The 72,089-nt window shown below is 34.5% G+C and overlaps 1 non-coding gene and 1 pseudogene across 1 annotated transcript; both read right to left on the bottom strand.

Moving 5' to 3' along the window:
* Positions 1-20,247: 20,247 nt before the first annotated feature.
* On the bottom strand, positions 20,248-52,858 carry LOC107947902 (ubiquitin-conjugating enzyme E2 variant 1D-like; annotated as a pseudogene).
* A 4,661-nt stretch (positions 52,859-57,519) lies between these two features.
* LOC121228519 (small nucleolar RNA R71) lies at positions 57,520-57,626 on the bottom strand. The gene has a single exon (XR_005926095.1). It is a non-coding gene; the product is annotated as a small nucleolar RNA R71 (small nucleolar RNA).
* Between the last annotated feature and the right edge of the window lie 14,463 nt (positions 57,627-72,089).

Below are 72,089 nucleotides of genomic sequence, written 5' to 3'. Positions count from 1 at the left end.
GGCGTCAAACACGGGTAAGGGGTGTTACATTTAGGTAGTAGAACAAAACTTTCACACTTTATGCAATTTAGTCCTTTTTCAAAATTAAGCACGCAATCACTAAAATTAATTCACCAGAAATTTTCAAACACTCATATAATTATGCTATAACACATAAAATATATAAAAATAATTTCTCTAACCTCGGATTTGTGGTTCTGAAACCATTGTTCTGACGAGGCCCAAAATCGGGTTGTTACAATTCTCCCCTGAAAGATTTTCGCCCCTGAAAATCTTACCGTTAAAAAGGTTTGGGTATTGGTCTTTCATGGCCTCCTCGGGCTCCCATGTGGCCTCTCCAAATCCATGTCTATGCCTTCAAACGGTCACGAATTACGTTTACTGTCTCTTCAATCTTTTTGACTAAGTCAACCCCATGAATTTGATTTTCTCTGAATTTCGTCCAATACAAAGGCATTCAGCACTTACACCCATATAAAGCCTCATAAGGTGCCATTTTCAAACTCGACTGATAGCTATTGTTGTAGGAAAACTCTACCAGTGACAAATACTTTTCCATAATGTCTTCAAGAACTTGAATTACTCTCTCCAATTGACCATCGGTTTGAGGATGGAAAGCCGTGCTAAGATTCAACTTTGTCCCCAAAGCTTCTTGTAATTTTTTTCAAAACCACGAGGAAAACCTCGAATCTCTATCCGAAATAATTGACAAGGGAACTCTGTGGAGTCTCACAATTTCCAAAAAAATACAAATCAGCCAATTTTTCAAGCAGATAATCCATACGCAGGGGTATAAAATGAGCTGCCTTTGTTAGCCTATCAACCACAGCCCATATGGTATCTTTCTTCCTTGGCGTCCACGGAAACCGGACACGAAATCCATAGTAATACGGTCTCATTTCCATTCAAGAACCATCACAGGCTGAAGTAAACCCAAAAGTACTTGGTGTTCAGCTTTCACTTGCTAACAAATTAGGCATTTAGAGACAAACTATGAAACGTCTCTCTTCATTCTTGACCACCAATACATTTTCTTCAAGTCATTGTACATTTTCACACTACCCGGATGGATGGACATACAATTGCTATGTGCCTCATACAAAATTTTCCGAATAAGCTCATTGCCTTTGGGTACACAAATTCAGTCTTGAAACATTAAACAAACATCTGAACCAATCTGAAAGTCTGATTCTATACCCGTCTCGCACTAAGTTATCTTAGCTTGCAATTCTTTATCACGTTTCTGAGCTTCACCGATCTCTTGCAAAAACATTGGTTTTTCTCTCAACTCAGCTAAAATCGAACCATCGTCGGTTACTAACAACTGAGTGTTCATAGCCCTCAAGGCAAACAATGACTTCCTACTCAAAGCATCGGCAACTATGTTCGCCTTCCTTGGGTGATAGTCGATCACCAGCTCGTAATCTTTTATGAGCTCTAGCCATCTCTGTTGGCAAAGGTTCAGTTCCCTTTGGGTCATCAAATAATTTAGACTTTTATGGTCGGTAAATACTTGACATCTCTTGCCATACAAATGGTGTATCCAAATCAGTGCGAACGGCGGTTAACTCTAAGTCGTGAGTTAGATAGTTTTTCTCATGCAGCTTCAATTGTCTCGAGGCATAAGCTATTGCATTTCCTTCTTGCATAAACGCGCATCCTAATCCATTCAAGGATGCAACACTATACACTACGAATTTTTTTCCCGATTCTGGTTGCACTAAAATTGGATCTTTAGTCAACAACGCCTTTAGTTTCTCGAAACTCTGTTGGCATTTTTCCGTCCATTCAAACTTGACATATTTCTGTAGCAACCTCGTCATCAGAGTAGCAATCATGGAGAATTCTTTAACGAATCATCTGTAGTAACCCTTTAAGCTTAAAAAGCCTTTAATCTCCTATACATTCCTCGACAGTTTCCACTCAACAATAGCCGAGATCTTACTTGGGTCAACTTTAATTCCATCACCCGACATGATGTGTCCTAAGAATCCAACCTCTTAGAGCCAAAACTCACTTTTACTAAACTTGGCGTACAACTGCTTATCTCTTCAAGTTTGTAAAATAGTTCTCAAATGCTACGCATGCTCACTCTCATCACGAGAATAAATCAACATATCATCGATTAAAACAACAATGAACTTATCCAAGTAAAGTTGAAAAATATGATTCATCAAATCCATAAACATGGTGGGATCATTTGTTAAGCCAAAGGGTATGAAAAGGAACTCATAGTGTTCATACCTCGTCCGAAATGCGATTTTCGTTACATCTTGCTCCTTAACTCTTAGCTGGTAATAACTGGACCTTAAGTCTATCTTAGAAAACACTGTGACTCCTTTCAATTGGTCAAACTGATCATCTATCCTTGGCAAAGCATACGTGTTCTTCATAGTCACCTTGTTAAGTTGTCTGTAGTCTATACATAACCTCATCGACCCATCTTTCGTTTTCACAAAAAGTATCGGAGCATCCCACAGAGAATAGCTCGGTCTTGCAAAACCCTTATCCATTAATTCTTGTACCGGAACCTTCAACTCTTTTAACTCCAATGGTGCCATTCTATACGGGGCAATTGATATAGGCGCAGTACCAATGACTAACTCAATACCAAACTCGACTTCCCTAGTTGGAGGCAATCCGAGAAACTCTTCGAGACATACATCCAGGTACTCACATGCCACAGGCACTGCTCCATCCTTACTTCCGACTCTTGGGTATTTAACACAAATGCAAGATAGGACTCATACCATTTTCTCATGTATTTCTCAACGGTCATAGGAGAAATCAGTATAGGTAAGCTATCCTGTTCACCTGATTCAACCCAAATAATATGGAACACCCTTACCTGTACCCGAGACCGAGATGACGTACGAGGCATTATCGAACATAAATAGGGTATTTCTAGAAAATACGAGTCATAAAATTTCATTCCAAATTAAAATTGATCAAACAAAATTATATTGTCCTTATCATGAACCTACAAGGTCCAAAACATACATTAAAGTAATCTGGGACTAAATCGAGAACTTAAAAAAATTCTAAGAAAATTTCTAGGTTTAACCCTCACACGCCCCGTGTGGAGGCAATGCACATATGCCTGTGTGCTTTGGGACACGCCCGTGTCCCATACCCATGTGGAATTTCTAGCATTTAATTTTCATTTCGAACCTATAGAGGTTTTCACACGGTCGAGCACACACCTGCGTCCCTAGCCCGTGTCCCCCAAATAGCCTAGACACACCCGTGTCCCTCACATGGCCTAGACACGCCCGTGTCCAAAAACATGGACATTCTGTTTATGATGTCATCATTCATTTAAGGGCAAAAGGCCAAGGCACATGCCCATGTGCTAGGCCGTGTCCTCCACACAGTTGAAGCACATGGTCATGTCTCTACCCGTGTGTTTACTTTCATGCATACTGACTTAAAAATTTTAGGTGCAGGGGATACACAGCCATTTAACACGCCCTTGGGGCAGATTGTGTGTAACACACGGTCTAGACACAAGCCCGTGTGTCTACCCATATGGACCATTTAAAGGCTATTTTCCAAGCCAATAGTCACCCCTAATCACTCATGTATTCAAAGATACTTTATAACATGCAACATGACATATTTAGGCATTCAATTATTCCCCACCGTGGCACTTTCACATCTTTATAATATCATCCTATTGCACGTTCATCTGTTGCATCATTTAAAGGTATTCCACAAGAATTTCATGCATTATTAAACTTATTACCATAACTTCAAATTGAGCATTCATGCATATGGTAATTTTAAGCTATTAGGTCATCCCTTATCCTTTAGCACCAGATTCATACATTACCATGTATTCATCGATCAATAATATATCCCATCATTATTATGCACTCACCAAACAATAACATATCTTACCATCAAAACACTACCGCATGCATGTATGGGTAATTAGATTACAACCCAAATGATCAAATATGAGCCATATCACATGGCCATTACGAAAAGAATCATCATCATAGGCCTTCACAATTTGGCCAAATAGCATGACACATATCACAAAATGATCAAGCTTCCTATACATTCCATACTTAAAATAACAATTTTACTATACCCAATAGTCTTTTGATAGTCTGATCGAATACTCCGACAACTTCCGATCCCTGAGCTAGCTTGGCAAAACTACGAAGAATGAAAAGAGAGGAGAGTAAGCATTAAAGCTTAGTAAGTTCACATACAAATAATATGAAATGATAATAAAGATTCAGCATGCAAAAAATAGCAAAATATACATAAGAGTATTCATCATTCAAACCTTTTTGCTTATTCATCATACGCACATATATACTTGCTCATTGCAAACCGATCTTTATCAAGGCATTACTCATAGGTTTAGCATACATACATGTACCCATCGTAAAGTATCGATAACCATACCTCTTTCATATGTCCTCCTCGGGACTGTCATCACATTTATTTTATTACCAGTTGAACACTCAGAATACTATTGGATATGCGGAAACTTGCACCTAAGTGCCACATATACATACATAGCCAATGCTACCTTATAATATGTGTATATCCATAATGAACTCGAACCAACTCAACGAACACAGATGTCACATGCATCGCATCCATAATGAACTCGTACCAACTTAACGAGCTTGAATGCTCTCATCCATAATGAACTCGGACCAACTCAATGAGCTCGGATTTCTAAATTCCTAGTGACATGTCACTTGTATCCTAAACTATTCCTAAGGTTCAAACGGGCTTTTCCTCACTTGCATATAATATCTTTATTGCACTTGCTCGTGACATCGTATGTAACGGCCATAATAACATCCATGCTTTCGTAACGTTCAATAAGCATATAACTCATAATCACAATACAATATTTATAATAATATATTAAAGCATAAAAAAAAATATTACAACACCATATTATTTTCATATGTACTTACCTCAGTACAAAATGATGATAATCGAGCCTAATCATCGTATACTTTATTTTTTCCTCGATCAAGTCCCGATTCACATTTTTCTTGATCTATAATGTCAAATGTAACTTATTTATTATTCACATTACTCAAATGGGTCCATAAATCATAATTTTTCAAATTTACATTTTGACCCCTAAACTTTCACATATTTATGATTTAGTCCTTAGGCTCGTAAAATGGAATGCATGCATTTTCTTGGTTACCCAAGCCTAGCCAAACCTTTATTATGCTCATATCAGCCCATATTTTCTTTTGTTTCACATTATTACTACTCACCTTAACACTTTTACAAACAAGTCCCTTATTTAGGTGTTTTCACTAAAAATCACCTAGTAAAAGATGTTTATCATGCGTAAAACATTCATATTCCTCCATTAATCATCAAAATACATGCATGTTGTACATGGGTCAAATTTCATGCATGAACCCTAGCTCAAAATATAGCTAAAAACGGGTAGATCATGCTTTAAGGACTTCAAAAATACAAAGAACATTAAAAACGGGGCTAGGATACATTTACAATCAAGCTTGGAAATGTTGAACAAACCCTAGCTATGGTGTCTTGCAATTTTCGGCAATGAATGAAGAAGATGGCCACCAATTTTGACTTATTTTTCCCTTTTTATTCTTTTAATTACCAAATGACCAAAATACCCCTAGGGTTTCTCTTTTACATTTTTCCTATGCGTGTCCATTTTTGTCCAAAATTATAGAAATTGGTCAAATTGCTAATTAGGACCCTCCAATTCATAGTCTAAAGCAATTTCATGCTTAAAGCTTCTAGAATGCAAGTTTTGCACTTTATTCAATTTGGTCCCTAAAATGCAATTAGACATTTTATGCATAGAATTACTTCATAAAACTTTCACACATGCATGCATTCATAACATAACCCTTATAAGAATCATAAAATAATTATTTTTATCTAAAATTTGTGGTCCCGAAACCACTATTCTGACTTGGCCGAAATTCAGAATGTTACATTAATATCCCCATTTTCACATTTCAGTGCAATAAACTTACTACCATAGTTTACTAACACATTATGAACAGTCAACCAATTCATGCCAAGAATTAGGTCAAATTCATCAAACGGTAGTAGCATGAGTTTGGCCAAAAAACAATGACCTCTAATCATCAAAGAACAGTTTCTACACACTTTGTCAACTATTACATGCTTGCCTAACGAGTTTGACACTTTCATCTCAAATTATGTAGACTCAACAGGCATATTCATACTAGACGCCAATTTTATGCAAATATACAAATAGGTAGACCTCGGATCAATCAAGGCAACAATAGAAATATCGTCAAGAGAAAAAGTACCTGTAATCACATCTGGTGACGATGCCTCTTCATGAGTATGAATGGCATAAGTCCTTGCAGGCACTCGGCCCTCAGACCTCACGGTAGAATCTTTAGGTGCACCTCTGTTGCTAGCCCCACCTCCTGGGTTCTTTTGTGGTCTACTCCTAGAAGAAGCGTTACCCGATCTCACACATTGATCGCTATCTTTCTCAACCATCTCGAGACAACTATGAATAAAATGGTCTAGCGACCCACATTTGAAATAGCCTTTTTCATTCCCTTGGCACTCACCAAAATGACGTCTACCACACTGTGAACATTTTGGTCTATTCAGTCGAGAACTAGCAACACTCGCGATAGAAGTTGTTTGAGCTTTAGACACTGTATACTGCTTATTCTTATTTCTCTTCGAGAATTCAACTGAAGCATTGGATCGAGTAGTAAACTCTCTCGATTTTTTAGACGAGGATTGAAATGATTTCCTCATCTGTCTTTTCCTTAAGTCACGAGACTCAATATCAGCCTTTCTCTTCTCTTTGGAAAATTCTTCGGCCCTGCAAGCTCTCTCAACAAGTACCACAAACTCTTTTAATTCTAAAATACCAACTAATAGCCAGACGTCTTCGTTTAATCCGTCCTCAAACCTCTTACACATGATAGCTTTGGTGGATACGCACTTCCGAGCATATTTGCTGAGCCCTACAAACTCACGCTCATACTCCGTTACTGTCATTCGACCTTGCTTTAATTTAAGAAATTCCTTTCTTTTCTGGTCTATAAATCTCCGGCTAATATACTTTTTACGAAACTCTTCTTAGAAAAACTCCCAAGTTACTCTCTCCCTCGGTACAACCGATAAGAGCATTTTCCACCAGTGATAACCTGAGTCTCTTAAGAGTGACACCACACATTTCATGCACTCCTCAGGTGTGCAAGACAGCTCATCGAATACCCTGATGGTATTTTCAAGCCAGAATTTCGCCCTTTCTAGGTCATCATTAATATTGGCTCAAAATTCCTTGGCCCATTGCTTTCGAATTCTATCAACTGGAGGCTTTTCCCTTTTAATCATTTCCACCACTTGAGGAGATATAGAGGTAGGTTGAGGGATTGTAGGGGGTGGATAAGGTGGAGCATTAAGATTTGTACGTACAAACTCCAAATACCAAGCACTCATAATGTAGAAGAAGGCTTCTTTAGACCCTCCGCCCTAACTAAGTGTCACGGGCCCACTTTCAACTGGCGCGGTCCCTTCAGTGAGAGCCAGCGCATTACTCTTTACATTATCTGTCACTGCTCTGTCGGGATTCATTTACTATATGAAAACAGAATTTAAGTTCGTCAGGAGTCGCCACACTATCATGTTACTTATATGGCATGTATAGCAAGACTCGTGCACATGCTAGGTTAGTCCAAGAATCCACTAAACCATAGCCCTAATACCACTAAATGTAACATCCCTTACTTGTATCCCACACTGGGGCAGAGTACAAAGCGTTGCTAGACTTAAACACATGCATACAAACATTTTCAGGTCATAAAGTTTCACTCAAATTTTAAAACTTTAAAACTTTCAAACAAGGCCCAAAACAACTTTTGGGAACGGTTTGGGAATAAACTAAATACTTTAGAGAACTTTGAAAAAAAATTAATGCAAACAGGGGCACACACCCGTGTGGAATGGCGACACGCCCATGTGTCCTCTTAACATGGCAATGTTGAAGGCCCGTGTGGCTCACACGGCCTGAACATATCGGGGCACGCCCGTGTCCTTAGCCCGTGTGAATTTATGTCTAAATTCAAACCTACAGGGGTTTTCACATGGCTTGGCACATACCCATGTCCATGGCACATGTCCCTCACTCGGCCATAACACGCCAATATCTCAGCCCACGTACAAAAACCTTAACATTCTATTTCTAACGTCATCAACCATTTAGGGGCACACGCCCATGTTCTAGGTTGTGTCCTCCACACGGTTGAGACACACGGCCATGTCTCCGCCTGTGTGGTTACTACTGAGCATTCTGTTTTTCCAAATTTAGGTGCAAGGGACATGCGGCCTGACTACACGCCCATGGGGCAAATCGTCTGTCACACATGATCTAGACGCACGCCCATGTGTCTACCCGTGTGGACAAAAACAAGGCTATTTACCAAGCCTTTTTATCACCCTTACTTGCACACACCTACTAAAACATCAAACAATACAAATACCATATAAATACATGACCATATCAGCCAATACCTAGGCATCCATACATCATTTCCAAGCTATTTCCTATCACATACAACATCTCCTACTTGTCAACACAAGCCATACAACAGACACATCCATGAGAATTTTCATCAAATGTATTTAATAATAATCAATATTAGCCAACATCAATAGCCTATACAAAATGAACATTACATCAATATGAGCTAGCATTTATGGCTACACCAACATGACACTACACAAAAAGACCGAGTCCCTATACATACCACGCTCAAAACATTTAAACTAACTATACCAAAAACTTTAGGTGATAATGTGATCAATGCCTCCGACGTCCTTTGATTCCCGAGCTAGCTTGGCAACACTATGAGAAAATGGAAAAGAGAAGAAGTAAGCATAAAGCTTAGTAAGTCACAGGTAAATAATTAACATCGCTTTACCAAGTAACATCATACTCATAACGTATCATACACTTGCACAAGATTCTCGAATGACTATAGACATAACTTACCTATTTTCACCCTTACTATTCATATACATAGCCCGAGCTTATTCTTATGAGTTTTGTGTAGGTACTTGTACCACTTGCAACATAATCGTAACTTTTCTCAATCGTGATATAATCTTTAAACTACCCGTTGAACCATTTGGAATAATAAATGGATACCCGATAAACCTCATACAAAAGGATAAGATGCCAATGTCATGTCCAAGACATGGTCTTACACTGGTTCTCATATATCGGTGCCAATGCCATGTTCCAAACATGGTCTTACACTAGCTCACATGTCGAGGCCGATGCCATGTCCCAAACATGGTCTTACATTAGCTCTCATATAAATACCAACGCCATGCTCCAAACATGGTCTTACACTGGCTTACATATCGAGGTCGATGCCATGTCCCAGACATGGTCTTACACTAGTTCTCATATAAATGTCGATGTCATGCTCCAAACATGGTCTTACACTGGCTCACATATCGAAGCCGATGCCATGTCCCAAACATGGTCTTACACTAGCTCTCATATAAATGTCGATGCCATGTTCCAAACATGGTCTTACACTGGCTCACATAACCCTAGTATCGCAGTATGGATATCCGATCTATTCCTACGGTTCAACTGGGAGTTTTACCACATCAAATCTCGTCATGCATATTCATAACAAAATCGAACAGTTCATGCAATATTAATTATTTAATGCATAATAATAATAGAATTGTGATGTTTACGTGGAACTTACCTCGGTATACAAAATATGGGTGACTAGTTTGATTTAGTCCACTAGCTTGGTTTTCCCCAGGTCTAAGTTCGGATTCCGTATTCCTTGATCTATAATGATAAAATTATTTAATCATCACATTAATCAATACATTCCAAAATTCTTATTTTGGCAAAATGACCGTTTTGCCCTTAGACTTTCATGAAATTATGATTTTGCCCTTAGGCTCGTAAAATGATTTTCATTGAATTCCTTCATTAACCAAGCCTAGCTGGATCTACTTTAAGCCTATAGCATCTCAAAATTTCAATTATTTCACACATTTACCACCCATTTTATAGTCAAAATGATCCCTTTTTGGGGTTTTTCATGAAAGCCTCTTCACAAAAATTGTTTATTTAACAACTATAATTCATTTTCTTCCTTAAAAATTCCGCAAACAACATGAGTACTCAAATGGAAACAACTTCTCAACCATTTTGCAAAATAATCCCCCCATTAGTTAGCTTATACCACAAGGGCCCCAAAAATATAAAAATCATCAAGAAAGACTATCAAAATCACTTACTTGTAAAGAAACCAAGTGGCTGAAATTTTCAAGCTTCAAAACCCCCCTTTTTGCTGTAATTTTCGGTGGTGAAGAGAATGAATGAAAAAGATAATAGCTAGTCCTCTAGGTTTATTATTTTTTTATCAATTAAGTCACCTAACAATTGACCATCCCTTGAATTAAGGCTCTATTTCCAACAAGTAATATTTTATTGGTCTATTTACTCAATAAGGACCCCTACTTTCATGTTCCATAGGTATTTGACACCTTTAGCTAGTAGAACAAAACTTTCACACTTTATGTGATTTAGTCCTTTTTCAAAATTAAGCATGCAATCACTAAAATTAATTCACCAAAAATTTTCAAAACTCATAGAATCATGATATAACACATAAAATAATATAAAAATAATTTCTCTAACCTCAGATTTGTGGTTCCGAAACCACTATTCTGACTAGGCACAAAATCGAGTTGTTATATCTTGAGCCTAAATCTATTGAGGAATGTAGAAATAGAAAAATTGATCAAAATGGAAAGGCGCAATTCAAGTAGAATTGAATTCACTTTCTAAACATGAGGTTTTTTTATCTATAGTCCAAACACCTGAAGATGTAAAGTCGATAGGATATAAATGGATATTTGTGCCAAAACAAAATGAGAAAAATGAAGTCGTAAGATATAAAGAACGACTTGTAACATAAGGATTTTCACAAAGGTCGGACATTGATTACAAAGAGACATATTCTCTAGTGGTGGATGCAATCACGTTTAGATATCTTATTAGTCTAGTAGTACATGAAAAACTTGACATGGGTCTAATGGATGTTGTTACATCCTATTTGTACGGTACACTTGATAGTGAAATTTATATGACAATCCCTAAAAGATTTAATGTAAAATTGGGTCTAGTTGGAACAGAGGTTTTGGGACCACAAAATCCAAGAGAGAAATAATTATTTTATGATTATTTTAAGGTCTATGATATGATTGCATGATTGTGTGAAAATTTCGTGAAGAAATTCTATGCATAAAGTGCTCAATTTGAAGTTAGGGACTAAATTGAATAAGTCGCAAAACTTGCATTCTAGAAGTTTCTAGTATGAAATTGCTTTGAAATATTAATTAGGAGGTCTTAAATAGAAATTTGACCAATTTATAAGTGATGGAAAAAAATTGGACATGGATGGAATTTTTGAAAGTTTAGTAAGGAAGGGCATTTTGGTCATTTGGTAATTAAAAGAAATAAAAAGGGAAAATAAAGCCAAAATTGACTCGTCTTTTTCATGGAGGCCAAAATTAGAATGGGGGAAACCATGGCTAGGGTTTTCAAGCTGTCCAAGCTCAATAGTAAGTCTTTTCTAACCTCGTTTTTCAAGTTCTTTACGTTTTTGGAATCCCGGTAATTTGATTAAGCTTATTCTAGCAATAATTTAAGCTAGGGTTCATATTTGGAAAAATACCCATAGGTGAAATGTGTTTATTTTGCTGTTTTATGATATAATATGAGGTTTTAAATTATGTTAGACAACTTGTGCTACTCGGTTTTGAGTGAAAACGAGTAAAAGGGTTTAATCGGTAAAACTACCTAATAGTCATATGTATATGTTAGAGTGAGAATTTGATGTTGCCATAGAAGGGAAAAGTGATCAGCATGTCATAAAACATAAGAATAAGGGATGAAGTTTAATTCTCGAGCCTAGGGGCAAAAGTGTAAATATGCAAAAGTTTAGGGGCAAAATTGTAATTTTTCAAAATTTTGAGTTAAGGACTGTTTTGAATAGTACATTAATTAAATAAGTAAAATATGATGTTTTAGATCCCGAAAAATGAGATTTGAACCTAGAATGAGAGAAAAATCGAAAATTGGGAAAGTTGGTAAAATGATCGTTTTAGTATCGAGGTAAGTTCATATGTATAATAAGCGTTAATCTATGCATGTTTCAATGTAAAATTGATATATTTATTATAATTTCTGAGGTGTTGAAAGTATGTAAGTTGGTATGATAATAATACAACAATAATGCTGTAAATTTGAAAGTTAAATTTAGTGAATTAATTGAATTATGTTAAATTAAATGATTATGGTGCCAAGTTTATGAATTGATTTAAAAATATGTCTATGGTACATGAAGTGCATTGAATTATCATACATAAATGTGATTTCTATGATTATGGATATTATGGGAAATTGTAAGTTCATATGATTTTTAATAAGGCAATGTGTAATTTAATGTTATTGCCTTGATATTAAATGAGGTGTAAGTTTATATGTAAGTAATACATCAATATTACTTGTATTATGATATTTTATAATAATATTGGAAATATATTTGTGGATAATTAATTGATTGGTGAAATTGTTGGAAAAGAGAGAGAAATCCCGGTTGAACCTTCAGAAAGATTGGATGATACAGATAGTATGTAGCTAGGTCACATGTATGGTGCTGAGTGCACATCATGTGCACAAGAGAGCTACAAGACATTATGATGTAGCTAGGTCGCATGGGTGATACTATGTGTACACCATGTAGACAAGAGAGCTACAGGATATATGTAGCTAGGTCGCATGCGTCGTTCCAGGTGAAGGACACCATGTAGACAAGAGAGCTACGAGATAAATTGGCTAGGTCACATGGGTGGTACTGAGTGTTCACCATGTGTACAAGAGAGCCGAACTATATGATGGGTGGAGCTATGTGCTGAAACCACCAAGTATCGAGGATTGATCCGAAGTGTTCAACGGGAGACTCTATGTATTGCTTTGTGAGTTTTGTGATGAATAAGTGCAGGAACTTGGTTATGTGGATGATGTGTTCATTAAGTGACCAGGATGTGGTAAGGTTATAAACAAGTAAGTTATACATGAGGATGATTTTATGGTGACCTTGTGATCATGGGCCTATACTTGTGATGTATGAAATGTGGTGAAAATGATTTGTGATATGTATGTTAAAATGAGGTTAATACAAAGAAAGTGTGAAAGAGTGAATTAGCAATAAAACTGTTTTGGATAGTAGCAGTGATGTGATTTTGAAAACTCACCAAAAATAGTATAAATTGAATCAGAGACTTAATGAGATATCAAATTAAAGCTTAATGAGTCTACTTTCATATAAAAGAAACATAAAAAGAAAATAAGTTCTTTATTTTGAGATATTTATGTTTTTGTGAGACTGGTTCAGAATGATTACGTGATCCCCTGTTCTGACTGTGGAAAATCACAAAAATTTGGATAAAAATAATTAGAGGCTTAAACTTATATCTTTAAAATCCCTAATGAGTCTATTTTCAAGATAAATCAACAAGAACATTATCCAAGTTCTGTACTGTGAGATAATTAATTTTTAGTGAAGAGAGGTCAGAACTGTCAGAATGTGAAACAAGAGAAATTTTAATGAATAAACTGTTCTAATTGCCTAAACCAAAAATTATGAAAATTTTATGGTGGAAAGATATATGAGTCTAGTTTCAGGGGAAATTTACGGATCTTAATTTGGAGTTCTGTAGCTCGAATTATAAATAAGTAAGTGACTATGACTTGTGTGCACAGTTTGATGTGAGCATTTATTAGTAAATTGTGAAATCGTACTTACAAGAATGCTATATACATTAAGGATGTGGAATGGAGAGGAGGAGGAGGAAAATAAATATATGTGGAATACATGGAAACTATGGTATATGAAATATTGATATAATGAAATAAATGATATGTGTTTATAAGAAAACAGAAAGAGAATGATATGTATCATGACATGTATCATGACATGTGTATATATATATATATATATATGACTAGTCTCAATGTAATGCTTGTAGGGTATGGAGTTGAATTAAAATGTTTTAGGCAAACATGTTATTTGCGCATGTGAATTGTGGTATTTTATAAAGATATGATCTAGTTTTAAATATGAATGCTTGATGATTAAGCTGAAGATATTTGGTAAGATGATAATCTTGGTATAAATGTATAAGTGGTACTATAATAAACAAGGTAAAATGAGTATGAGAGACACATGTATGATGATATACAAATGCTATGTTTGTGTTTTAATTGAGAATATTTAATCATAAATGAATACCATGTTATATGCTTTTGATTTTGTATAAGTGTGTAAGAGATTAAGGTTGACCAAATCTTGGAAAATAGCCTAGGTATATTCCACACAGGCAGAGACACGACCATGTGTCTCAGCCATGTATGGAACATGACTTTGGGACACGGGCATGTGGAGCCTTAAAGCATGAAATTTCCAAGATTTTTGTAAGTTCTCGGTTTAGTCCCGAACCCTTTCTAAAGTATGTTTTGGGCTTCGTAGACTCAAATAAGAGACTATGTGTAAGTGAATGAATGTTTTGAAAGATGAATGAAATTTTATGGCCCGTATTTTAGTTTAATGTTTGTATATTTGTCCGATAACGCCTCGTACCTTATCCTGGCCTCGGGTACGGGTAAGGGGTGTTACATTTAAAATGCCAAAATGATATAGAGTTTATCAGGAAAATTGCTCGATTAGATTAAATAAAAGTTTATATGGATTAAAACAATCTAGACGTATGTGGTACAATCATCTTAGTGAATATTTGTTAAAAAAAGGTTATAAAAATGATCCAATTTGTCATGTGTTTTTATAAAAAGGTCTAGGTCAGATTTTGTGATAATTGTTTATGTTGATGATCTAAATATTATTCAAACTCCTAAAGAGCTTCAAAATGCAGTAAATTATTTAAAGAAAGAATTTGATATGAAAGATCTTGGAAAAACAAAGTTTTATCTTGTCCTGTAGGTCGAGCATTTAAAAGATGAAATTCATGTCCATCAGTCAACTGGTATAGAAAAGATCTTAAGAAATTTTACATGGATATGAATAAATATAAATTTTATCCTTGCGAGAATGATGAAGAGTTTCTTGGCCCTGACGTTCTATATCTAAGTACCATAGAGACATTGATGTATCTTGCAAACAACACAATACTTGATATAGCTTTTGATGTAAACTTGTTAGCAAGATTTAGTTCTTCTCCAACATATAGACATTAGAATGGAATTAAACATGTATTTAGATATCTCACAGGGACCATTTATATGGGGTTATTTTATTCAAGTGATTCAAAATCTCTATTTGTCTGTTATGCTGATGTTGGATATTTATCGGGTCCACATAGATTTCGACTTCAAACGAGATATTTATTTACATGTGGAAGTATTGTCATATCATGGTGTTCAACAAAGCAGACATTAGATGTTGCCTTTTCAAATCATACAGAAATAATTATAATGCATTATGTACAACACAATTGAAGGGTGATCACATTAAACAATTGAAGGGTGATTACATTAAAGGTGATAGAACAAGACATATTTCACCAGAATTATTCTTCATTTATGATTTTGAGAAAAAAAGGTAATATAGAAGTTCAACAAATTTGTTCTACTTTGAAAGACTAGTATACAAGATTCAAAATGTCGACTCAAAGATATAAATCATTAAGGGGAAACATGATGTACTCTTTCCCTCTAACCAAGGTTTTGTCCAATTGAGTTTTCCTAGTAAAGGTTTTTAACGAGTCAACTTATACTAGTAGATTATGTACTCTTTTTCCTTCATTAGGTTTTTATCCCACAGGATTTTTTCTAATAAAGGTTTTAATGATGTACATTTTTATTTAATCGACATCCAATGGTGAATGTTGTAAATACATTAATAATGGATGTTTATAACACCTTTAAACCCTTATTAAAGTGATGAGATAAAACTCTTTGGTTTTATTTATGACCATGAAATGTTTCAATGAAGTAATTAAGAAAGTTTAATTTACATTTATTGATTGAACCCGAAATAGCTTATAAATAAAACATATTGTAAGTGAAAGTTTAATATATAAAAAATCACCTGTATTTTTCATCTACTTTTTACTTATTACTATTGTTTTCTTAATTTATCTATAACATATAGATTGTTTTTAAGAGATATGCTCCTTTTAATTGTGACTAACTTTTATTCCCAACTATGTCTGGGAATTTAAAAAATAAATAATTTACTTTTTATTACATCAAATAATTATTATTAATTATTTTGATATTTTTAAATAATTTTAGAATTACCTTCCAATAATCGTGATAATTTATATAAAATATAAGATAGATTAAGACGCAACAAAAATATTATATGAAAAAAATATGACAAAAATGAATAAATAATTAAAATAATTTAAGGATTGACTCATCTAAATATACTATTAATAAATAAAATTATTAAGAAAAACAAGTACTGATGTGATAGATATTAAAACCAATCCTTTAATCCCTTTAAACTAAATAAAACAATTATATTATATTTTAAACGTTTTTTTCTTCTAATTGATCCAACATAGATTAAAGTAATCAACATAGGAACTAACTTTCCTAAAAAAACAATTAATTTTAATTATTATAAAAATATATAATTTAAAATATTTTTTATTTCTTTATATTCATTGCTTTTTCCCTTCCCTCAGCCATGCATCTAGACTTATTCATAGATCGGGCCACCCGGCCTGACTCGAAGGTCTGCTCAAAACGTAGGAGGGTTTAAACAAAAATGTAGGCCCGAAAAAGGACTTAAAAAAAAAAAGATAAGCCCCGTTTAAAAAATGGGTCAGGCCTCGGGCAAGGCATTTTTGGCACAGCCTGACTCGACCCAAATTCACTAAAGGACAAAAAATATCTGCTCTTTTTTTTATGTTATTTTCTTATTGTTTACTTTCTATTTTGCTACTATTTTACTATTATGTTGCTACTATTTTGTTGTTATTATTCGGATATTGTATAAAACTTATTTTTTTGTTAATTTTGTTATTATTTTAAAGGCATTTGTTAATTTTGTTATTATTTTAGAGACATTTGCTTGTTAAGTTACATCTATATTAGTGTTATTTAAGTATACATATTTTTAAAAATTTATTTTCAATTTGTTGGGAAATATTTATTTTGATGTTTTTATTATTTTTGATGTATTATACATTATTAAAAAATTATATAAAAATAATATAAAAAATTAATATTGGGTAGGCCGGCTGGGTTTTAACATTTTTATCCAAGTTAGACTTAGATAAAATTTTAGACCCATTTTTCAAGCAGGTCAAGCTCGGGCCTAGCAAATGGGCCTAATTTTTTAGTTGAGCTGGGCCTGGCCCATGATCACCTCTACATACATCCCTAATGTATAAAGAAAAGGAGATAAAAAGAGTGTCACATTTTAAAGTACATATAACTATAGTTAGAATTGTTCATAGGTTAGGTCAGGTTCAGGTTGAATTTAAGTATTATATTACTAAACTTTGTATTAATCCCAAGTTTAGTTCAACCCAAAATATAAGCATAAAATTTTACTTAAACCTACCCATATTTTTAACTGGCTAAACCAAGTTTATTTTAAGTCCATTCATTATTTTTTTTAATTTTAAATATATTTTTATTATTTTTATTTAATATTTAATAAATTTATATATATTTTATATTTCCATCTTAATATTACATGATATATAAAATAATATAATATAAAATATTACAAACTTTAAAAATGGGTTGGACCAGGCTCAGGCCTTAAATGTTCAAGGCCAAGTACAACTCATATTTTAAATGAATCTAATTTTTTTCTCGAACCCATTTTTCACGTCTAATTTTTTTTTTAAATTCTCTTAAATTTCAGACGAACCTTCGAACCTAAACAAATATACTATTGTATGAACAAAATATATATGCAGTCTTATTATATGTTTTCTTTCTTGAAATATTGTTTTAACATATCTTATAGATATATTTTCCAACTTTAAATTAATTTACTTTGCTTCTTAATTAATTTAACTTTAGATATGATTTTTTTTTCTAAATTATATAATCCCTGCATAGTAATGAATAATCAAGAAGAGAAACATATTGACGCAGATAACATGAAACGTGTGTGTATAAATATATATATGTATATAATATCGAATTAACACAGGGTACTATACCATCATATACTTGGTCGTCCATTCCTCACCATGCTTATTTAATCGGTTGGTCGGATTGGTTAGACATCGATTCAAAAAAATTAAATTAATTGATTAAGAATTACTCATTAGTAATTTATTTAATTAAATTATATAAATTAATCAAAATAACAAACTAATAATTTAACTATTTCGACTACTAATTTAATTTTGAAATTTTTATTTCAGACCACTTAATTTAGAGTTAAAATGGTAATTTTCCTTTTCACCTTTATACTTGAAATCAGTATATTTTTGTTCAATTGAACTCTGTACTTGTACTTAATTTGAAATTCAAATGGTAATTTTCCTTTTTCACCTTTATACTTGAAATTAGTTTTATTGTTTTCAGTTGAATTCGAACTTTACTTAATTTGGAGTTCAGATGGTAGTTTTCCTTTTTCACCTTTACACTTGAAATCAATACATGTTTTTTTTCATTTGAACTCTGAACTTATTGATAAGTTCTTTCTCTAATAAAATAGAGTTGAGGTAGATGTCGTATTTTTTTATACAATGCTTCCATTTACTTTAATTTTTGAATCCTTAAATTGAAAAGAAATATATGTGTATATGAAATCACATCCCTTTAATTATATAATAAATTTCATAATTTTTTATACATAAATTTTGTAATATTAAATAGAATAAAATAATAAAAATTAAAATATGGTACAACAATCAAATTCCAACATCATTATCATTATCATTGACATATTAACTACGACCAGGATATGAAGTAATTATAAAAGATAAATACAAGAATTATCGGAGAGATCGTGAAGGAGGAACCCAACTAAGTACAAATTATACAGGAATGAGATGCCCCAACTCTCCAGTGCATCACTCTGAATTAATGTGAGTTTTATTATCCAACTTTTTGTTGTTTCTGCTCTTAATAGTATATGCTCCTTATTTTACATCTGTCTTCTTCTTTTTTCTTTTTTTTTTTTTTTGCATTAAAGTGACTTCATGGAGAGTACTAGTTTATATCCCTAAAACCCCACATTGCTAAATGCTAAATAATACTGTGGTTTTTGAGCAACGAAACGGAGAAGAGTTAATAATAGTATGGACAAGTCACCGAGATTTGTTCTGAAATGGAAGTATTTGGGGGGAGGGGGACCAGAGGACGAACAACATTGATGGCGCCATGTTAGGGTGATGGAAAATCAAAGAATTGGATGCCATCTTCCCAATCACTGTATGTAATCATGGTCGGATGTCGTAAAGAAGCGACAATCAGGTCATTCCAACAAAAACTTTTTACACAATAACGCAGCAGGAAATATCTACGACCATAGTCTTCTGCTTCTTTCGGGTCTTTAGTCTCGATCTGTATGATAACATGCATGAACAACTTCTACCACCCAAAACGAGATAAATGCTTTAAACATACGTAAAATTCTGTCCTCCATTTCTAGTATTGTACTTCTCATCTGTAAGTATCCTATACATGCACGAATCAAAGTTGCAGGCTGATCATGGTTTGATCATTAGTTGTGGTAGGGCTTTGATCAAAGCAACTCAACCTGTTTTAATAGCTTAAGTATAACAATTCCTGTATTCCACCCTTTTTCATCTTGGAAGAGAAAGAAATTGCTCTTTTTAGTATTGGAACAAAGATGTCAAACAACAAGAATTTTCTAAAAGAGTAAACAAATAAAAGCCAGGACTATAAAAATAATAAAAAATTATTTACACATTTGATAAAACCTCATTAATCAAACACCATCCCTTCAACGGAGTTCAGCGAAAAATGATAAAGAAGATTAAGCCAAGGAGAATAAATGGAGACGCTTCTTGGGGCATCCCCCAGTATGTTCTTTAAAGTCAACAGGATCAACAAGCAAATGCAATTAGATCCAGGATACGGATATGACCTTGATTGCTAGAAGTACGTACCCTAAGAAAGTTGTACTTGTACCAGCTTTTGGTTATGTGGGCCACCATCTACTTTTTCAGCTGTGTCAGTATATGCTCCCTCTGCCAATTTGCCACAAGTCCAAACTTCTTTGGTTCCACCTGTTGCCATTGGATACCATCAAATTCTTGTCACTAGCCTTTCTTTCATCCAACTAATAACAATATAAAAAAGTACAGTTGCACAAATCAGAATGCCCTGTATGGTTGAATTACTTTTAGAACTCTGTATCCAAGTTCCGTAACCACACAGAAAACATAAGAGAGGGGGGGGGGCCGAAGGATTTGCACAATAGTAACTATATTGCATTGCGCTCAAACAAGTGATAATTGTAACAATCAATCAATGAAAAGCAGCAAAATTTTAACCAATGAATATGAAAGAAAATAAACTGATCATTGCCCCACAAATGAACGTAACATTATTAATAAACCACTCCAGTTTCGTGGTTAACACAAGTCATGGTGATACTCGAATGAAACCGGACGCTTCGTGGCTTCTTAGGATAATCTTTATCACAGAACAGCTTCAACTGATAGATTCTACCATTATGTACAGTCTGATAACAGGAAAATAAAGATCACTACAAAGAAAGAAACAGAAATACATGAAACAAAAAATAGTTTTTAGGACCCCTCAGTAAAAGATCTATTGTTCATTTCAAAAAGTAAGGATAGTAAGGTGATCCCTTAGATAAGCACAAATATACCGCAATGCTAATTTGTTAAAAAGATAAGGTTAATTGCACCACGCATTCTCAAACTTGTTTGGGATATAAATTTCTTGTCGAACTTTAAAACGTTCTAATTGACTCATCAAATTATTAAAGTTGTTTTAATCAAGTCTTACAATTAGCCTAACCATTAGCTTGAACATTGAATGGCAGCTTAAATACGACATGGAGCATTTTAAAACACATAATTAAAGTGTAAACATGAGTGTACTTATTGCATAAACAACTTGAATATGACATGTTACAAAAAATAGCCCACTTGAAGTTTATTAACATTGTTTTTTTTAATATGTCAGATTAAACATGTCCATTTAGAAGATACACACGTATTTTGAATATGCTACATGATATAAATTTGAACTGATATTCAACACTTAAATTGATAGTTATTCTAATAGAAAAACTTGATATATTTGAGAACTCAATTAAAACCCTTGAAATTTAGGGACCAATTTAAAATATGGGTGATAGTTTACGAAGGTTTTCTGAAATTAATCCCATGAATTATAAGCAACAATAAGATAACATCATAATCCCATATACATTAGCCACATCTTCTAGACCCCTAGCTTCGTACCAAAACAAAAACAAAAATGAGAACATGCTTTTAAGTTCTTTGATTTTGTCAAAAGCTAGGTTTATTACTCGATGCTTCAAAAGATTCACATACAAAACACAAAGTTTAATCTAATGGAACAACGTTAGAATATGTAATATGTTGACAAGAGAAAAACCAATTACATTGTGTGGGCCAATAATGGTTCTCATTTATGAGTGCATGTAAATTTCATCCCCATCATCCATTCTATAATTGACAGTACCATCACCAATACCTTTTTCTCTGCGCTCAAGCTCCTTAGGATGTCTAAAGTTCCGAGGCACTACAAAAAAAAAACACTTAAAGGAACTCATGAGCTATTATGCTAATAGCATAAGAAGTCTCAACACTAGGCTTAATGCCAAAGGTAATTGATTGAGTGCCATAAAACCTCTACCATTTCAATAATGTAACCATGAACATCAATGCCATTGCTTACAATCATATTATACCTCTACCATAGATAAATTAGCTCAATCTTGTATTTCAAATTATATTAGCTCAACCCTTTAATAGTTTCATCATATTCTAACTACGCTTATTGTGTTTAAACAATGACAACAATGTTCCCGATGGCCTTGTATGCGAGCATTATGTCAAACACAAGAACTCGACAGTTAGAAAAGGCTATATGTTTTAAGTATTCTCGACGTCGGTCCTGTAAGTATTCCAAAACTGATATATGCTTTAATTTAAAATGCTATGCTATTCTGAAACTACTATAGGTAGTATATACTGTGAAAATACTTTAGTTAGTATATACTGAAAACTATAGTTAAACTGAAACTATAGTAAACTGCTAGAGACTGCGCTGTACGAAAACAAACTCTGAACTATTGAAATTGTTTTCATAAAACATCTACTAATAACTATTGAATTGTAACTAGTTCATAAAACTTTTAATGCAGATAAACGTGACTAGAAAATGAGCGCACGAGGTACTCATGAACGGGGCACTAGAGGCCGAAGTAGAGGCCGTAGAAGGGCTCGAGCTGAGTCCTTTTCACTGGGCAATATGCCAAATCTGGACACTAGCGAGACACTGGTGTCGCCAGTCACTGAGACTAGGTCACAAGATTGTGCGGATAGGGACGACGCACTGTCCCAAGCCATGTTAAGGATATTAGGGAGGGTTGTTGGGTCCAATACTGAATCTGAGGGCCGAGGGTTAGTTACAGAATGACTCATGTCCAATGGAGCTGAACTTTTCAAGGGTGTCACTGGAGTCGCCCATCATGTGACCGATTACCAGATAGAGGCTACGGAGCAAATTATGGATGACTTGGATTGCACCCTTGAGCAGAAACTGAAGGGTGCGGTCTCTCTGCTGCGGGATGAGGCTTATCAGTGGTGGCTAACTATTAAGGAGGCCACACAGCCCGAACGTCTGACCTGGGAGTTTTTTAAGACTACCTTCTAAGGGAAATATAAGGGGGTGAGCTACGTGGATGCCCATAGGAGAGAGTTACCAAACCTTACTTAGGGAGATCGATCTGTGGCCGAGTATAAGGCTGAATTCCTATGACTAAGCCGCTATGCGCGAGGGATAGTGGCGACTGAGTATGAGCGGTGTGTTAGCTTTGAGGATGGCCTTAGGGATAACTTGAGGGTTCTGATAGCACCACAAAGGGAGCGATATTTTTCTGCATTGGTCGAGAAGGCAAAGATTATCGAGAAGGTTAAGCGTACTGAGCGCCAAAATCGTGATAGAGAGAAAAGTAGGAACAAGAGGGATTCAGAGCCCTCGAGTTCTATACAGAGGCTTAAGAAAAATGCTAGAGCTGATTGGCCAATCAGAGCTGGGCCCCCTGTTGCTACTGCTGGACTGCAACCATGTGTCGATTGTGGTAGATGCTATCAGGGAGAATGTTGGAGGAGGACTGAAGCATGCTTGAGGTATGGATCGTTGGATCACCATATTAGGGAGTGTCTGTTGAGGGCCGATCAGATGCAAGCTCAAGGTACTGGTACTGTACAGCCATAGAGGATAGCATAGTAGTTGCCGAGAGGCTGTGGTCAGGCTAGGGGTGGTAACGGTATAGGCTGTAGATAGAGAGCATCGGGCAAAGGTGATGGACAGGCTGACGCAAGGCAGCCTGGTCTTGTTTATGCTGTACGTCACCGAGAGGACAGAGATGCTCTGGACATTATCACTGGTATGTTCCTTATTTTTACAGTACCATATTTTGCTCTAATAGATGTAGGATCTACCCATTCCTATATAACCTATTCTGTTTTTGAGAAGCTAGGGTTATCAGTTGAGAGCATTGCTAGTGAGGTCACTGTACTGAGCCCGCTGGGGCAATTGGTTAGAGTTAGCAAATTGTATAGGGATGTTCCTTTAGAGGTTCAAGGGACGGTATTTCTGGCTGACTTGATGGAGCTTCCGTTTGGGGAGTTCAATATGATATTGGGGATGGATTGGCTGGTGAAGCACCGAGTAAGTCTAGACTGTACGATGAAGAGGGTCGTCTTGAGAACTGAGGAGGATAATGAGGTAGTAATGGCTGGGGAGCACCAGAATTATTTAGCTAATATGATCTCTGCGTTGGTGGCAGAGAAGTTGGTTCGTAAGGGATGTGAGGCATTTTTGACCTACGTAAATGTTTTGAATTCTTGGGACTCTACTGTTAAGGACATCAAAACAGTAAAGAATTTTTTGAACATCTTCCCTGAACAGCTACCAAGGTTACCTCCGAATCGTGAAGTGGAGTTTGAGATAGAGCTCCTTCTTGGTATAGCTCTGGTATCCATTGCTCCCTACTGAATGGCACCGAAGGAGCTTACGAGCTTAAGGCTGAAATTCAGGAATTATTGGATCTTGGGTCCATCCGTCCTAGTGTGTCTCTGTGGAGAGCACCAATACTGTTGTTAAGAAGAATGATGGATCCATGTGAATGTGTATCAACTATTGGTAACTGAACAAGTTGACCATTAAGAACAAGTACCCGTTACCAAGGATAGATGACCTGTTTGACCAATTCTGAGGAGCTTCAGTATTCTCCAAGATTGACCTTCGATCTAGGGATCATTAGTTAAGGGTTAAAGAGGTTGATGTACATAAGACGACTTTTAGGACTCGTTATGGTCATTACGAGTTCCTAGTAATGCCATTTGGACTGACTAATGTACCGACAGCTTTCATGGATTTGATGAACTGAGTATTTCAGCTTTATTTGGATCAGTTTGTGGTAATGTTCATTGACAACATACCGGTTTACTCGAGGAATGAGGAGGAGCATAATGAGCATCTTCGAGTCGTCCTACAGACCTTGAGGGAAAAGTAGCTCTATGCTAAGTTTAGCAAGTACGAGTTCTGGTTGCATGAGGTGACATTTCTAGGTCATGTAGTTTCTGCTGAGGGGATTCAAGTTGATCCTCGAAAGATTGAGGCTCTGTTGGAGTGGAAACAGCCTAGGAATGTATAGGAGATTCGTAGTTTTCTGGGGCTGACAAGTTATTATCAACGATTTGTGAAGGGTTTCTCATTGATTGCAGCACCCTTAACTAAGCTGCTACGTGAGAGTGTACCATTTCATTGGATTGATGTGCAGCAAAAGAGCTTCGAGAAGCTCAAGACTATACTGATTGAGGCCCCAGTTTTGATATAGCCAAAACCTGGAAAGAAGTTCACAGTTTATAGTGATACGTCACATGTCAGTTTGGGATGTGTGTTGATGCAGGATGGTAAGGTGGTAGCATATGCGTCGCATCAGCTTAAAACACATGAGATGAATTATCCGATGCATGACTTGGAATTGGTCGCTGTGGTGTTTGCATTGAAAATCTAGAGGCATTACTTTTATGGTGAGAAGTGTATCGTCTACATTGATTACAAGTGCCTCAAGTACCTCCTTACTCAAAAGGAGCTAAATCTTAGGCAACTTAGATGGATTAAGCTGCTTAAGGACTACGACTGCACCATTAAGTACCATCCTGGCAAGGCTAATGTGGTGGTCAATGCATTGAGCCGTAGAGCTATGACTGATTTGAGGGTGATGTTTGCTTACCTAAGCTTATTTGATGATGGTAGCTTATTAGCCGAGCTTCAGGTTAAGTTGACATGGATTGAGTAGATTAAGGGTAATCAGTTAGAGAACGAGCCTTTAGGTCTTCGGTTCTGACAGATTGAGAGTGGTAGCACTATGGATTGTGGACTAAATAGTGATGGGGTACTCTGTTTCCGTGGGAGAATTTCAGTTTCGAATGATACTGATCTGAGACATTCTATATTAAGAGAGGCGCATAGTAGCCTTTATGCTATGCATCTTGGAGAAAATAAGATGTACCAAGATCTCTGTGAGTTATATTGGTGGTCAGGGTTGAAATGTGAGGTTACTAATTTTGTGGCAAGATGTCTGACATGCCAGCAGGCTAAGGCTGGGCAGTAGTTACCTTAGGATTTGTTGCAGCTGGTTAAGAAGGATTCGGTATGGGTCATCTTTGATCGGTTGACCAAGTCTGCGCACTTCATACCGTTAGGGTGGATTATTCTCTACAAAAGCTGGCGAAGCTTTATATTTCTGAAATAGTGAGACTGCATGGGATACCGATTTCAATCATCTCTGATAAGGATCCTCATTTCATGTCTTGATTTTGGAGAAAGTTGCATGAGGCTCTATGTTCAAGGTTGGATTTTAGTACTGCATTCCATCCTTAGATTGATGGTCAGTCTGAGAGGGTGATTCAAGTACTGGAGGATATGTTGAGGAGTTGTGTTATTGATTTTTGAGGCAGTTGGAAAGACTATCTGCCACTAACAGAGTTTGCTTACAATAACAGTTTCCAGTCCAGCATTCAAATGTCACCTTATGAGGCTCTGTATGGTTGTAAGTGTCGTACTCCCCTATGTTGGATTGAATTGGGTGAATGACGTGTTCTGGGTCCTAAGTTGGTCTCTAAGACAAATGATAAGGTTAGATTGATTCAGCATTATTTGAAAATGGCTTCTGACAGGTAGAAACCTTATGCGGATCTGAAGAGACACGAGATTAAGTATTCTGTGGGGGACTTCGTATTTTTCAAGGTCTCGCCATGGAAGAAGGTTCTGAGATTTAGTCGTAAGGGCAAGTTGAGCCCTAGGTTTATTGGGCCTTACCGAATTCTGAAGTAAGTGAGACCGGTCGCTTATCAGTTGGAGCTACCTTCAGAACTAGACCACATTCATAGTGTGTTTCACGTCTCGATGTTGAGGCACTACAGCTCTGATCCTACTCATATTGTCCCTATTGAGGAGATCGAGGTTAGGGCAAACTTGACCTTTGAATAGAAGCAGGATCAGATTCTGGATCGTGACATTAAAGTTCTGAGAAGGAAATCTATTCCATTGGTAAAGGTCCTATGGAGGAATCATATCACTAAGGAAGCCACGTGGAAACCTGAGGATACAATACGTCAGTAGTGTCCTCGTTTATTTTGATCAGGTAAATTTCGATGACAAAAATTTCTTTTAAGAGGTATAGTTTAACGCCCAAAATTTTTTGTTTTTGATTCTATGATTTTTTGACACAAATATCTGTATGCTTCAGTGGTTAAGTGTTCTAGGTGTATGTGGGATGTCCCATGTTCAAGCCATGCATTTGGAAAATTTTGAAAATTTTCTAAGTTAAGCCTTATTCATGTTCAGTAAGCTTTTATTTAATTGTTTGCAAAACCATATTAGAATGGGCTAGCTGGTCTAGTGGTTAAGTGGAGTGTTGGTGTGTTGGAGGGCTTGTGTTTGATTCTTTACTATGGCAAAGAGTAGTATTTTTGCTTAAGGTTTGGCCAGAGTTGTGCTGAACTAAGATTCTGAGTCGTAGATGTGTAGTGGGAGTTAAGAGAGAAAATTAAGGGATTGAGTTAAGGTAGGTGGTGGGATTTGAGTAAAACAGTTTCCGAAAAATTCTCTCTGCAAAAAAAACTGATCATTTTCTCCTCCACTTCTTTTTTTTCATTTTTCTTCTTCTTTGTTCTCTGCCGAATTCTTTCCCCATTCTTACTGTTGTTTTCGTTTTTGTTTTGTTTTCCCTACTATAATTGTTTCGTATCTCATGAACCTATTGTAGGGTCGGTAAGCATCAGTTAGACCCTAATTGTGTGAACTGACTGTTTGATTTATCTATATTGAGCATGACGATAGTATGCATGTATACTGAACTGGTTGTATGTACTGATATCATGAGATAGCATGTCATGATTTGTATGTTGGATTGCATGGGGTTAGGTTGATTATATTTGGAGAAAGTGTACTGAAAGACTCTTAAGCCTAATATACTCTCAGTAAAACTACAAATTACTATTTTGTGCCACATTCGGTACTACCTGGAGTGTAGGATGGGTAGGTTGATTTAATCCCCACATGGAGTGTATGGTTAGACGGAGATGGTGTGTAGAGGTTGGCTGGGTAGAACTTCGTTACTGAATACTGCATGACTACTACTAATACTATGGTGGGCTAAGGCCCTAATGCATACTGATACTATGATGGGCTAAGTCCATACTACATATTTGATACTGTACTAAGATGGGCTAAGGCTCAAAACGTTACTAATACTGAAAGGGGCTTAGGCCCAAAACTGTATTTGACTATGTAGTGTGTCTACTATTGTTTGTTTTCTATGGGATTACACACTAAGTTTACATAATTTCACCCCTCTCTGTTTAATGTGCACAAGTAGTCCCCAGACCTAGATGGATCGGTGCGGTGGAGGACTCAACAGTGGCCACAATTTTTGTACTTTATTTTTTTAATTTATGTTTTATGGTTTCATTATTATTGGGATGTAATTTGAGGACTCTTGGGACTTTTGTTTAAATTTGGTTTTTATTTATTTTTTTAGAATTATAACTTCTAGTCATTGGAAGTTCAGTTTTCAAAAAGCTAACGTATTTTCTAAACTCACGATTACTTAAACTACTTTATTTTAAAAGCTTCTGCAACGAGAAACGCTTTAAAGCAAATGTTTTAAATAAGTAAAATGATTTCCTTAGAACTAATAAGAGGTAAAGAAAAGTATTAAACGGAAAAGGTTTTATCACATCAACATAGTTTTCAAACACCCTATTATGTGACATTGCCAGATTCGGCCATAAAATCTAAGCCGGGTTTGGGGTGTTACAATCGGGGAACTCCTCGTCGTAACATCGCCACCGAGATTTTCCTCCCATATTTATTGCATCGTCGTGATGTGGGGAAAATCCCCCATCACGACATGGGGTGGATTTTAGCCCTGGCAGCTTCGATGTTCGGAGTTGTGATACGGGCCATCCTGTGTCGTGACACATACATTGTCCCTTGTGCTCCTTGACTTTAAATGACATCCTACACACTCAAAAGGTCGATTAGTCGTTCCAGAGGCTCGAATTGGCTTAACGGGTCGTCAAAATACTAAAAATGCATAAAAATGCATATTTTGTAAATAATTAAATCTAAATTATGAAAGCTAGAAATGCAATAAATAAATGTAAAACAGTTTGAAAATAAGCTCAATAATTGATGAAATGTACTAAAACTACCACTACTATTGGCGGCTAGACATAGGTCCAATTAGGGAAATACGTTATCTTGGGTATCGGAATGATTGATGCCTAAAAAGGTAGAGACATAGGTGTGATTGCCCAAGTTGAATTAATCCTAAATCTGCTAATGTATGATTTCACTTGTAACATTCATAGTGTGACTTATGTTAATTATTAGTGACTGTCTATATATTTGTAACTGATATACTTTGATATATTTAAAGTCTAAGCTCAAACAATGTCAAAGTTGAAAGCTAGTATGTTAGGTATATGACTTATGTATGATATAACTTCATTTACAATAGTGGCATTCATAGCTCGATTAAAGAGTAAACAATATCATTCATTAGCTTTGCATAGATTATGAAAAAGGAACGTGGTCATAGGTCATTCATCAAGGATAAATGATTGTTATTACTATTTGTTAGTAATAATCTTTTTCATTATAAAAAGATACAATGGTGACCACAAGATAAAATAAGATCATATTGTAATATCCCGAATTAGGGCTTAGTTGGAATAGTAGTTTCGGGACACAAATCTGACATTAAAATAATTATTTTACAATCATTATGAGGTTTAGGATATGAAAATAAGTATGTGTTAAAGTTTCATGAAGAAATTCTATGTGTAAGTTGTCCAATTGGAAATTCGGGACCAAATTGAATAAATTGCAAAACTTGGATTCTAGTAGTAAATTGTATGAAATTGCTTTGGAATATTAATTAGAGGTCTTTAAAGAGTAATTTTCCCAATTTCTAAGTTTTTGGACAAAAATGGGCATGCATGGAAAATTTTGGAAGTTTAGTAAGGAAGGGCATTTTGGTCATTTGGTAATAAACTAAATAAAAAAGGGGAAAAATCAATCTAAAATCAGCTCATTTTCTTCTCCGTGCTGCCGCAATTCTAAAGGTCTCTATAGCTAGGGTTTTCAACATTTTCAAACTCAATAATAAGTGCTCCCTATCCCCGTTTTTAACGTTCGTCGTATTTTTGAGATCCTCGTAACATGCTCTCTCTATTTCTACCCATATTTCAAGCTAGGGTTCATGTTAAAAAATTTACCCATGCATGAGATGTCTGTGTTTTGATGTTTTATAGAGGAATATGAGGTTTAAAGGATGGTAAATAACTTTTACTAAGTAGTTTTCATGGAAATGGCTTAAGGGACCATTTTGTAAAAGTTGTGAAAATGGGTAGAAAAATGTGAAATAAAAGAAAATGTGGGCTGCTATAGGCAACAAAATATTCGGCTAGACTTTGGTAACTTATACGAGCCTTAGGACTAAATTGTAAAAGTGTGAAAAGTTAGGGGCAAATTGGTCATTTTGCTCAGGGGTGAGTTTTAAATCCTAAAATGAAAAATGCGATGCATTAATAGTAAAATTTTGTTGATATAGACCTCGAGGAACCAATTCCGGAGGTCGGCCGTGGAAAATGAAAGGTTTTAGAATAACTGAAATACGAAACCGAAGTAATTACCAGGTAAATTCGTATAACCCGAAGTAAACTCTTAATTTACTGAAATATGCATGTTCTTGAATGTATGAAAAATTAGATATTCGTTGCATGATAATCCATGAAATGTGGTAGTGTAATTGAAAAGATGATAAATGTCCCGGTTGAAATAGAAAGAAAAATTTGATGGATAAAGTATGACTTACATGACATGAGATCCTGCATGTGTTGCAGAAAAGGATTTATCCTGGACGGGTAATCTGATGATCTCAAAATGGAAAGGATCTAGCCCGGACAGGTGTTCCTTGAGTGATTGAGCCTCCCGAAGAATATGGGTGCATTAAGGATTTAGCCCAGACGGGTAATCCGATTTGAGGATTGAATTTAGCCTAGATTGGCAATTCAAATCCGAGCTTATGAGAGCAATTATCGTTAAAAGGGATTTAGCCTAGATGGTAATCCCGCCATAAGATATAACGTTCACGGGAGTGCGTAATCGAGATGATCACTTGTATGACTTGACGGTAAATGGTTATCCATCGAGATTTCTGAGAAAGTTCAACGAGATTAACATGAGAAATAAAGAATGGAAATATTGAATTGATGAGCTCATCTAAGACTAATGACATGATGTATTGTTATGAAACTAACTTGATGATTGAATGCATGTGATAGGGAAGCTGTTTCATGCTTGATAGAATTATTGCCTAAATATGGTTGTATGCTAATTAATCGGTAAGTTTACTTTCTTGTTATCCAGACTGACTAAGCATATAAATGCTTACCGCCTTCTCTTTTCCTTATTTTACAGAGCTCGTGGACTCGTGAAGATTGGAAGACGATTGGAGAATTAACACATTATCGACTTGTCCTTCTTTGGTATATAGATACTTTCATTTTGTTTAATGGCATGTATAGGATTTTTGGTTATTTTGTTATATGTGTCTTTTGGCTAGCCAATGTAAGGGCCTAAAGGGTATACTTATTCTTTTGTATATGGCCATGAGATATGGCTCATATTGATGTAGGTAGTAAACCTACCAATGATGCATGTCTATGTTTAATTGTTTCATGAGATGTGATGATGAGGGTTATCATGAATGAATGATTGAAATGGAACCTAATAATTTGAGAGTGGACATAGCATATAATGGTATATGGTTACAACATGACCTAAATGTAAAATGAGCTATGTTAATCCCTAATACAAAATGGATAATTTAGCATGTACTAAACCGATAAGATGAGGTTGACATGCAATTGGGTTATGCTAAGGTTATTTAAGAGTATGATTAGGCCATGTTAAATACCATTGAAGTTTTTAAGTGTGTATGGATGATAAAGGGTGACCAAATGCTTGGTAAATAGCCCTAAAAAGGTTCATACAAGTAGACACACGGGCATGTGTCCAGGCCGTGTGTGACACACGGGCAGCCCCATGGGCATGTTGTCTGGCCATGTGTCCCCTGTAGCTAAAATTTTGGGTCAGATTGTATGGTAGTAAACACACGGGTAGAGACACGACCATGTGTCTCAGCCGTGTGGAGGACACAGCCTAGCACACGGACGTGTGCCTTGGCCATATGCCTCAAAATGAGTGATGACGTCATAAATAGAATGTCTGGGTTTTTGGACACAGGTGATGACACATGCGTGTCCAGGTCGTGTGAGGGACACGAGCATGTGGTTGGCCGTGTGAAAATCCTTGTAGGTTCCAATTAATTCAACACGGGTGAATTACATGGGCGTGTCCCTATGCAGACGGGCATGTGCTTTGCCTCCACACGGGCGTGTGATGCATAACCCTAGTAATTTTACTAAAACTTTCTATAGTTCTCGGTTTAGTCCTGGATCACTTTTAATGTATGTTTTGGGCCTCGTAGGTCTATAATCGGGACACTATGATGTTGTTTAATCGGTTTTAAATTAGAACGAAATTTTATAACCCGTATCTTTCGAAAATATTCGAGTATGTGTTTGGTAACGCCTCGTACCTTGTCCCGATCTCAGGTACGGGTAATGGGTGTTACACATATTGGGTGAACGGATTTAACATAAAAAAAATTAAGGATATCCTATGAGGGTAACACACTTATGAGGGTAACCGATTCTGGGCCTAGTCAGAACAGTGGTTTCGAGACCAAGAATCTGACATAATGAATTTTTTATTATATTTTCATGGTCTACAATTTTTTGGAATGATTCCGTGAAAATTTCGTTTGAAAATTTTGACGTTTGGACACTCAATTTGGTAAAAAGGACTAAATTGTAAAAAGTGAAAAACTTGAGTTCTATATGCTAGAGGCGTCTAATTGCTATGAAATTCTAAATTGAAGGTCCTTAAATGGTAATTAGACCATTTTACTTTAAGTTGGACAAAAATAGAAATAAGGTAAGAGAAGTGTTTTAAGAAAAGGGCATTTTGGTCATTTAGTAATTAAAGGAATTAAAAAGTAAAAATCAAACCAAAATCATGTCCATCTTCTTCTTGCTTGTGCTGAAAATTAGAAGGGAAGCCATAGCTGGTTTGGCCACTTTCAAGCTCGATTGTAAGACCGTTTTGCCCTGTTTTTAATGTTTTTAAAATTTTGAAGTCGTTGTCACTCGATCTATCTATTTCTACCATTAATTTGAGAAATGATTAAGGTTTAGGGTTTGAACCATGTTAGATATGTGTTTATTTTGATGTCTAATGGTAGAAAATGTGTGTTTGGTGTATGACAAACAACTTTTGCTAGGTGATTTTTTAATGAAAATGTCAAAAGGACCAATTTGTAAAAAGGTGATAAAATGTGTGTAAATGTGTGATTAAATGAAGAATGTGGGCTGTCATAAGCATAAAAGAGGTTCGATTAAGCTTGGGAATCGAAGAAATTGAATCTATTTCAATTTACGAGCCTAAGGATCAAAGTGTAAAAATGTCAAAGTTTAGGGGTAAAAATATAATTTTTCTATAATGTGATTTTTTAACTGGTTTGAGTAATGTGAATAAAAAATGAGTTAAATTTGCTATTATAGATCAAGAGAAACGAGGTTCTAACCTAGATCGAGGGAAAAACAAAATGTTAGACGATTAGGTCCCATTTCTACTATTTTTGTACCGAGGTAAGTTCTTATGTAAATAATGCATTGTTTTAATTATGTTTTAAATACTTTACTATTGTATGAATTATGATTGACCATTGAGCGTGTTCGAAAAAGTTACGACAAGAGTGAAATCTCGGTTGAACCTTAGGAATAGATAGGATACAAATGTCATGACATTAGGGTTACTAAGACTATGTGTAAGATCATATCTGGGATATGACATCTATATGAGACTTCGTGTATAACCATATCTGGGATATGGAATCGATATGAGACTTCGTGTAAGACCATGGCTTGGCTATTGGCATCGATACGAGATCCTATGTAAGACCATATCTGGGATATGGCATTGGTATGGTACCGTGCGTACGGAACCCCCGAGTATCCTTTAGTATTCTAAGTGGTTCAACGGGTAATTTAATGAGTATGCCAAAGATGAAATGTGTGTAAATCCAATTCTAGATGACTCAGGTATGTACGAAAAAATCATACGTGGTGAGTTCGTTATGTGATGAACCCTCGGCAATGTTATGATTAAGTTATGATTATAAGATCTTAATAATATTTATGTCAATTATCATCATGTTAATTGTATGTTAAATGTTGGTTCATGATGCCTATTATTTGCATGGGAACTTACTAACTATATAGCTTACTCCCTTTTTCTTTCCCTTGTCTTATAGTGTCACCAAGCTAGCTCGGGGATTGGAGACTATTGGAGATCCACTCATACTATCAACTGATTATTTTGGGTACCAATGAATTTGGCATTTTGAGTTATGGCATGTATAGGGACTTGATCATTTTGTTATGTGTCATAATTGATTTGGCCAAATGTATTGGTTTTTGTTTGTTGATAATTCATTTTGTAATGGCCTTTGAAATTGGCTAATATTGGTTTAAGTATATATATACATATGATGATGTTTCCATGGATGTGGAAATTTGCATGGTTTAAGTTGATAAGTAGGTGATGTTCATATGTGGTAAATGGTATCATGTGAATGATATGTGGATGTCTTGATGGTGGCTGAATTGGTTGAATGTAACTGCTTGGGTTGGTGTTATGTTTTGTTGTGTAAGTGTGTGCATAAAAGGGTGACAAAATGGCTTGATAAATAGCCTTATTTTAGTCCACACCAGTAGACACACGGGTGTGTGTGACACACGGCCTGCCCCATGGGCGTGTGTTCTGGTCGTGTGTCCCCTGCACCTTAATTATTGCAAAATAGAATGCTCAAAATTACACAAGCAGAGACACGGGCATGTGTCTCAGCCATGTGGATGACACGGCTTCAGGCACGGGCATGTGCCCAGGGCATGTGAAGTCTGCACCTATTTTATGAAAAATGGTAATTTTTAAATTGACCACACGTCTTCGCACACATGGGTGTGACTTTGGCCGTGTGTCTTCAATTTGTTCTTGGGTGACAAACATAGAGTTACACGAGTTAGGGACACAGGCATGTGTGACCACATAGCCTACGCATACAAGTGTGTCCCAAGCGACACGGGCGTGTAGCTCTTAAAAACATGAAAAATTTTCTAAGCATTGTGAAATTTTCTAAAGTTCTCAGTTTAATCCCGAACCGCTTCCAATGCATGTTTTGGACCTCGTAGGTTCGTTTTATGGACGTTATGAATGTTTATGAAAAGTTCTAAATTTGGATGGAAGTTTATGTCTTAGTTTTGTGTGATTGCTTATGTATAAGCCTGGTAATGCCTCGTACCCTGTTCCAGCGTTGAATAGGGATAATGGGTGTTACAATGGTATATAATTGGAAGTTTAATCGTGGTACTTTTAGTGGATTGACTCCATGACTAAATAATGTTGTAATTAATAGATGATAAGTTGAAACTGTAAAACTCCTCACCCGTATTCGACGCCGGGACAGAGTTCGAGGTGTTACCTGACTTAAACTCAACTAATCACACAAAAACCAGGCCATAAAATTTCAATCAATTTAAAACTTTTCATTTCACATACATTTTTTCCCTTAAACGGGTTCACGAGGCCCAAAACATGTATTAGAGGTAGTTTGGGACTAAACCGAGAACTTAAGAAAAACTTGAAAAATTTCATGCTTTAAGGCTCCACACGCCCATGTGGATATAGACCGTGTAGTCACACACGCCCGTGCCCTTAGCCCGTGTGCAACATTGACTTTAAAACATGACCATGACACACGCCCGTGTAACCTACCCGTGTACAAGACTAACTTAAAATTTTAAGTGCAGGGGATACATGACTGAACAACACGCCCATGGGGGCAGACCGTGTGTCACACACAGTCTAGACACACTCCCGTGTGTCTACCCGTGTGGACAATTACAAGGCTATTTTCCAAGCCATTTGACACCTTCACAACATATGCACACATACTTATTCAATAACATACAACATGGCATAAATGAGCTCTTAAACATCTACAAACATGTTATGCTCATATCAATTTCTTATGCAATAAATATCATAGAATTTACTCACATCATTACCACATACTTGTCATAACTATCATTATGTCACAAACCTCATGTACATAACTAGGCATGCATAATCATATCCAAAAACCATTTATAAGGCATTATTAACTATTTACCAATCATTTAATCTTGCATCAGTTACTAACTCATCAATGAATCTCAATTCAATCTCTAGAATAATCATATAGGACCATAACGTCATTAGCCAACATAGGCCAATTTACATGACTATATACTACCTTAATAACAAGCCAATGCCTTTGGCTAAATCATAATATCACATGCTCAACATTAAAACCCTATACATGCCATAAACTCAAAACACTAGGATTTACTTACGCCAATAGCGTTAACTCGATAGTGTGATAATATCTCTGACGGCCTCAAACCCGAGCTAACCTAGCAACCCTAGGGAACATGGGAAAGAAAGGGGATAAGCTTTACGCTTAGTAAGTTCATATGAAAACAATAAGCAACTCATTAACATGTTTTATCAATGTTTACAACATATTCTCAAGTTCACAACAAGCTGTCTTCCTGAGAAATAGTCACTAAATTATTTATATCTGGAGCTACAAAACTCAAAAATTAGTTTTGTTAATTTTCCTTGAAACTAGACTCATGTACCTTTCTATCATATAATTTCTATAATTTTTTGTTTAGCCAATTAGTACAGTTTATTTCTTAAAGTTACCCCTAATTCACTATCTGACAGTTCCAATCTTTTTGCACTAAAGTTCAATTATCTCATAGCACAAGACTCGAATAATGTTATCGTCTATTTCTCTTGAAACTAGACTCATTAAGGATTCTAAAAATATAAATTATAACACATAAATATTTTTTTACAATTTATAATGATTTTCTCAAACCAGAATAGGGGATCTCGAAGTCATCCTGACTCGATTTCACAAAACTTAAAATATCTCATCATAGGAAGTTCTCTTGCTTATACCGTTTCTTTTATAAGAAACTAGACTCAATAAGATTTATTTTTGTATTTAATTCATCTTCTAACTCATTTTCCATTATTTTTAGTGTATTTTCAAAGTTACACTACTGCAGTAACCCAAATTACTCATTCATGATCATTGTTCACAAAATTAATACAACATCATTTCATCCATCATGGTAAGAACACATATTTATGCATCACAGATCATCACATATCAAGGTATTCTCATAAACTTAGTGTACATACCTGCACAACTCGTAACATAACTCAAGTACATACTCACCAATGACTTACCTCATTGGGACCATCATCAACTCTTTCCTCGGATTACCTGTTGAACGCTTGGAATACTAATCGGATACTCAGAAAAACCTTTGCACATAAGTGCCTCAATTGTAGCTAAGCTACCTCATATCTCATGACATTTAAATGCTCACTCTTGAGCTAGTCATCTAGACTCATAATTCCTAGTGACATGTCACTCGTATCCTATTTTATTCCTAAGGTTCAAATGAGATTTTCCCTCGCCTATCAAGGCTTTGTCTTATCATTTTTCTATCAATCACGTACACATTAATATTTGTACAATTCATGGGATGATGACATTTAAATACATGTATAGCATGGTATTGTTTACATACGAACTTACCTCGATACCACAAAGGTGAAAAACACGTAATCGTCCATAAATTGATTTTCCCCGTTCTAGGTCCAAATCGCATTTTTCAACATCTAAAACATCACATTTAGCTAATTAAAACAATGTATTGATCAAATTAGTCCATTGACACACTTTGACAAAATTTACAATTTTGCCCCTCTATTTTGCTAAAATTACCAAATTGCCCTTAGGCTCGTAAAATGATTTTTATCACATTTATTTACTCTTTGAGCTTAGATGAACCATTTTCATAACTATAGCAACTCATAATTTCAACTATTTCACACATTTACAACTTGTTTTACAACTTTGCATAATAACCTTTTTAAGGTATTTTCATGCAAATTTCCTTCACAAAAGTTGTTTATTAGACAACTATAACTCATATTCTTCTATAAAAACTCAGAAAACAACACATATACATTCATGACAAAACCCTAGACTCTTTATCATTTTGCAAACTAGACCCTTCATTTGAAAGCTTATGCTTTAGGAGTTTTAAAAATGTAAAAATCATCAAGAAATAACCAAAGATTACTTACTTGTTAGGGCTTAAAGTGGCTGAAAGTTTAAAGCTCAAAACCCCCATTCTTTGCTGCCATTTTCGTGAGGAAGAAGAAGAAATGAAAGAGAAAATGACATTTTATTTCTTTTTCTTATTTTATTACAAATTAGTCAAAATTAAAACACCTAAAAGCCACAAATTTTGGCTTTTTGACCAATTGGTCTCCCCTTGGCCGGCCACACACTTAAAAAGGGTCTAACATTTTACGCGATTTAGTCCTTTTTCGAAATTGGACTAGAAATGACTAAAATTAACTTACCAAAATTTACATGCACTTATAAAATTTGTAGCACCCCGAATTTGGGCCTAGAAGTATTGGGCCTTGAGTGGGGGTCCGTAAGGAGGTTGTATATAGGTATTTAATTGTGAAATGAAATGAAACAATTAAATGTTTGCTTTAGTGGTTAATGGCTTTGAGAAGTGTTGGAGAAATCTTGGGTTCAAACTTGGGCTTTAGCAAAAATTTTGGTATTAAGTGAAAAAAAACCTGGATGCTTGGATGAGGGCCTTTTAAATTATTGTGTTAAATAAATGACACAAAAAGCCTTGTGGTCTAGTGGCAAAGTAGCGCCACATAAGAGGCAGGAAGGTGGCGTCATAGAGTTGGCAAGGAGGTCCAGGGTTCGAAACTCATGGCAATCAAAGAGCATTTATTTTGCTAGCAGGGGGCGGCAAGAGTTGGTGTTGAATTTAAACTTTGATGTTGGAAGGATCCCACATCGGGAAGCTAGCATAAGAGTGGATGCGAAGCTGGCTTTAAATAGAGAGAACCATGAGGAGAGTAAAGGTACATTTCTTGGCTGATCCCTTTCGCTGTATGGCGTGCTCGTTTGGGTTGGGCGTCGGCTAAGAGTGCTCAGAGCGTGGATTAACTCCAGTCTCCTATCAGGTGTGTATTTCTCACTACTCTAGGTAGAATGGCTACTTCGGGCCACGATGGGCCGAAAAGGGCCATGTGGGCCGAATGGGATAAGTTTGTTTGATTGTGTAGTAAATATTGGACTAGGCTAGGTGAATCTCATATTTGTGGCTAGATTTGGGCTAAAAGGGCCACACGAGCGTGTGGGCCCATTTGGGCCGAGAATAGGCTTTAGGCCCATTTGTATTGTTCTCCCTGTTTAGAATACTTTAGTTTACTAAATTACTAAAATGTCCTCAATTTGTAAAATTACCAAAGTACCCTCGATTTACAGAATTATCATTTTACGCTCGATTTACAAAATTACCGTTTTACCCTCGATTTATAGAATTACCATTTTACCCTCAATTTACAGAATTACCATTTTACCCTCGATTTATAGAATTACCATTTTACCCTCGATTTACAAAATTACTAAAATACCCTTAATTTACAAAATTACCAAAATACCCCTAGTTTGTAAAATTACCAAAATACCACTGGTTTGTGAAATTATCAAAATACTCTCAATTTGTAAAATTACCAAAATACCCCTAATTTACAAAATTACAGAAATACCCTTGATTTTCTAAAAATTATAGAAATACTATGGTTTACAAAATTACTAAAATACCCTTGGTTTGTATATTTACCAAAACACCCTTGTAGGATGAAATGACTAAAATACCCCTAATAGGTAAAAAGACCGTAAAGCCCCTGTAGGGTAAAGTGACCGTAATACCCTTGTATGGTAAAATGACGAATATGCCCTTATGTTTCGTATGACTGATGTGCTTAGGATTTACATATATTGATATTGGATTAGTTAAGTTTGAGTGATAGGTGGTGGTTATCATAGGTGATTGATTTTGGAAACGTTTCAACTTCAACCCATAACAAGTGTGTAATAACCCTCGCAGTAGCTTAGATTAATATTCGCCGAAAAGCCAAAATGCTAAAATTCCTGCATTTTGGGAACTTGTGATTTTGCCTTTGCTTAAAGATGCGATAGATACGATATGATCGGTGTTTGGATCGATGGAGCAGGTAAGAGCGCAATTTTGTGCACGATGGTAAGTTGGGCTTCAATGTGCTGGAATCGGGCCCAATGGGCTTTCGGGCCCATTTGGGTAAAACTGATAGAAAATGGAATCTAGAAAAGTTGCATGTTAACACGGTTAGTATTGTTGTAAAATTTGGATTAAGCAGGCTTAGTGGGCTAAATCAGCATTCGTAGGGCCCATTAGGGGTTTTGGGCCCAAAAGCCCGAATTTGATAAAGTGGGTTAAAGATCATTGTTTAAACACTCGAAAATATTGATAATTGTTAATGAACATGGAAAACCTGATATTTGGTAAAATTACGAAAATTACCCTTATAATATGAAAAATGACTGTTTTGCCCTTGTGGGCAAATGACTGACATGGACTGTGGTTGATGGATTTGATTGTGAATATATGTTGGTGATATGAATGACTTGGTTGTGATTGTTTGATTCAAATATGGGCATGACATTCTGCATACATGACATGTTGCATGGGTTGGGTTTTATAAATGGAGGAAGTGCTAAAAGGGCTATGCCCCAGTTTACCGAAAAGGGCTTTGTTTATCAAAAAGGGCTTTGCCACAGTTATTAAAAGAGGCTAGGCCTCCAGTTATATGATAAAGCAGCTATGCTGCCAGTGGAGAGTTTGGTTGGGTGGGTTGAGTTATTCCCCACATGGTGTGTTGGTTGGTACGGGTGGAGAGTAGCGGATGGTGGCTTGAGTAGTCTCCCCAAATGGGCTTGCATACATTCATTGATATTACATGTGATATTGAAATAGGCCTATGGGCCATACCGCTTACAGTAAAGGCTTCGGCCAGTGATATGATTTATGAAAAGGCTTCGGCCCAGTGATATGATTTATGAAAAGGCTTCGGCCCAGTGTATGTCGAGACTGAATTAGGGCTTAGGCCCATATTGCTACTGTTTAAGCGCTAAGGCCCAAACTGTGCTGTTACTGTATAGGGCTTTGGCCCAGATTGTACTGAGACTGTGTTATTCACTGTTTGTTTGTTGTTGGGGATTACACACTGAGTTTTTGTAAACTCACCCCGTTTCTAACTGTGCAGGTAATCCCTAAGCTTAGATGGTTTGGAGCTGCGAGGGACTCGGAGATGGCTACACTACTGTTTCTGTTTCTTTTAATTGCAATAAGTAACCGATTTATATTTTTATATAAGTTTTATCTTAGTTAATATTATTATTTGGTTTTGGGTTGTAATAAGGCCATTTTAATTATTTTTCTGGGATTATTTTATTTTATACCCTATATTTTACTGATAACAATCCAAAATAGGTTAGACTTAAGGCGCGTTTCCAAAATGATAATTGTTTTTAAAATAATGCAACGATACAATTAATCGGTTTATCAAAAATATCTACTTAAATGAATTCCAACTCGTTTTTCTCAAAACCTAACCTCGCACCAAAGTGTGGCAATAGTTGTGGGCATGTCTCGGATTGGATCCAATCAAGAGCTTGGTACTTAAGCAGCCTTCATGGCTCACCTCCTCTGTTTCGGATACCTACCTGGTGCACAGCTTCCATTCACTTTATTAACTTAGCAAAGACTATCTTTTAAAACACTAAGAAGGATGTCGAAAAGCATGGGTATTCTTAAAAACTTCAATGTGACACATCGGATCCGGCCATAACATCTGGGCCAGGTTTGGGGTGTTACAAAATTATATTATAACAAATAAAATAATACTAAAAAAAATTTCTCCGGCCTCGGAATAGTGGTCCCGAAACCACTGTTTCAACTAGGCCCAAAATAGGGCTGTTATAGAAATATAAATATAAATGATTTAAACCCTAAATATATACATCCAATTTGTCACTTCACTGACTTAACAAAACCCTGTATGGATTGGATTTAGAACCGACACGGTATAAAATTGAACACAGCGAAAGAGAAATAGATTGCATGTATTACTATTCGAAGTAAATGCATTTTATCAAATGAAATAGGGGATGACTTAAAAATTAATTTAGTTTTTTTGAATAATTATTTAATTGAAATTAAATAATTAAGTTTAAAATGAAAATTAAATTAATTAATCATCGTAATTTTACAGAACTAAAATTAATACAATAAAGTTGTCATGACTTTGACTGAATTAAAATTGGATTGAGAAAATAATTTAATAAAATAAAATAATATTTTGGGAATAAAAAACTAATTATTGGGTTGGATAATTATATGAGCTTGTTTTAATTAAAACAGAACTATACATATAATTGTACCCAATCCAAGAAAAGACCTAATGAGGCCATTTAATAAGGGATGGCGATACACTAGGTGTTCCAAGTATGGGTATGCCATCCACCACATAAAAGTCCTAGTAGGATTTTGGTTTTCTATTAAAATATTATATTTTCTCTCTTATTGTTCAAGTAGAACTCTTATATTTGTTCTCTATATAAAGGGACTATGGGAAGTCAAAAAACATAACTTAGATGTCGAAACCATTTTTAAATCGAGTTTTAGAAAACGAGAATCGACTTTAAGAAAAACGAAAACGGGAGTCGCCACCAATCTTTTTAGGTGTGATTGGATCACCTTATAAAATGTTTTGTTTTAAAACATTAATTTTGGTCTACGAAAGTCGAGAAAACGGATTCGAGAGTTGGTTACGTACGAGGAAGGGTTAGCACCCTCGTAACGCCCAAAAATTGGTACCTAATTGATTATCAAGTGTCTTTAATGTACGAAATTTGAAAGTTTTAAGATGCAAACCTCTTTTAATTAGAATGTCTCAATTTTCAAAATTAAGGCTCACTTATTTTAAACGAGTCAAAACATCACATCCAGTAAGTTAGGACGCAACATATTAAAACCTTCGAAACTAAGCTCGTCTTTCGAAAATTTCTATCTCAAAACAACAAAACGCCATATCCAGTAAGTTAGGGCACTATGTTTTGAAATCTCGAAATAATTGTTTAAGTTTTGAAAACTCAAAATCACTTAGAAGGGTGCTTGACTATTCGAATTCAACGAGAAAAGTTGCAACCCAGTAAGCTAGGGCACTACCTTTCTCGAAGTTTCCAAACATCAAGCATTGCCTTTTATTTTTTTTAAAAAAAAACCTTGGAATATTATTTTAAATGACGTTTTAGGATAACATATTAATGCATCATGAAGCATAGATGTACAAAATATTCTAACATTTCCATACAAACATAAATAATATCATTAAGACAAAACTAAATAACATGAACATACGTTTAATGAAAAAAATCATACTAGGGTAAATATAAGATAATAAACAAATAAAAATATGAGTAAACTAAAAGAAAAACATAAGACATGCAAAAATTATACAACAATATATATCATAAAATAGCATATAAAAGAAATAATTAAACATAGCATATAAAAAAATGAAACTATGCACAAATAAGATAAATGACATACACTAAAAAAATGAATAAATTGAACATTTACAAATTATAAAAATATAATGCAATAGTTCAAAATACATGAAATGATAATATAATATATACACATGCATAGAAAATATATATTTGAAAATAAACTATATAAAAAGGTTAAATATTATAATATATAAAATACATAATCAAATGTATAAAAGATAGGAATAAATATATATATTTGAAAAATGAAGAAATTAAAATAAAAAAAGGGTTGAAAAACTAAGATAGACGAAGAATAAAATAAGAACAAACCACAGAGAGTAAGAATGCAAGAAGGAGAGAAATTTGAGTGAATGCTCTCAAGAATTCTTATTGCTTCCCAAAACTCAAGTGATTTACAATGAAGGGAGAGGCCTCTATTTATAGTTGAGCCTTCCCAAATCCAACGGTACAGATCAATTACATCAACGGTTAAGATTAAAGGATATCTACAAATTAAATCTCCAAGATTACAAGATCATATCTTCAAGATTGCATATCATATCTAAGATTGCATATCCTTAAAGATTATATTTCCATATGAGTCAAGCTCATAGATGGACCTTCAATCTTTTCAAGTAATGGACCATTTCGATTGGGCCAAATTATATGTTTGTAATTTTGTACTGGACTTGGACTTTGTTTTTTTTTTTGAACTTATTTCTGGGCAAGGGCAAAATTGAGTGTCTACAACTTAGACATATTTGTCAAATTTTAGGGAAATTTATTAGATACAAATAAATTCTAAATTTTGTGAGCACTTGAGATTTTCAGTTTTGGTTATTATAGAGAGAATTAATTTTTCCTACTAGAAAAGTAAAGTTTTTATATTGTGGTCATTTCAAGATTAAAAGTCCACTCTCTTAGCAATCGATGGTACGAGAATAGAGGAGAAAATCATTTGATAGAAAGATAGGAAATAAACTGGTTTTGCTAGACCAAAACACAAGTACTAAATTTGATAAAAATTTATAGTCATAGATAACACAATAAATGTTCAAGTTTATAAAAGTTATTAAATTTTTGTTATGCAGCAAACACAACAAAATTTAATGGCATTGAGGATGATTGAAATCATCCCAAAAAGTTTGATAATCGTCCCTAATAGATTTGAAGACAACATAAGTCGTTCCTAATAGTTGTCCTTTATAGTTGTGTCTCTGAAAAGCTTTGGGTATGAATATAATACGATGAATTTCCTCCCAAAAGCTTTGGGGACAAATATCATCTCAAATTCATAAAGACATACCAAAATAATTAAGGACGAATTTTTTCCTTAAAACTTTCTCTCTAAATAAATATTATTTCTAATATATTTCGTATCAAAATAGTAATTTTTATTTTTTAATTATTATTACAAATATAAATCTAATACCACGAATTCTTAAGAATGTGGTATACTTAATTCATTTGCCAACACCTAGTACTTGAGGTATGTCTTTGAATAATTAGATAAAAAAATCATTCAAAGTACTAAGCATATATTCTAATAAGACAGGAGAAGGCAAGAAACAATTGAACATATTATTTATTGCACATAAACTCAGTAGATATTTGGCTTAGACAAAAAATATCCCTATTAAATTAGGTTATAAAAAAGTTAGAGAGACTATATTTTATCACTAACAAAGCTAAAATTAAAAGCAACTAGTATAAACTATGCCTTATAAAACTCCAATGTGTCACTACAAGTTTTATGAAGCTCCACCATATGTAAGAAGGGAGCTTCCTCAAATTAAAGAGAAATGAGGTTTACATGTTCCTCTGTAATTTCTAGCTTCAGAGAACTCTACACTTTCAATTCAAACTAGTAAAGGAAAAATATATAAATTTAGCTAAAAAAAGATATTCTATATTAACAACCTAATCAATAATGTATGAATCCTGATACCTTGAGGTCTTATATGATTTAATCACAAACATGGCTTCGTTGCTCCTTTTGGGAAGACCATGTTGTCTGTTTAGCAAAAAAATATTGTTCAAGCTCCCTAAGAAAAGCCAGTACGTGTTATCAAACCTACAAAATAACCTACAAAAAAAAGTAACCTCATAAACTATCGATCTTTCAAAATACCAACAAACTTTTACCTTTAATGAGCTAAACAAGCATGTTAAAAAATACTTGTTAAAACTAAATGCCTTGTGAAAAATAGCCAACATTATCTTCAAAAATCTTAAACCAAACAAAAAAATCTAATGAAAAAACATAAGGAATATTCAATTTCAAAGCAAAGGAACCTTTAGTAAAATTTCCATGTTTAGGCAAATATACATGAAACACTAAGACACGACTTTGAAAAACTAAATGGATGTTATATTCAACAAGAACTAGGAATCTTACTTTCAAAACATAATAAAATGACAAGCGTATTGAATTCAATAGAGACTCACAACCCAAGATCGATAATACAAATAATAAATATTGGTAATTAGTTAAAACAATGAAGGACGTCAAGAGAATTAGTTCTCCTCAAAGAGCTTACCATGACAAAAAAATACCCTTAATGTCATGTAATTAGCTTTGATAACAGATTTATAATTGCATAAAAAATTAATGTTGAAAGAAAACAAAGGGAAAAATGAATAAGGTAAGAGTCATAATTAGCAAAAAAAAAATACATTAACTTTAATTTCTAAACTAAATTTTAGGGTAATTGTTGTAGATGTGAATAGAAAAAAGATTGTATCATTAACAAAATATCATTTTATCATTCAACCTAACACAATTGAGTTTGACATTTGAACAACTAGTTACAGTTTTATTCATGTGGTAATTGCTAGCAATATATTGAGAGATTAATAATATCCTTTTAAAGACATTTTCTCTTATAAAATTACAATATATAAAATACATCATAAGATTAGTTTTGTAATGCTTAAAACTTATCACAAAAATTACTCAAATCCTATTACTAAGAAGCATTCCAATCAAAAGAATTTTAATTAAATGAACTCTAACTTAGATCATAGGATCAAAGGCTATGATTTTGGTTCAAGCTCAGATCAAGATGCACATTAACCAATAATAAACTTGCTAAAATTCCAAAGACCACTTAGAACTACGTTTAGATGAAATAGATTCTGTGATAGCTTCACATCTCCTTAAGGCTTTATAATATAAGTTGACCAAATAATAATCAATTTAAAAACAAAGTGATGTTTGAATGTGATTGTAACACCCCTCGCCCAACCCAATCATCGGGTTCGAGCTGCATGATGTGTGACCTCTAGTTTGTCTCATATCTCCTTAGCATGGGAACAATACGACACTTTACTATATTCATTGGGACCAAGTGCACAAAATAGCGTATGCATGACCTTGGCATTTAAATGAATACTCCTTTTATCTTCCTTGTTCCGTTCTTTCTTACTTTTGGGCACCGAGAGCTTCCCTTGCTTTAAAGGGATGAAGGGACCATCCATGATGATATCCAAACCGCAAAGTTGTTAGCTTGAATGAATAGCATCATCCTCATTTTCCAATATGAGTAGTTGGCTTCGTTGAAATATGGAGGCTTGGATATAGATTGAGATTCTCCCTAGAAGATTGACCCAAAAGTTGACTTTATTGTTGTAGAGTATGTTGATAATTGTTTGAGGATAAGGTTTAACCTTACAAGTCCTTTAAGATTTCTACCTAAATTTTAAGACTTAAACTCTCTCAAAAGAGTAAACAAATGAGCAAACAAATAAACAATCCTTACAAGATTTAGAAGTTGTTATTTATACTTATAATTGATTTCCAATAGTTTGGGTTTGTGGTAAATTGAATAGAACCATTGAAGATGTAAGAACCAATGCAATAATCTCTCTTACAACAATAGGTATCAATACCTTTGAATGGGTATCAATATTTTGGGCATTTAATGTATAAATTTAGTGATTGTTAAATCCTATAATATTAATATAATAGAGGAAATATCAATACTTACTATGAGGTATCGATACCTTAGGAAGGGTATCGATACTCGAGCAATTTCTTGTTTAACTTTCAAAACATCATAACTCAAAACAGTGTTGATATTGGGGGAGGGTATCGATAAATTTTACACGGTATCGATACTTTTATGAAGGTATCAATACTTTTGTATTTGTGCTCAATATTTTGTGACAGACAGAAGCTCAAATTGGTATCGATACTAGGCATGAGTATCAATAATTTTTTAAAGGTACCGATAACTGGTTAGAGGTATCGATACTTTTGAGTTTTGCTCAATTTTTCTAAACTTTGAAGCTCAAATCAGTATGGATACCTTATAGAGGGTATTGATACTTTGATCTCTAAGAGCATTTTAACTTGTTTAAAATGTTTACAAAATTGTTTATTGTTTTGAAGAACTTCCAAAATATTTTCTAAGTGTTTGAAAGATTAGATTTAAAATTTTATCTCTTAGAAATATTTTGAAACAAATTTTTACTTTGAAATTTATCAAGTTTTATTTCAAAAACAAGTTTTTTCAAAAACATTATATTTCTTATATCAAAACATTTATCAAATAAAGTTTAGTTTAATAATTAATCTTCCAACAACTCCAAAACTCTCTCCAGAGATAAGGATAAAGATAAACATTTTCAATACTTTAAACTTCTCAATATGATTAGTTAAAGAGCTAAAAAGTCCTTGCTGAAAATCAACTCTTGTTTTGTCAAACATGTCATTCCTTAGCCAAATTTGTCAAATATCTATGCGGCCGAAACAGCCCTCAGCCTAAGAAGAAACTATTTTTCGTTCGAGCAAAACATGAAACTCGACAGAAAAGAAAAATATTTTTATAAAATAAAAATAATTAAATAATATTATAATTACATATCTAAAAAATTTTAATTATAACATAAATTATTATGTATTTTTTGTATTTATTTATGAAAAGAATAATGTGAAAAGGGGAAAATATGAAAATATGAGAAATAAATAAATGTTGTAGCAAGATGGTGGCACATATCACCATTGAACACCTAATGAAAAAGTTGATGGAATAGCTAACAAAGATACCTAATTGAAACCTTGTTCATAATTAAATTACCCAATAGAATATTTTAAATTTTAATTAAAAAAATGAAGATCAATTTAGAATATGTTTTGTATTTGGTTTTTATTACATTTTGTGGTAATACTCTAGAACAACATATTTTTATGTGATAATTGCATGTTTATTTTGAGTATGGCCCTACTAATTTGAGCTATTTACGGTCTTTTATCTTCCAGGGACTAAATTGAAGGCAAAAGGAAATTTTAAGGGCAAAAAGCGCAAATTTGAAGATACAATGGGCCAACACGCGACATAGAGAAAAAGGTGGTGCCAAAAATGCAAGTATGGAAGACATAAGGGCAAAAGTGAAAAAGAAGAGATTTTATACAACATGACACTATTTAATGTTTAATTATATTAGGATAATTGTTAAGGGTTATTATTTAGATTTAATTTTAGGATTTATTATACTTTATCTTTAATTATATTTATTTATTTGTATTTATCTTTTAGAATTTAATTAGGAATATGCTATGTTTCTTATTACTATAAATAGGGGATGAAGTGACACAAATTTGATCCATCTTTTACTATAAACATTCTCTCTCCCATAAATTTAGTCTTTTTGTTCTTTCCATATTTTCTTCAATGAAAATTCTCTTTTCATTATGTTTATTTCTTTTTCTCCAAAAATCATGAGCCACTAAATCTATCTAGCTGAAGGTTGTCAAAATTCCCCCAAAAGGGTTCTTTAGACTTAGAATCCATACTTAGCCTTCTCGACGAATATTCATCGCTTCTTCGCATTACAGGGCTGATGCGTCCGTCCATGTCCCTTAAAAGGTGGTCTTTTAATGTGTGCAAAGGTGGCCGCTTTGCATGTTTTGGGAAGGTTGCACAGTCGGTTTGTTAGCTTACTACGTCAGAGGTTGGCGAGCCCAAGAGACAAAATGGCGTGGGATTCACCATTGAGAAGTGATGATTTTGCATAAGATGATCCCACAGAAGTAATTGTTGGCTAGAGTCAGGTTCCGCTAAATTGTAAGTCCAAATTCTTAGAGCTGGTGGTCATAGGAGTTCTCTTCCAATATAACTGGCTTATTCTGTTTGAGAAGGATCACTTAAAAACTGAGGATTAAACCCAAGGCGGATTGAGACAACCGGAGGCTGGAATCTCTCTATAAGAACACAATTTCCTAAACTTTATTTATTTCTATTATTTTTAATTTCTAAAATCCCAATCAAAACTTTTAATTCTATTTTTATTTTATTTTCTCCAGATTAAAACTTTTAATTCTGTTTTTTCTTATTTCTTTTCCAGGTACGTAGGTTTTCTTGGGCACAATTCTGACCAAGATTTTGAAGAACAAGCAATTGTGCAAATCCGGTCCCTGAGGATTTGGCCCTACTTCCCTTATACTATTTTTTTTATTTTCAATATTTTATAGTAATAGGATATTTTTGGTGCTCTCAACGACCGCATTATTTTTCAATTTGATTTTGGTTTTGATTTTGAAGGATTTTAATATAATTTTTTATGCAAAAGTTATTTAAATATTCCGTAATAATCACAAACAAAAATAAATTAACATATTAAAAACAAATTATGAATATAAAGGCCCTATTTAGCAATTGGCTGATATTGATTGTTGATTGTTGACTGTAGAGGTTGGTATGACCAACTGATTCTATTAACTGTTTATTTAGAAGTGTTTGGTAAAACTTAGTTGATAGTTGAAAGCTAATATGTATAAAATGAAAAATAAGGGCATGACACATTTTAATGTTAAGTACTTATTTGCTTATAATACTTTATTCTTTATTGGATGAAATTGTTTAAATAAAATATTATTACCAATGAATTAAAACATCCATTATGGAAATTTATTAGTGAGTATTTTTGAAATTTAAATAAACAAATTTCTTGAGTTCCTTATTTGCAAATATTAACCTTGTGGAATTTGATAAATATTAATAGTGTATCACTATAATTGTAAACTATATTCTTAGTGATAATTATGTCATGTTCTTAGCATGTAAATTAGTGATAATTATGTCACACTCTGAATAAATTTGTCAAATAGCATATTTCAATTAATATGAAGTTTCATGAGAAATCATTTTACACAAGTAAATTCAAAATAAATTAAGAGTACATAAATATTCAAGAAATAGATACATACACAAACAAGTAAAAATAAATATTTAAGAAACACGGCATTGTTATCTAGTTGCCATCAACTAGTAGTGATGTCGTTATGAACTTTTGTCATTTCATTAGTACTCATATGCTCAACTTCTTGAATGGAAATGCATTTGGCATTCCAAAATGCTTCGGGAGGAATAAAATTCGGATCTACATCTATGACCCTAAATGCTAGGTCAAGAACTTTACTTAATCTAATGTAGTTATGTAATATAAATGCAACACAAATTATTCTATTTTGATCTTGAGACAAATATATTGGCATTTTCGCTAAAACCTTCCACTGCGCCTTTAAAATGCCAAATGCCCTCTCAATAAAACTTCTTAAGGATGAATGGGCTTGATGGAAAATTTCTCACTGCCCTCTTGGATTTGCATCACAAAACTCTGATGGGTGATACCTTATCTTATGATAACGTGTCAAGTAGCTTTTTCTTTCAAGGTACCCTTTGTCTACTAAGTAATATTTGCCTAAGCATAACCAAATAGAGCCACAAAATTAAAAAGTCTTTATCTTAAATTTAAAATGAATATGCACAAACAACTAAGAATAAAATATTAATTAAAATGAAAAAAAAATACCTGGAGGAGCTTTTGGAAAATTTATACTTGGGTTCCCAATTGTATTTAGGAAAATATGAGAATCATGAGCTAATCCCTCCCAACCACTTAGTACATATGTAAAAAGCAAATCAAAATTGTATGCCTGCAATACATCAATGGTAGGTGTCTCTTTCCTTCATTTATAACACAATTGATTTTCCTTATGAATTATAACATCTATAAGAGTGTCATCAATTACACCATTGCAATCCTAAAATGAAAGAATTTATTATGATATTGATGATATTGTAAATTATTACTATAGAATAGAATATAAGGAACAATAATATCCATAAATAATTACCTTAAAATATGGCATATATTTGGTACCATTGGCAATTTGTGAAGGAATTTCCTTGAATTCAGGATATTTTTGTCTTATTATGTCTCTTGACAAGTCATCCATGGCATCTAAAACCTCTTTAAAAATTCAATTGACAATTTCACTCGAATGTTGAAACTACTCTTGGACATCCTGATTGGAGGCTCCCTTACTAAGAGTAAAGACAAATAAACCCCCTCTTCTCTAAAGTTGACATTCTATATGAAGGAAGCAACTCATACTTGCTTTTTAAATCCATGCACAATTGGTGAACGTGCTTTGTGTCATTCTAAAACATGTTAAAACAACACTTTCCATGGCCATTCAACAATTCTTGCATCCATTTTTATCCTGGTTGAAAAGAAGTCATGCATGGCTCCTTATGTATGTACTTTACATAATAAAGAGATATATAACCAAATGCATAAGCTACCGAGTTCCAGAATTTACTATTTCTGTGCCTCTACGTATTCTATTGCATATAACATGCAAATCCATGCCTACAAATATATATAAACAAACTATAATTACTTTAAATTTCACCCACATCAAAGAATTAGGAGAAAAAACATTGCTCTCAAAATCAAAACAAAAATCAAAAGTAACAACCAAACTTTAGATAAACCACTTTCACATTACAAATAAGATCCATTACAAAAGGTATATGTGGCATCAACTTACTCTTTAAAATGTCATCACATATTGCATCAAACAACAAAATCTAAGCAAGCATACATTTGTTAAATAATAACTGCTAAATACTAATTGAAAGTTGACTTCAAAATATTTTACAATTCGATAATAGAACTAACTAGAAGATAACAACTATATTAAAGTTAGTATGATGTTCATTTTTCCTTCTCATACAAGTATTTAATCTAATGAAGTCTATCATTGTCATGTGGTATTTCATTAATAATTTGTCTTTTTTTTTGGGGATCCTCAATCAAGGTGCAAACAAACAAAATTATGGAGTACTAGGTATTAAGTCAGGCAATGATACTAACTTCGCTGGTGAATCAACAAGTGTATAAGAATAATTAGCAAGTGTGTATGCTTCAAGATTCATTAACTCCATATCTTTAATGCCCTTCTCAGTAACAACCTGAACCATAGCATCAAGTTTCTCTATCAACATTGTCAATCCTCTAACCCTTCTAAAGGATTCAGTCTTAAAACTCTTATTATTCCCAGAAGCATCATTCTCAGAGTCTTGTTTTCTTCCTTTTCTTCCAACTCCTTATTCATTAAATTGTGGAGAATTAGAGGGGGAAGGAACTGGGCTACAATCATTCCAAACTTCTTGCCATTCCATATAGCTTGGTTATGGTTAAAAGAATTATTTTCACTCATTACTTCAACATAATCATAAGATGCATTAACAATATTATAATTTGGAGGGGAGAAAGGATATAAATTGTTTCCTTTTCATGCTCACTAGGAGTAAACTTAAGAAACATTTGTGCAACTGAAATTCCAAACAATTGTTCCATCTTATATTCCAGTTCAGGTTCAATCCCATCATCTTGAAATGTTTTAAAATGCATATTCCTATATAGCAAGATAAATTAGATCATTTCTAAGAATTTAAACCAAAAAGTTAGTGTAATTTTTTGTCAATAAAGTAGTAAAACAAGTGTAGATAAATAAGCTAACCTCAATTTTTTTCGTCCACTACTCATTACTAACGCTTATTGTTCCATTTTCATTATCCCAACCTAATCACGTTTCATTTCCTTTCAAGGCTTTCCAAAGGCTCCATCTATTTCTCATCCAATCCCACTTGTTCTTAAGCTTAGCCTTGTCATATGCTAAGCTAGTCTTTTTTTTTGAAATTGCACTTCTATAATCTTCCATGGCATTTTTTGTGAGATCATTGCTCCATGTTTTCCCTTACTTTCAACATATTGGATACACAAATCACATAATATGTGTACATGTACTATCAACCAACTATCCCGACTTACATCTTTACCCCCACCTTCACTTTCTTTATTGTCTTTTTTTTTCTTTGGTGGCTTCTAAGTATTATATAACATAATTAAATTCACTTACTTTAATTATATACCTCTAAAAGAATTTGAAGCAAAGACAATTGTAATCTAATAACATTCCAATCTAACACTGCTAATAATAATAATAAATCCCAAGTAGCAAATAGTGTAATTTGGTTAGCTTCTGTGAGACAACAAAGCATTTAAGAGGATGTAATTTGATGTAGATTGATAGACAAATGACAATACAATAAAACTTGTGGCATCAAAAACAGAAAATTGAATAAGTAGGTAGCCAATGAAATAGAGACATTGCAAACTAACCTCAAATTCTCAACTGTAATCTCAACTTGGAGGAGCTTCTCTTCTCTTATCATGCAAATATATCCTAAGCAAAATTGTAGCACCCCTTACCCGATCTAGTCGTCAAATCTGAGCTACCAAAGGTTACCATGCGAACTTAAAACAAATTCATACTTTAAACATACGTGGCAAATTATGTTGTGCACTAATATATGGCTGATCGCTTCGGCGATCATTCAACTATGCATAGAAATTCAAATGACGAAACTGCGGATTATTCTACGGACATAACTATTTCATAAATAAAATGAACGTCTAAATTTGGAACATCTTGGGTGAATACTTAAAAATGGTGAACTGTTCCACAGATACCCTACACATCAATGGGTTTCGCGGAACATAATAGAACCAAACTTCAATTTGTTATCATACTTCAAAGTTTAACAAGATTATTTACCATTAACCAAATGGTTATATACATGCCACTGAGACTGACTCAAATAAATCGAGAGTCTACTACAACATCTGGCGGATAGTATAAACTTTTTGCTAATCTAATTAATGAGCTCTTAACATTCCAAAATCTACAAGACAAAAGTAGTCTAGGCTTAAGTATTTTGAATACTCAGTAAGCTCATACAAACTCAATAATTACTTACCTAACATAATAATATTATGATAATTTAATAAGAAAATACAATTTATTTATCCGCCAACACAATTCGCCAATAAAGTGAGTGCATATATTTCACTACACAAAGTATACTTAATAAGAAACGCAATACAATGCCATTATTCATATCCAAACTTAATCTCAAACTTATCATTGATGCAACCTTTCATTATAGTAAATAATTATTTCATAGTCTATCATTTCTTAACTTGTCAATTTCACATTTCACATACTTTATATTACATGTTGAACATTGTAACAGAACTCAAAACACATGGTACACTTCACATCAGTGGCTCATTCGGGCTATCACGTACTGAAGTGTCAAGTTACCTGTCCAGGCTAAACCTTTATCGAGACAATGAAAGCCTGGCCAGGGCTATATACACATGTAAGGTTACCAGTCCAAGCTAAACCTTTAAAACGACATCAAATTATCAGTCTAAACTAAATCTGTGCCATATGTATCTTTGAGTTCACGACAAATGTTGGATCTCGAAATCATCAGGAAATAACTTATAACCATGCATATTAGTATTTTACTAAGTTCACCAGGACGCTTTCATTTTGTAATTTCATTTTCATTCCTTCATACATCACTCAATATTTCTTTTAAATTTATATTTATATTTTGCAACCAATCTACTTACTAAATTTTCAATTATACAATTTAAGAACAAAAAGGAAAGAAATTTAAATAATGTTCATATTATATGAACTTACCTGGATGAATTATCACTAGCCACAATAAAGTCTACTCAACAACATTTTCTTTCTCTTGATCTTCTCTTAGGGAATTCAAATCTCAATCATCCAATAACACAAAGCTTGGCCATGTTTTCTGATAAGCTGTAAAAGTAACATATTTTAATCCCATTCTTAATGCATTTTTGGATGATTAATGATGTAAATTAGTGAATTTGATGCTCCTAATCCTTTAAATTCATGTTTCTATACTTATGAGATGCATTTGGGAGCAAAAGGAAAGAAAAACGAGCCAAAATTGGATGAATAGAGCTATTTCCAAAATCCACACGGCCTGGGCATTTCCACACGGGTTGGCCATACGCCCATGTGCCAACTCGTGTCGATATCGCTTCCTGTTTCCCAAACACACGGAAAAACCCAATTTTTAGGCTTTATGTGCCTTCTAAAGCTATAAATATCAATTAGAAGAAGATCTAAGAGGGCACTCAGAGAAGATTGAAGAAACTACTCTAAGAACACCATCAAAGCCAACTCAAAAGCGAATCTCCTTCAAGATTGAAGATCTCCTTTTAACTTCTTTCAAAGTTTATTTGAATTTCTTTATGTCTTGTAGTTTTTCTTACTTCGAGATGTTTTCATTTCAGATTATGAACTAAATTCCCTAGATACCTAGGGAAGATGAAACTTATGATGAATCTTATTATTTTATTTTTGAATTACATGATAAATACTTGACTCTTGTTCTCAATTATGGACGCTTATTTCATGTTTTAATATTTTTGGGATATTAATCATGTTTACTGTGCTTATTTCAGTGAAGCAAAAGTACCTATTTAAGAGTAGATTGAGCATAATTGAGTGGAGTTGCATGCAATTCTAGAAATAGGACGACATAAATCTACCAGATTAGAGTCAAATCTAATAAGGGAATCCATAGATCGAGTTAATACGACAATACGGATTTTTTTATTAGAAAGAGATTTCAATTAATCAACCTGGGGTAAGTTGTTCTTACTCTCGAAAGAGATATTAACATAATTTAGGGATTTCTACAGATCAAGACACAAGTGAATAAATCATTTAATTTAGATTTAGAATAATAAGTGAAGCCTAGGTGGATTCTTTCCATGGTATTGTCTTTCTCTTAAGTATCTTCGATTATTTCCTATTTCATTTTCTGTTGCGTTCTTAGTTAAATTAGATTAGTAAATTTAGATTAAAAAAATTCATCCCAATTTATCGGCTAAACAATAAAAAAATAGTAATTACTAGTATTTTTAGTCCTCGTGGATACGATATTCCCTACTCACCATAGCTATACTATTGTTCGATAGGTGCATTTGCCTTTGTTGTAGTAATAGTTAGTTTAGTGACCATTAAGTTTTTGGCGCTGTTGCCGGGGACTAAAATATTAGGAACACTTGATTTTTATTAATTTAACCATTTATTTTTATTACATTTGATTTTGTTTTTAGTTAAATTTTTGTTTTCTAATTTTTCTTTTATTTTCTTCTGGCAGGTTCCTTTAGTTTATGACTAGAAGAAACCCATTGGGACCATTAGTATTTGATAGTGAAATTGAAAGTACATTACGCAGAAATCATAGAGAAGCAAGGCAGAGTCGACAGTGTATAGTGGAATAGCAAAAAGATGTTATTATTATTACTAAGAAGATAGTTGATAATCAAAATAATCAGCTACCTCCTGTGGTTGCTACAAATCCTGCAAATCTAGCAAATTTGAATCCTGCTCCTCGTACTATGTATGATTATGCCAAGCCTACTCTAGCAAGGGGCTAAATCGAGTATTGTGAAACCCACCATTGCTGTGAATAATTTTAAACTGAAGTCGAACACTATTCAGATGGTACAACAATTTGTTCAATTCGATGGTTTGCAAGAGGAAGATCCAAATACTTATTTGGCTAATTTTCTAAAAGTTTGTGACACTTTCAAGATAAATGGTGTTTTTGACGACGCCATTCACCTGCAGTTATTCCCTTTCTCGTTGAGGAATAAAGCTAAACAGTGGTTGAACTCCTTACTTCAAGATTCTATCACTATATGGGATCAAATGGCTGAGAAATTCTCACTAAAGTACTTCCCACCAGCTAAGACAGCTAAGTTGAGGAATGATATCTCTTCCTTCGTTCAGATGGACTTAGAGACTTTATATGATACATGGGAGAGGTATAAGGATTTTTTGAGAAGCTGCCCTGACCATGGGTTACCTCTATGGCTACATGTTCAAACCTTCTACAACGGTTTGAATCCCTCAACTAGGCAGTTAATCGATGCAGTAGCCGGTGGTACTCTCAATAATAAAATTCCTAAAGCGACTTATCAATTTATAGAGAAAATGTCACTGAATAATTATCAGTGGCAAGTCATGAGGACAAAGCCGACTAAAGCAGCCGATGTTTTTAACTTAGATGCGATCACCATGTTATCGAATAAGGTAGAACTTTTGAATAAAAAATTTGATGGTTTATGTGTTTCTACCCAGGTACATCTGGTGATGCAATGCAACGTAAATGGAGGTGGAATATGTAACAGCCCAATTTTGGGGCTAATCAGAATAGTGATTTTGAAACCACTAAACCGAGGTCAAGAAAATTATTTTAAATATCATTTATGTATTGTAGCATGATTAGATAAGTACATGAAAATTTTGGTGAATTAATTTTAGCGATTGCTTGCCTAATTGTGAAAAAGGACTAAATGCCATAAAATGCAAAAGTCCTATTTTGTTAGATAAGAGTGTCAATTAGCTAAAGAACCTAAATTGGGGGCCTTAAAGAGCAATTAGACCCTTAGAGAATAGGGTGGCCGACCATAAGGGGGACAAATTGATGGGAAAGTCAAAATTAGGTGGTGTTTTGGTCACCAATTTCAACTAGTTTTAAATAAAATAAAACAAAAAAGGCTTCATCTTTTTATTGCTTCTTCTTTAACCGATTTTCATCTTAAAAAGGGGGTTTTGAGAGCTCAAAATATCATCCATTAACATCTCTTACAAGTAAGTTATTTATAAGGTTATTCTTGATGATTTTTGCATTTTTGGACTCTTTGTAACATAAGCTTTCTATGAAGGAGATTATTTTTCAAAATGGTTGAGAGATTAGGGTTTTTCCAGGAAAGCATATTTGTAGTTTTTTGAAATTTTTTGGAAGAATATGAGTATTGGATATGTAATATACAACTTTTATGAAGGTATTTTTCATGAAAACCCTAATAGGGACTATTTTGAATAAGTTGGAAATTTGATGATAAATGTGAAAAATAATGGAAATTTTGGATTGCTTCTAGTATAAAAAGTAATAAGCTAGGGTTATAATATGAAGAAATTTGATAAAAATTGATTTTTGAACATAGGGGTAAAATGGTCATTTTGTGAAAGTCTAGGGGCAAAATAGTCATTTTTCCCAATTATGAACTTTCGGGTTTCTAAATTGACATGTTGATGAAATAAATGAATTTTATTAATTTAGATCAATAGAAACATGATTCAAGTCTTGATCGGGGTAAGAACAAAGTTTACGAGGATTAAGCTCGTCTTTATCATTTTGTATTGAGGTAAGTACATATGTAAATAATGTGTTATTGAAGCTTACTTTGGTATGAAGCCCCGTTGAACCTTAGACATAGCATAGGATACAAAGGGGTATGTTATGAAAATTATGTGGTCTGAACTCATGTATTGCGTCTAAGTTCATGAGATAAATGCTATAGGTAACGTGGGTCCGGGTACTGACTTTGTGTACAGACCTGTGAGTGGCTCAATGAGCATACATTACATGATAGCTTTTGGGTCCAGGTCTTGACTTGATAAAAAAGCCCATGAGTAGCTCTAATAAGGGAATCCATAGATCGAGTTAATGCAATGATAGGGGTTTTAATTAGAAAAAGATTTCAATTAATCAACCTAGAGTAAGTTGTTCTTAGTCTCGAAAGAGATATTGACATAATTTAGGGATTTCCACAGATTAAGACACAAGTGAATAAATCATTTAATACAAATTCAGAATAATAGGTGAAGTCTAGGTGGGTTCGTTCCTGGGTATTGTCTTTCTCATTGGTTGTCTTTGATTATTTTCTCATTTCATTCTTTATTGCATTCGTAGTTAAATTAGATTAGTAAATTTAGATTAAAAATAATCACTTCAATTTATCGGTTAAGTAATAGAAAAAAGGTAATTACTAGTACTTTTAGTCCTTGTGGATACGATATTCCCTACTCACCATAGCTATACTATTGTTCGATAGGTGCGCTTGCCTTTTTTTGTAATTATAGTTAGTTTAGTGACCATCAGTGAGAACTAGGTGAGTCTCTAAGCTGACTCCTGTATGAGTATTGTTCATATGAAACATTTCTATAGAAACTGATTGAATACTGACACCAAATTTAGAAAAATATAGTATAATGGTTATGTAACAATATGAGTGATTGTTGAAAATAGAATGCATGCTATGGTATAGAATCTGAGAAGTTTAGGATCAATCACATATGTGTGTCTCGAATGTTTGTTATGGGGTGTGATCTGTCAAAAGATGAATGTGGTTTGTGTTAGTGCACGAATAGCCTGTGAAGTGAGTCTGTGCCTGTCTTTGCGATATTGTCTAAAGGGGTCTGTCGAGACTTTAAATACAAATTTTGAAAGGAAAATTCAATGGCCATGGCACTCTCTAAATCAATTTAAAGGAAGGTTATTACCCATAGGGGCTTTTTGGGTGTCCCATGCGATGATGGGCAAACCTCACATGAGTGAGTTTAGGCAAATTCATATCGTAAAAACATGATAGAGAAAGAAAGCCTTTGTGGCGTAATATGGAATGGGATTTGTGGCAAACCATAAAAAGAAAGCCTTTGTGGCAAATCATGAAATGAAAGCATTTGTGGCGATCTCTTAAAGGAATGTCCTTTGTGGTGGATTTTGTATCAATTTGTTTGGCATGTTTAGTAAGGTTCATAAGTTGTGATTAGTAAAAGCAGTACAACACAGTGTCTCTAAAGACTATAGTAAAGTATTATACAAGACTAAAATTCGATTCTGAATGATAAGGATTGAAGAAATTTAGAAAACGGTATTCTAAATAAGAAATATACATTTTATATTTGAAGGAGGTAACTACTATCTGAGTACATGATGATTTAGGAATTATGATGAAACGATGGTTCGGAGTTAGTTGTGTAAGAGTAATAGTGTTTCAATGGTATGGACCTTCTTGTAAGAAAATGAATAAAGGTTAACGAAAGTTCAAATTAAAGAGTGCAAGTGGTGCATTGAAGGCATCTAAGAGGAGAAATGAGTTCTGAGCAAGGTATGGTAACTGATGTGTAAGTGAGAATAGAAATTAATGGAGTATTTGCCAGTGATTAAGTTGAAGGTTTGAAACAATAAGATCATCTAAATAAATTATCAATTGAAACGTGCAAAAATGACACAAGTAAATGATGTTTTCCTCACTAAGTTCTCATGAACTTATCTATGTATGTTATGTGACAGGTATATTGATGTGGATCTATTTCAAGAGGGATGACACCAGAATCACGTCAAGGAGTGGAGTTGTAATAGCCCAAAATTGGGTCTAGTTGGAACAGAGGTTTCGGGACCACAAAATCTGAGATATAAATAATTATTTTATGATTATTTTGAGGTCTATGATATGATTGCATGATTGTGTGAAAATTTCGTGAAGAAATTCTATGCATAAAATGCTTAATTCGAAGTTAGGGACTAAATTGAATAAGTTGCAAAACTTGCATTCTAGAAGTTTCTAGTATGAAATTGATTTGAAATATTAATTAGGAGGTCTTAAATAGAAATTTTACCAATTTCTAAGTTATGGACAAAAATTGGACATGGATGGAATTTTTGGAAAGTTTAGTAGTAAGGGTATTTTGGTTATTTAGGGGTAAAATGAATTAAAATACAAAATTAAAAGCCAATTTTGCTCATCTTCTTCACCATGGACTTGTATACCAAGGGAGACTCCATGGCTAGGGTTTTCAAGCTTTCCAAGCTCAATTGTAAGTCCGTTCTAACCCCGTTTTTCAAGTTCTTTACGTTTTTGGAGTCCCGGTAACTTGATTTAGCTTATGCTAGCAATAATTCAACCTAGGGTTCATATTTGGAAAAATACCCATAGGTAAAATTTGTGTATTCTGGTGTTTTATGATACAATATGAGGTTTTAAGTTATGTTAGACAACTTGTGCTACTCGGTTTTAAGTGAAAACGAGCAAAAGGGCTTAATCGGTAAAAATTCCTAATAGTCATAAGTATATGTTAGAGTGAGAATTTGATGTTGCCATAGAAGGGAAAAGTGATCATTATGTCATAAAACATAAGAATAAGGGATGAAGTTTAATTCCCGAGCCTAGGGGTAAAAGTGTAAATATGCAAAAGTTTAGGGGCAAAATTGTAATTTTTCCAAAGTTTGAGTTAAGGACTGTTTTGAATAGTACTTAATTAAATAAATAAAATATGATGTTTTAGATCCCGGAAAACGAGATTTGAACCTAGAATGAGAGATAAATAAAAAATTGGGAAAGTTGGTAAAATGGCCATTTTAATATCAAGGTAAGTTCATATGTATAATAAGCATTAATTTATGCATGTTTCAATGTAAAATTGATATATTTACTATGATCTCCGAGGTGTTGAAAGTATGTAAGTTGGTATGATAATAATACAACAATAATGCTGTAATTTATATTTGAAAGTTAAATTTAGTGAATTAATTGAATTATGTTAAATTAAATGATTATGGTGCCAAGTTTATGAATTGATTTAAAAATATGTCTATGGTACATGAAGGGCATTGAATTATCATACATAAATGTGATTTCTATGATTATGGATATTATGGGAAATTGTAAGTTCATATGATTTTTAATAAGACAATGTGTAATTTAATGTTATTGCGTTGTTATTAAATGAGATGTAAGTTTATATGTAAGTAATACATCACTATTACTTGTATTATGATATTTTATAAAAATATTGGAAATATGTTTGTGGATAATTACTTGATTGGTGAAATTGTTGGAAAAGAGAGAGAAATCCCGGTTGAACCTTCGGAAAGATTGGATGATACAGATGGTATGTAGCTAGGTCACATGTATAGTGCTAAGTGCACATCATGTGTACAAGAGAGCTACAAGACATTATGATGCGGCTAGGTCGCATGGGTGATACTATGTGTACACCATGTAGACAAGAGAGCTACGGGATATATGTAGCTAGGTCGCATGCGTGGTTCCAAGTGAAGGACACCATGTAGACAAGAGAGCTACGAGATAAACTGGCTAGGTCACATGGGTGGTACTAAGTGTTCACCATGTGTACAAGAGAGACGAACTATATGATGGGTGGAGCTATGTGCTGAAACCACCAAGTATCGAGGATTGATCCGAAGTGTTCAACGGGAGACTCTCTATGTATTGCTTTGTGAGTTTGGTGATGAATAAGTGCAGGAACTTGGTTATGTGAATGATGTGTTCATTAAGTGACCAGGATGTGGTAAGGTTATAAACAAGCAAGTTATACATGAGGATGATTTTATGGTGACCTTTTGATCATGGGCCTATACTTGTGATGTATGAAATGTGGTGAAAATGATTAGTGATATGTATGTTAAAATGAGGTTAATACAAAGAAAGTGTGAAAGAGTGAATTAGCAATAAAACTGTTTTGGACAGTAGCAGTGACGTGATTTTGAAAAATCACCAAAAATAGTATAAATTGAATCAGAGACTGAATGAGATATCAAACTAAAGCTTAATGAGTCTATTTTCATATAAAAGAAATATAGAATCAAAGGAGTTCTATATTTTGAGATATTTATGTTTTTGTGAGACTGATTCAGAATGATTATGTGATCCCCTGTTCTGACTTTGGAAAATCGTAAAAAATTGGAGAAATATAATTAGAGGCTCAAAATTATATTTTTAAAATCTATAATAAGTCTATTTTCAAGATAAATCAACAAGAACATTATCCGAGTTCTGTACTGTGAGATAATTATTTTTTAGTGAAGAGAGGTCAGAACTGTCAGAAAGTGAAACAGGGGAAAATTTAATGAATAAACTGTACTAATTGGCTACACCAAAAATTATGAAAATTTTATGGTGGAAAGATATGTGAGTGTAGTTTCAGGGGAAATTTACGGATCTTAATTTGGAGCTCTGTAGAGCGAATTATAAATAATTAAGTGACTATGACTCGTGTGGACAGTTTGATGTGAACATTTATTAGTAAATTGTGAAATCGTACTTACAAGAATGCTATATACATTAAGGATGTGGAATGGAGAGGAGGAGGAGGAAAATAAATATATGTGGAATACATGGAAACTATGGTATATGAAATATTGATATAATGAAATAAATGATACGTGTTTATAAGAAAACAAAAAGAGAATGTTATGTATCATGACATGTATATATATATATGACTAGTCTCAATGTAATGCTTGTTGGGTATGGAATTGAATTGAAATGTTTCAGGAAAACATGTTATTCTACGCATCTAAATCATGGTATTTTATAAAGATATGATCTAGCTTTAAATATGAATGCTTGATGATTAAGCTGAAGATATTTGGTAAGATGATAATCTTGGTATAAATGTATAAGTGGTACTATAATAAACAAGGTAAAATGAGTATGAGAGACACATGTATGATGACATACAAATGCTATGTTTGTGGTTTAATTGAGGATGTTTAATCATTAAATGAATACCACGTTATATGCTTTTGATTTTGTATAAGTGTGTAAGAGATCAAGGTTGACCAAAGCTTGGAAAATAGCCTAGGTATATTCCACACAGGCAGAGACACGACCATGTGTCTCAGCTGTGTATGGAACACGACTTTGGGACACGGGCATGTGGAGCCTTAAAGCATGAAATTTCCAAGATTTTCGTAAGTTCTTGGTTTAATCCCAAACCCTTTCTAAAGTATGTTTTGGGCTTCGTAGACTCAAATAAGGGACTATGTGTAAGAGAATGAACGCTTTGAAATATGAATAAAATTTTATGGCTCATATTTTAGTTTAATGTTTGTATGTTTGTCTGGTAACGCCTCGTACCTTAGCCCGGCCTCGGATACGGGTAAGGGGTGTTACATTTAGTATTGGTTTATTATGCATATAGAGCATGTTGGCGGCGTGTCCAAAATCTAAGTTGTCATTGAGAATCGCATACCTTGAGGTGTCTGTAATAGATTATGATTCCAAATTAAATATCACTGTATTTTAATTACCTCATGTTGTAGTTGTATTTACACGTAGGAATTGTAAGTCAGCATGCATGGTAGTAAACACACGGGCAGAGACACGACCGTGTGCCTCAGTTGTGTGAAGGGCACGGCCTAGCACACGGGCGTGTGCCTTGGCCGTGTGGCCCTTAAGGATTGCTGATGTTAGAAATAGAATGTCCAAGTTTTTGCACACAGTTTAGGACACGGGCGTGTCATGGCCATGTAAAGGACACGGGACAAAGACACGGGCGTGTTCCAGGCCGTGTGAAAACCCTTGTAGCTGTGCATTTAGAATTAATTCCACACGGGTATAGGACACGGGTGTATCCTTGTATTTCGATTGCACGACCATGTTGAAATGTCACACGGGCGTGTTGCCCCTCCCACACGGGTGTGTGCCCCTGTGTTAAGAGTTATTTTTAGAGTTCTTTAAAGAACTCGTATTGTTTCCGAATGGGTTCCAATGGATGGTTCGGGCTAGTAGGCTCTTATGAAGGAGTTAATTTGATCATGTCTTGGTGTTATGAAAATGTCTATATGCATAAGTTTAAGTTAAGTAATGCCTCATATTCTGACCTAGCGTGGGGCAAGGGTGTGGGGTGTTACATTCAGTGGTATCAGAGCTACGGTTTAGTTAGTTCTCAGACTAACGTAGCATGTGTACGAGTCTAGCTATACATGCCATAAATAAATTGTGATAGTGTGACTACTCTTGATATTTTAATTTGTGTTTTCATGTAGTAGTGGATCCCGATCGAACTATGGAAAACGATGTAGGAAGTAATGCGTCGGTCCCCACCGTAGGGGTGGTACCATCCGATAATTGACCTCCCACAGTTAGTTAGGGAGGAGGAGAAGGGGCTCGAGGGGCCTTTCTCTACATGATGAATGAGTGGTACATGAAGTTTGTCTGACCGAACCCTAATGCTTAACCCCCTCCACCCTCACCTATCCCTCAACCTGTCCCCGTAGTACCCCAGGGTATGGACCTCGAGAGAAGGAATAGATCTCCAGTGGATAAGATCAAGAAGCATAGAGCCGAGAAGTTCCGTGCTAATAAAGACGATGACCCTGAAAGGGCAGAATTCTAGCTTGAGAATAGCATCAGGGTATTCGATGAATTATCTTGCACTTCCGAAGAATGATTGAAGTGTGCCATATCATTGTTGAGGGACTCTGCATACTACTAGTGGAAAATGTTAGTTTCGGTGGTGCCTCAAGAAAGGTTCACATGGGAATTCTTCCAAGAGGAAATCCAAAAGAAATACATCAGTGAAAGATTTATGGATCAAAAGCGTAAGGAATTCCTTGACTTGAAACAAGGCCGCATGACAGTCACTAAATATGAAAGAGAGTTCGTCCGACTTAGTAAGTACGTTTGGGAGTGTGTATCCTCCAAGGCCAAGATGTGTAGAAGGTTCGAATACAGATTTAATGAGGAATTAGACTGTCAGTGAGTGTGCTTGAGTTGAAAGAGTCCGTAGTACTCAATTATAGGGCCTGTAAAGCCGAGGAATTAATCAAAGAAAAGAAGAAAACTAAAGCAGAAGCTAGAAATGTCAGGAAGAGACTTGCGAGCAAGTCATTTCCATCACAGTTTAAGAAATCCAGAGATGTGTACCCTCGTTTTCATGCATCAGCTAGACATTCGTACCGAGATCGTAGGAAACAAGATTTAGATTTTAAGTCTCGGGTTACATTAGTGGCTAGCGTGGGTAATGTCAGATCTTCAAAACCAGAATGCCAGCATTGTGGTTGAAATCATTTCGACAAGTGTAGAATGAACAATGGATCCTGTTTCTGATGTGGTTCTCAAGACCACTTTATTAAAGATTGCCCTGAAATGACTGACAAAGATAAATTTCAGAGTACAAGGCCTAGTGGCACAAATTTTAAAGGAAAATCTAGGAAGAATGTTAGAGTTGGGGTTGATAGCAAGAATGTGATGAGAGACACTACCGTAAGGTCTGAACTAGAGCTCCGACTACAACCTATGCCATACGTGCACGTGAAGATGCATCCTCTCCTGATGTGATCACCGGTACATTCTCTCTCTATGATAATACTATTATTGCTTTGGTTGGCCTTAGTTCCACTCATTCATATGTGTGCATGAAGTTGGTGTCTAGCACGAATATGCCTGTTGAGTTTATCAAATTTATGATTAAAGTGTCTAACCCATTAGACAAACATGTGATAGTAGATAAAGTATGTAAGAATGTCCTTTAGTAGGTAAAGATAATTGTTTTGCGGCCAATTTGATGCTGTTAACATTCAATGAGTTTGATGTCATATTGGGTATGGACTGGTTGACATTCCATGAAGCTGTAGTAAATTGTAGACAAAAGGCTATTAAATTAAAATGTGAAAATGGTGAAACCCTTTGGGTTGAATCACATGAGCCAGGGAACTTGCTTATGGTGATATCCTCTATGTCTGCCCAGAAGTGTTTGAGGAAAGGATGTGAAGCTCATTTGGCTTTTGTAATGAATAATAAGGAACCAGAGTTGAAGGTTGAGTCAGTACCAGTTGCAAGTGAATATGTGGATGTATTCCCGGAAGAATTGCCTAGGTTACCCCCTGACAGAGAGGTTGAATTTGGTATAGAGCTAATGCCATGGATCATGCCTATTTCGATTGCTCTGTATCGGATGGCCTCGACTGAGCTGAAAGAACTAAAGTCACAATTGCAAGAATTGATCGAAAAGGGTTTCGTGAGACCAAGCTTTTCACCGTGGGGTGTTCCGGTATTATTTGTAAAAAATAAATATGGATCTATGAGGCTGTGCATAGATTACCAGCAGTTAAATAAGAGGACGATCAAGAACAAATATGTGTTGCCGCGAATTGACAACTTGTTTGACCAACTGAAGGGAGCAGCATGGTTTTTTAAGACAGACTTGAGATCTGGCTACTATCAACTATGAGTTAAAGAAGTAGATGTGCCTAAAACCAATTTTGGGATGCGGTATGGCCACCAAGAGTTTCTCGTCATGCCTTTCGGCTTAACAAATGCTCCCACCGTGTTTATGGATTTAATGAATAGAGTATTTTGGCCATATCTAGATAAGTTTGTAGTTGTATTCATTGATAACCTCATGATATACTCTAGAGACAGGGTAGAACATACCGAACACTTGAGAACCGTTTTACAGATTCTGAGGGACAATCAGTTGTATGCCAAATTTAGTAAAAATGAGTTTTGGCTTAGAGAAGTCGGCTTTTTGGGATATATTGTTTCGAGTGATGGTATTAGGGTTGATCCCAGCAAAGTTTCTGCTATTGTTGAATGGAAACCACCAAAGAGTGACTGAAGTTAGGAGCTTTTTAGGGTTGGCCGATTATTGCAGGTTATTTGTAAAGGACTTCTCTATGATGGTGACTCCCATGAGAAGGTTTCTTCAAAAAAAGAGCTAAGTTTGAATGGTTGGATAAGTGTCAGCACAGTTTCGAAAAGTTGAAGATGTTGTTGACTGGGGCTCCCGCACTAGCACAACCCGGCACACGACCTAGAGTTGGCTGCCATAGTATTTGCTCTGAAGATCTATCAACCTTATTTGTTCGGAGAGATATGCCATGTATACTCCGATCATAAAAGTCTTAAGTACTTGATGACCTAAAAAGATTTAAATCTGAGGCAACGTAGATGGTTGGAACTATTAAAAGATTATCAGTTGATTATAGATTACCATCTGGGAAAAGCAAATGTGGTTGCCGATGCATTAAGTAGAAAATCATTGTTTGCTTTGAGAGCAATGAATGCCCGATTGACTTTGTTAGAGGATGGTTCAGTTCTAGCAGAGCTAAAAGCTAGACTGACATTTCTTTAAGAAATTTTTGAGGCTTAGAAGAGTGATAGTGAATTACTATCCAAGAAAACCATGTGCGAATAGGATGTTGAATCGGATTTTCAGATCAGTTCCGACGGTTGCTTGAAATTTCAAGATAAGATTTGTGTTCTTAAGGACACCGAATTGATTAGGAAGATATTAGATGAGGCACATAGTGGTTGTTTACTAGTACAGTTGAGGAGTACGAAAATGTATAACAATTTGAAGAAAATGTATTGGTGGCCAGGAATGAGAAGAGACATTTCAGAGTTTGTTTTCGAGTGCCTTTGTGTCAGCAAGTGAAGGTTGAACACCAAGTACCTTAAGGTCTACTTCTGCCTATCATGGTCCCCGAGTGGAAGTGGGATCAGATTACTATGGATTTCTTGACGAGTTTACCGGTAACCCTGAAGAAAGGGGATGTTGTTTGGGTTATTATGGATAGGCTAATAAAGTCTGCACATTTTATACCTGTGCGTACCGACTACTCCCTTGAGAGATTGGCTGACTTGTACGATTCTAAAATTATGAGACTACACGAGGTGGCCATGTCTATTATTTTGGATAGGGACACGAGATTTACCTTGAGGTTTGGGAAAAAGTTACAAGAGGCATTGGGAACAAAGTTGAGTTTCAGCAAAGCATTTCACCCGCAAACCAACGGTCAGCCGAAAAGAGTGATTCAAATTTTAGAACACATGTTGCGGTGTTGTGTTCTCGAATTTCAAGGTAGTTTGGAAAGGTTCTTATCATTGGTTGAATTCGCCTACAATAATAGCTATCGGTAGAGTTTGAAGATGGCGCCTTATGAGGCTTTATATGGGCGTAAGTGTCGAATGCCCTTATATTGGATCGGGCTCAGAGAGAGAGTCATATTCACGGGGTCGATCTAGTCAAGGAGAATAAAGAGAAAGTTAAAGTGATTCATGACTGTTTGAAGGCTGCCTAAGATAGGTAGAAATCCTATGAGGATTTGAAACAGAAAGAGATCGAATTTCAAGTTGGCGATCGAGTGTTTTTGAAAGTAGCCCCATAGAGAAAAGTTCTCAGATTCAGTAGAAGATGCAAGTTGAGTCATCGTTTCATAGGACCCTATGAAGTTACCAAGAGAGTAGGGCCGGTTGCCTATTGTTGGCCTTACCACCAGAATTGGAAAAGATCCACAATGTGTTTCATGTGTCCATGCTACGTCGATATAGATTAGACCCTTCGCATGTGATTGCACCAACTGAAGTTAAGATTCATCCGAATATGTCCTATGGTGAGGAACCTGTTAAGATCCTAGCCCGAGAGGTTAAGCAACTGAGAAATAAGAGAGTTCCTATTTTGTTAGATAAGAAAGGTTAAGCAACTGAGAAATAAGAGAGTTCCTAAATCACATAAAGTGCAAAAGTCCTATTTTCTTAGATAAGAGTGTCAATTAGCTAAAGAACCTAAATTGTGGGCCTTAAAGAGCAATTAGACCCTTAGAGAATAGGGTGGCCGGCCATAGGGGGGACAAATTGATGGGAAAGTCAAAATTAGGTGGTGTTTTAGTCACCAATTTTGACTAGTTTTAAATAAAATAAAACAAAAAAGGCTTCATCTTTGTATTTCTTCTTCTTCAACTGATTTTCATCTTCAAAAGGGGGGTTTTGAGAGCTCAAAATATCAGTCATAAACATGTCTTACAAATAAGTCATTTATAAGGTTATTCTTGATGATTTTTGTATTTTTGGACTCCTTGTAACATAAGCTTTCTATGAAGGGGATTATTTTGAAAAATGGTTGAGGGATTAGGGTTTTTCCATGAAAGCATATGTGTAGTTTTTGAAATTTTATATAAGAATATGAGTATTAGATGTGTAATAAACAACTTTTATGAAGGGATTTTTTATGAAAACCCTAATAGGGACTATTTTACATAAGTTAGAAATTTATTGATAAATGTGAGAAATAATGGAAATTTTGGATTGCTTCTAATATAAAAAGTAATCATCTAGGCTTATAAAATGAAGAAATTCGATAAAAATCAATTTTCAAGCATAGGGCTAAATGATCATTTTGTGAAAATCTAAGGGCAAAATATTAATTTTGCCCAATTATGAACTTTTGGGTGTCTAAATTGATATGCTGGTGAAATAAATGAATTTTATTAATTTAGATCAAGAGAAACGTGATTCGGGTCTTGATCAGGATAAGAACAAAGTTTACGAGGATGAAGCTCGTCTTCATCATTTTGTATCGAGGTAAGTACACATGTAAATAATGTGTTATTGAAGCTTACGTTGGTATATTTTAATAATATACATGTGTAATTAGCTTATTGTTATTATGTATCTAAATTCTAATTGTTGCCATGAATGTTTAAATGAAGTTGAGTCCTCTTTTCATAGGACGCTATGAAGTTAACGAGAGAGTAGGGCCAGTTGCCTATCGATTGGCCTTACCACTAGAATTGGAAAGATTCATGACGCGTTTCATGTGTCCATGCTATGCCGATATAGATCAGACCCTTCGCATGAGATTGTGCCAACAGAGATTGAGATTCATCCGGATATGTCCTATGGTGAGAAACCTGTTAAGATCCTAGCTGAGAGGTTAAGCAATTGAGAAATAAGAGCGTTTCCCTTGTGAAAGTATTATGGCAGTGACATGGGGTTGAAGAGACCATGTGGGAGCCCAAAGAGATCATGAAAAGCCAATACCAGTAAGATTTTCGAGGACAAAAATCCCTAAAGGGGGAGAATTGTAACAGCCCGATTTTGGGACTAGTCAGAATAGTGATTTCAGAACCACTAAATCGAGGTCGAGGAAATTATTTTAAATATCATTTTATATATTGTAGCATGATTAGATAAGTACATGAAAATTTTGGTGAATTAATTTTAGCGATTGCTTGCCTAATTGTGAAAAAAGACTACATTGCATAAAGTGCAAAAGTCCTATTTTGTTAGATACAAGTTTCAATTAGCTAAAGAACCTAAATTAGGGGCGTTAAAGAGCAATTACACCCTTAGAGAATAGGGTGGCCTGCCTTAGGGGGACAAATTGATTGGAAAGTCAAATTTAGGTTGTGTTTTGGTTACCAATTTTGACTAGTTTTAAATAAAATAAAACAAAAAAAGGCTTCATCTTTTTATTTCTTCTTCTCCAACCGATTTTCATCTTTAAAAGGGGGGTTTCGAGAGCTCAAAATATCAGCCATTAACATCTCTTACAAGTAAGTCATTTATAAGGCTATTCTTGATGATTTTTGTATTTTTGGACTCTTTAGAACATAACTTTCTTTGAAGGGGATTATTTTGCAAAATGGTTGAGAGATTAGGGTTTTTTCATGAAAGCATATATGTAGTTTTCTGAAATTTTATGGAAGAATATTAGTATTAGATGTGTAATAAACAACTTTTATGAATGGATTTTTCATGAAAACCCTAATAGGAACTATTTTGCATAAGTTGGAAATTTGTTGATAAATGTGAGAAATAATGGAAATTTTGGATTGCTTCTAGTATAAAAAGTAATCAGCTAGGCTTATAATATGAAGAAATTCGATAAAAATTGATTTTCTAGCATAGGGGTAAAATGGTCATTTTGTGAAAGTCTATGGGCAATTT

Source organism: Gossypium hirsutum, chromosome A04 (assembly GCF_007990345.1).
Source record: "Gossypium hirsutum isolate 1008001.06 chromosome A04, Gossypium_hirsutum_v2.1, whole genome shotgun sequence".
Taxonomy (NCBI): domain Eukaryota; kingdom Viridiplantae; phylum Streptophyta; class Magnoliopsida; order Malvales; family Malvaceae; genus Gossypium; species Gossypium hirsutum.
This window is presented reverse-complemented; position numbering and strand designations above follow the sequence as displayed.